This window comes from Mobula hypostoma, chromosome 20 (genome assembly GCF_963921235.1).
Source record: "Mobula hypostoma chromosome 20, sMobHyp1.1, whole genome shotgun sequence".
NCBI classification, from domain to species: Eukaryota; Metazoa; Chordata; class Chondrichthyes; order Myliobatiformes; family Myliobatidae; genus Mobula; species Mobula hypostoma.
In genome coordinates this window covers 47002248-47074336 of record NC_086116.1, presented here as the reverse complement: position 1 = coordinate 47074336, position 72089 = coordinate 47002248, and the positions used below count along the sequence as shown (strand labels likewise).

Here is a 72089-nt window from a genome sequence, read left to right as displayed (position 1 = left end):
AAATCTATAGCTCCCAGTGAATATACTCTGCGAGGCTCCTGCTTAATATCACTGAAGGACATTGATTTATTGCAACTTGAACAAAGTATTTCTCAGAGTTTCATAGAAAGACAGAGGTGCTTTTATATAATAAGTATAGATATGAAATGGCTTCCAAATAAAATAAAATCTCAACCATCTGTTTTTCAATAGAATAAATTTACAAATGCTTTTTGCTCCTTTCCTCAGACAGCTCTGACACTGGTGGCACTGCTGTGCTGTGATGTAAACTAGGCTCTTTTGTTGTCTTGACAGCAGGAAATTTCTGTGCAGTAGTCCAACTTGCAACATAATGAGCGTGCATCCCACTCCACAGGCAGACTCTGCCCGTTACTGAACCATCTCTACCTGGAATGAATTTGCTGTTACAATGTAAGAAGGGGAATGGTTAAGTGATGGACAACAAAGGTATTTTTCTTGAGGGAGCTCACATTAGGCAACTTGCACAGACCACAACATTCTTATAATGTAATTGGCTTATGAGGAACAGCAATATACCATGTACAACCCCAAGATCCATTTTGTTGCTGGCAATCGCAGTGAATGCAAAAAAAAACACATGACAGAATCAATGGAAGGCCACATCCAACAGCATGGACAGCAACCAGTATGTAAAAGTAAACAACAAACTGTGCAAATACAAAAAAAAGGGAAAAAAAAGAAAATAATAATAAATAAATAAACAATTACCATTGAGAGCTTAAGGTAAGGAGTCCTTGAAAGTGAGTCAAGTTCAGTGATGGGGCGAATGAAGTTATGTCCTCTGGTTCAAGAGCCTGATGATTGAAGGATAATGACAGTTCCTGAAACTTATGGTGTGGCTGCTGAGGTTCCTGTACCACTTTCCTGATGGCAGCAATGAGAAGAGAGCGTGGTCTGGTTGGTGGCAGTCCTTGTTGATGGATGCTGCTTTCCTGCACTAGTGCTCTGTGTAGATATGCTCACGGTGGGGTAATGATCTGAGCCATATCCAGTATTTTTGAAGGCTTTTCCATACAAGAGCGTTGGTGTTCCATACCAGGTTGTGATACAACTAGTCAATATACTCAAGTCTGAGGATTCAGTAAGATAGGAACATAGGTTCCAGGCTACACATGAGCTTAGAGCATATGGAGAAATCTAATGCTCATCAAGTAATTTGTGAGTATTATTGTGCACTACTGTCAAATAATTCTAAAGAGCTGCCTGTTGGTAAGTTTAATGACCCCTCACTGTCTGATTGTCAGTTGTGTCTCCACACAGTTAATTGAAAAAGAAATCCAAAAGGCTACAGAAATAGACCAAAATGAGAAGCTGCTGCAAATATTCAGCCGTTCTGGAAAATTCCATGGAGAGAGGGAAAAAATTCAAAGGAAGGAAGTCCTTGAAAAGTTAACCTCTTTCTCCATAACAATTGTCAGAATTTTTCCAGCACTTTGTGTTTCTGTTTTTACTTTGTTCCTGACCTAGTCACAGGCAATGAATCATCACTGGAGCAAAGTTAAACTCTATTATTTATCTCTGAAACAGAATGAATAGAAGGACAATTTTACCCATTATACTTGAATGAGAACGTGAGATAATTATTCGAAGAAATAAATCACCTAAAGTGAAACATATGGGACAAAGTATGATTCCGTTGACAGGATATTTAAAGGAATGCAGAATCAGAATCAAGTTTATTTCACTAACATGTCATGAAATTTGTTGTTTTATCGCAGCGGTATGTGCAAGACATAAAAATTACTATGAGTTACCAAAAAAAAGTGAAGTAGAAGAACAGTGAGGTAGCGTTCATGGACCATTTAGAAATCTGATGGTGGAGGGGAAGAAGTTGTTCCTGAAACATTGAGCGTGGGTCTTCAGGCTCCTGTGTCTCCTCCCCGATAGGATCAGGATATGTCCCGGTTAGTGAGATTTCTTAATGATGGGGGCTGGTTTGAGCCACCATATCTTGAAGATGTCCTTGATGGTGGAGAGGGTTGAACCCATGTTGGAACGGGCTTAGCCCCAGAGGTAAGCTCTATACATTACACCTCACTGCATTCTTTTGAGATCCAGTCTTGGTCCTCTGGCAACTACGCTCTATGAGATCAGATTTTATTGTTAACAAAGAGGTGAAAGTCACTCATTCGTGTGAGGATACATTCTGTTTAGTGAATGTTCCAAACTGCTTAAGGTGTTTAGTGGTCTGGATGCCATATTATACTGTACCTGGCCACCTTTAAGGGCACCCAGTTCATGCATGTTTTCTTTTATTGATTTATTCACAGGGTGTGGAGTTCATTGGTAACATTGGCATTTATTTTCTCCATTCCTGTTTGTTCTGTTAAAAGTGAACTAGTGAAGTGGGTCTGAACTCAGATAAACAGCACATTGAGGAAGGCAGGCTAATCTCCTCACCTGATGGATTTTTGAAACAAACCAGTAACTTTATTGTAACCAAACCCTGGCTGGATTTTTTTGTATTTATTTTCCCTCTGATTCTTTTGTTTTATTACTTGAATGTAATTCATCTGACTACCGACTATGGTGAGATTCAACCCTATGTCTCTGATCAATGGTCCAGATCTCAATGGCTATTAATCCAATAAGTTGACCATCAAGTCACATGTCAAGCCCTGACAAGCTAGCCTTTAGAACTCTGTTGGCCGAAATCTATTTCGGATCACATGTCTTATGTGCTGAATTGTTAAAAAATAGTTCTTGGTGATATCACTTCATTGTTAGATAAATGCTAAATTAGTTTTGTCTTAGTGACAGAAACTCCAAATGAATGGAAATGGAGTGTGGTTTCATGCCTTCCCATCAGAGCCTCACAATACGTATCTATGTAGCCATTGTGATAAAAGATTGGGGAATCTCGTAATGTGTTATTGGGAAACACAGTCGTTGCTTTCAAATTTAACATTTGAGTTATTGTTGAAGTTATATGTAATTAAATAGTGAGTGAATGTGGGGTTAAATAGTGTTTTGCTTTGTATCGCATTCAAGAGAGTGGTTTTAAGTATCTCAGAGATGGAAGGTAGTTTCATGTCAAATAACTAGCAACACTTAACAGAGCCAAGTCAGGGTGTAGAGTCAAAGTTCAAAGTACTTCATCCATCATGATAGGAGATGCACTTGCATCGGTTTTAAATACTAAAGGTTTTCGTTATCACTGGATAAATTACTTACGGTGATGTATTTGGAGAGGAGAAGAAGGTGGGCAGTTATGTGAGCAACTTCTCAGATTCCTAGGAATTTAGCTGTTTATACTTTGCTCTTCTCTGCTTTGTGTCTGTTTTCCACCACGCATTGCACATCTTGTTTCATGTAAATATTTCTCTTCTGGATAATGTCTGATTTCATTGTTTAAATGGTAAGGGAACCTGGAACATTTTATATTGGGTTTGATATCTAGTTACTGCAAGAATTAAGTTATAAAATGTATCTTTTAGGAGATCAACCCAACAGACACATGCTTCTGTTAGTGATGATCTTTTCTCAATGAGAAGTGGACAAATGCTTTGAAACTTGCTCATGACTTGATTTCTTTGGCATCATTTATTAAAATGAATGTCAGGAGTTCCATCAAATATTTAGTTAATAATCTCTGAGGAGTTAAAGACATACATGGAGACTACAAATTCCTGGGAACAAATTAACCCAGTTAAAATGACTTTACAAAGGCCTATATTTCATAATAATTCCATTAATTCTATTATTGGTTGTACATATTAAAAACACTATAGGGTAGATTTTCCAAGTTATACCCTGTATGAGTATGTATCAGATAATTACAAGCTACAGGCACAGGTTAACCCCAGTAATGAATGACATACTTGGATGAACAAAACTGATTTTGACTGATGTTCCTAAATTTGTTTTTGGATGTAAAGAACAAAAGGAAGAACAAGGACTAAGGAAAGAATATGCCTCATTAGGGACCAAAAGGTTATCTGCATGTGAAAATGGAACATACAGGTGTTGTTCTTACTGAATATTTTATGATTCTCTTTACTAAGTAAGGAGGCATTATGCCATGCTGTAGTTATGGCAGAAAGTGTGAAACGGTAGATAGGATAAAGATAGAGAAAAAAATTACAAGATTTAGCAAATTTGAAATGGAAAAATCATCTGGACCAAATTAAATAAATGTAGACTGTAGAGGCTCTACTGCAACTTTTTAATGCACCATGTCTACAGATTTACACCAGATGATTCAAGGATTGTTCATGTGTATTGTTGTTCAGAGAAAAAGGAGCAAACAAAATAACTAGAGTCCACTAGTGGGCAAATGATTGAAATCCATTCTACAGCACAGACTGAGCCTTCATTTAAAAAAGCACAGATTAGTCAGTGGAAGTTAACTTGGAACTAAACATTGGGATTATTATTAAGAGATTGGAGATGAAAGAAATAATTGTCTGTGTGGTGGACAGAGAGGGAACAGTGGGAGAGGGGGAAGCAATAGACATGCAGAGAACTTTACCGGCCCTCAAGTTATTCCGGAGACGTGTGAGTTAATGTATTTAGAGAGATGTGGCAAGGTGAAGCAATATAGAATAAACTGAACAGTTTCAGTGGATTGGTGGAACAGAGAGAATAGCTATCCACATATCCTAAATGAGCAGGTCAGTAAGATAGTTTAAAAGATATTCTTTTCTTGTACTAGCTGAGGCACAGAATGTAAGAGCTGCTAGGTTATGCTAGAACTGTAGAGGACATTAACTGGTACAGTTTGGGATTTGGTTACTATGCCCTGGGGAAAATGAGATGAACTGGATTTGGTAATGGGAGAAAGTTGGAGAATGGGCAAAGAAATGGCAGATGGAATATAGTGTTGGGAAGTGTATGGCCATGCAGTTTGGTAGAAGAAATGAAAGAGTTGACTGTTTTCTAAATAGAGATAAAATACAAAACAAAACTGAGGTGCAAAGTGACTTGGGAGGCCTTGTGGAGGATTCCCTAAAGGTTAATTTGCAGGTTGAGTCTGTGGTGAGGAAGGCAAATACAGTGTTAGCGTTCATTTCAGGAGGACTAGAATATAAAAGCAAGAATGTAATGTTGAATCTTTATAAAGCACTAGTGAGGCCTCACTTGGAATACTGTGAGCTCGTATGGATCTCTCAGAAAGGATGTGCTGAAACTAGAGAAGGTTCAAAGGAGATTCACAAAAATGATTCCAAGATTGAATGTCTTGTCATATGAAGAGCATTTGATGGCTCTGGATGGCACATTCAAAAGAATGAGGAGGAAATCTGATTGAAACCTGTCGGATGGTGAAAGGCCTTGATAGAATGAATGTGAAGAGGATGTTTCCTGTGGTGGGAGAGTCAACGATCATAGGGCACAGCCTCAGAATAGAGGGGCGTCCTTTTAGAATGGAGATGAGGATGAATTTCTTTAGCCAGAGAGTGGTGAATCTGTGGAATTCTTTGCCACAGGCAGCTGTGGAGGCCAAGTCTTTATGTATATTTGAGGCAGAGGTTGTTAGATTCTTGATTGGTTAGGGCATGAAGGGATATGGGGAGAAGATCATAGAAAACCTACAGCACAATACAGGCCCTTTTGCCCATAAAGCTGTGCCGAACATGTCCTTAGCTTAGAAATTACCTAGGATTACCCATAGCCCTCTATTTTTCTGAGCTCCATGTACCTGTCCAGGAATCTCTCAAACGACCCTATCGTATCTCCCTTCACCACCATCGCTGGCAGCCCAATCCACGCACTCACCACTCTCTATGTAAAATAATTTACCCCTGACACCTCCTCTGTACCTACTTCCAAACACCTTAAAACTGTGCCCTCTTGTGCTAGCCATTTCCGCCCTGGGAAAAAGCCTCTGACTATCCACACGATCAATGCCTCTCATCCTCAGTCACTCCAAGGAAATAAGGCCGAGTACACTCAATCAAGGCAGGAGACTGGGGCTGAGAGGAAAATTGGATCAGCCATGATGAAATGGCAGAGCAGATTAATGGGCCAAATGGCATAATTCTGCTCCTATATCTTATGGTCTTATGGTATAGAGGGGATTCACAAAGGTATTGCTATAAAGAAAAAAAATAGATACAAGGTCAGATATACTAGAGTTACTTTCCTGGGAATGGGTGATGTTGAGAGGAGATTTAGTTGAAGTGTATAATATTATCAGGCATTTTGATACAGTAAACAGGTCAGGCCATGTTCCCTTAGCCAAGGACCAAAAAACCAGGAAGCATTGATTTAAGTTAACTGGTAGAAAATTAGAAGGAAGGTGGTGTTTTCTTTGGGCCAAGGGGTGATAGAGACTTAAACTCACTAGTTGGAATGGTAATAGAGGTAAAAACCCTCATCACATTTTAAAAAAGTACTTGTATGTGTGCTTAAAGAGTAATGATTCCCAAGCACTGGCTGTGGACAAGGTCCTTGGAGCTCAGATTAAGCTGGGTAATCAGTACGAACAAGTGAACTGAAGTGAGCTATCCTGTTTTGATAACATTCTATAATTCTGTGATTGCGTGCCTTTTCTCGAACCTAGTTTTCCAATGCAACATTACTCTTGTGAATCAATCTAACTGCTGGTACAAATTTTCAGCCAAAACATGCCTCTCAGCATAATCAGTCATTTACTTCTCCTGATTTTAAGCTTTGCCTAAAAATTAACTGTGGATTTCCATTAAAACTCTTCTGTTGTTCTGTACTTGCATTTATTCTGAGGCCTCACTCTGGTACCAAGCTTCGAAAGCTGTTTTTACTCAAGTGAAACCTAATCACTGGGTCCTTCAAGAGCACTTTCATATAGATCTTTCCAGATCAGTGCACGGGGGCATAATGGACAAATGGGGTTAGAGATTTTTTAAACAAGCATTGATCCCAATGGGCTGAATAGTCTCCTTGGTATTATAAACTTACTATGATTTTCAGAAGGCTTATTATGCCTAGTTTAAATAATAAATACTCCTTTACAAATAATAGAATAAGAGAATAATCCATTTTTTTTCCAGAGTAATGGAATAAAGAAAAGCTGAAGTCATAATTTTTATGGAGCTGGATAGTAGAGCATCAGAGGGCCAGTGTTTCCATATTTGGAGTTTAAGTTGAATTTGTTCCCAGAATAGACAGGAATCACGTCCACTCAATTAAGCAAACAAGAATAAGGTACAGCTCTATAAGTATGTTAGTTCTAGCCTGTCACAGCCAGCTATTATGTTTTCCTTCTGAAATGTTTCTACTTTGAAAAACATAGATTTTAGATCCAACCCCTTCACTCTATGCCTGCCTCTTTACTCTTTCTGTAACTGTTCTCTTACTGTTAATACATTAAATACAACAAATCCTAAGAATTGTTGGTGCTCATGAAGAACTAAGGGAAAAGAGAGAATTGAATGATTTCTCTGACATATACGATATGATCATCAATATGTAAATGAAGTAGATGAGCATATGTCTTATTAGAGTAAAAATAGTTTTTTTTGTCCAGACTTATCATTCATCTAATTCATTTAGAAAGGATTAACAAAGCTGAATTTCTACTCTCTGGCAACACAAGAGATTAGAAATTAAACACACACACAGAGCGCCGGGGAGCTCGGGTACACTGGGAACGCTGGAGGAACTCAAGCTCACACCCAACTGCTGGAGGAATTTGGGCACACAGAATGTTGGAGGAACCTCTACGGAGGGATATGAAGATTCGATGTTTTAGGCAGAGAACAGTCATCAGGACTCCTGACCTCCTCCAGCATTCTGTATGTGTTTCTACTTTCTGGCACTGTGATCTGAGGCTGGTTAATCAGAAAACTTCTGCTTAGAGAAGCAAAGCAGATCCTTGGCCCCTTTGCTAGATTGCCTTCTAAAACCAGCAAACTGAATCTACATAAGATGATAAGACATAGATGCAGCATTTGGCTATTTGGACAATCGAGTCTGTTCTAACATTCCATCCTGGCTAATTTATTATCCCTCTTAATCCTGTTTTCCCTGTAACCTTTGCTGTCCTTACTAATCAAGAACTATCAACCTCTGCTTTAAATATATCCAAAGATTGCCTTCCACAGCCGTCAGTGGCAACGAATTCCACAGATTCACTAACCACTGGCTAAAGAAATTTCTCCACATCATATAGTGCCATTTCTTACACGCACTCAAAAACCTTTTCAACCACTCACTGACGTGAGTGCTCTTGTATGCATTTCAGGTAAAGTATAAGGAAGACATGCAGGGTAAGCTTTTCTACACAGGTAGTGGTGGGTGCAGAAATTGGCTGCCAGGGATGGTAGTGCAAAGGGATTTGATGCCTTTATATAGACACAGGAATATGCAGGGACTGGAGGGATATGGACCATGTGCAGGCAGAATAGATAGATAGATATACTTTATTGATCCCAAGGGAAATTGGGTTTCGTTACAGCCACACTAATCAAGAATAGAGCACAAATATAGCAATACAAAAACCACAAAGGATCAAACAACAAAATGCAAACTATGCCAGATGGAAAATAAGGCCAGGACCAGTCTATTGGCTCAGGGTGTCTGACCCTTCACGGGAGGAGCTGTAAGTTTGATGGCCACAGGCAGGAATGACCTCCCATGTCGCCCAGTGTTGTATCTCGGTGGAATATGGCTGAAGTTCAATATCTGGTCTACAAACACGTTCCTCCATTGTAATATGACCTGGATTGCAGCATCTGTTGTTAACCAGAACAGTAAACACCCAACTCCTTTACATATACTTTCCTTTGGTATGGTGTGCTGCACAGATGTGGTGGGCTAGAGGGCCTGTTCTTGATCTGTGCTGTTCTGTGTATTTAAGCCAATAATGTGTGGAACTAAGTGAGGCATGATTTCACTATATGAACCAGAGGGAGAAAAAAAAACAATTGTTTTGTTCAGCAATAGATGTAAAATGCTGGAAGAACTCAGTAAGTCAGGCAGTATCTGTGGAAGGGAAGTTTTAGGCTGCAAAGCTTCATCGGGACTCTGATGAAGGGTCTTGGTCTGATGCATAAACCGCTTATTCCCCTCCATAGAAGGTGCCTGACTTGGTGAGTTCTTCCAGCACTGTGTGGGTGTTGCCAAACCACAGGTAAGCGATTTTAGTTCTCCACACATTGCTGAAGTGCTTTGTTTTTTTCCCCAGCAGGAAAAAAGTGAAATAGTCTTACACTGGAAAATAATGGTGTATACTTTCACCTTCACTCATTGACATTACACCAGCTTTAAAGAGGGAGCCATAGAATAAATCTGATCAAACATTGAAATAATGATAGCTTTATGTTTTCAGAGCATTAATTTAGATTATCCAGAGATGAGCAATTGAAAGATTTAATGTATGGTAACACCTACCAGTACGCTTATGGACCTCTGATGTTCTGGGTCACAGATCAGAAGCCCACTACAACCAATAATAAAAAATAAATCATTAGTTGTCATCATATTATTGTGTTTGGGAGTTGACTGTGTTCATTTTGCTCGCTGCATTCTTTACATTGTCACAGTTGCAATTCATTTACTGTGTTTTAAAGCCATTTGACACACCTTGATTTAACACGTCTCCTCATTCACTTTGGGAGGCCACCCCAGGCTCTTTCTCACTCATGCATTATAAATATTACAATGCAAATTAGGGCCTTGACTTCACTGGTGGTTGGATGTAAACATATTATGCATGAATGCTGTCTGTCATACGTATATTCAAATGACATGGCACCTTTGAAACTGCACAGCTGAGTATAATATGGATGGAGGGACAATGGCTGTGTTAGAACCACCTGGTCCAAGGCTTAGGTGACGTGGTCGTCAGTGTTCTTTTGCAGAAACCTGCTGAGTTACAGCACACCAAACAATCAAATCTGATTGTTTCATTGTCCTTCATTGGGAAATATTCTTTGACACTATATTTACCATATTTAAATATTCAGCCATATTGAAGTTGGACCATTTTCAGAAAATGGACGTGAAGGAACTCTTATCTCCATTTGAGGTGCTGGATGCCTCCTATGTTTCCCTCGCCAGCACAGAATCTGTATGTTGGCCTCCTACCATTCCTGACACTTGGGCAATCATTTTACGTGTAACATGGCATTGACCAGTTTCTATTCCACTGACATTATGTTAGTGTTTAAAATATTCAAGTTATTCAAACTCAGCTTTTCAGATTCATTCTTAGAATAAGGTGTTAGAGATGAATCAATCAGCCTTCACAGAATAAGTTAACCTTTCTGCAAAGAGTATAGTAGTGAGGATTTCACTGCAAAAAGTGGAACAATTTTCATATATAACAAGCGTGCAGAAAATTTCTTTGCATAAGGAAATTTGATTATTCATATTTAACTTTTGTCCAGATGATATATTGAACTTTATCAGCAACATTAAATTTATCCACATAAAGAATTCTCCACTGTACACAGAGGGGCTTTTCAATCTTTGGAAAAATATGTTTGCTATCCTTCAGCAGTGGAAATTTTGTGTGAGTTTCTCTCATGCAATATGAAGACAGCGGTATATTTTCTGATCCACTGAATGCTGAACTGAAAACTGTGTCAAGGTTTATTGAGCTTGCATCAGTGATTGAGGTCTTTGTCATTAGTTTCAGTGAGATGGTGTTTATATAGGGAAAGCTTCCTGTCAGTTTTACAAGGTTGTGTGATAATGCAGGTCTCGGCCCCATCTTACAATGTATGCACCTGTCTATTCTTAATATTGAGAGAAACGAGAGTTTACACAGAGCTTTGCAGACCTAACATTCAGTGGGTCTACTTGTAGAAATCAGTGGAAGTGCTGAGATTGGAGTGCTGACCCACATCAAGCATATAGCTAAATGTTTGAAGTGGGAATATTTAAATCAAACTTGGTGTATTGAAGCACTACAAGGTCTAGCAGTTGGCCGTTATTTACTGTTGTCATGAGGAACCAGTGAGGAGGAATGCAAAAGATTACAAAGTTCCACTCTGATTTTACCAGGGGTATGGTAATTTTAGAAAACTTGTCACCCTTCCTGATATCAGAATCAGAATCAGGTTTATTATCACTGGTATGTGATGTGAAATTTGTCAGCTTAGCAGCAGCAGTTCAATGCAATACATAATCTAGCAGAGAGAGAGAAAAAAATAAATAAACAAGTAAATCAATTACATATATTGAATAGATCTTTTAAAAACGTGCACAAACAGAAATACTGTATATTTTAAAAGGTGAGGTAGTGTCCAAAGATTTAATGTCCATTTAGGATGGACAGAGAGGAAGAAGCTGTTCCTGAATCGCTGAGTGTGTGCCTTCAGGCTTCTGTACCTCCTACCTGATGGTAACAGTGAGAAAAGGGCATGCCCTGGGTGCTGGAGGTCCTTAATAATGGACGCTGTCTTTCTGAGACACCGCTCCCTAAAGATGTCCTGGGTACTTAGTAGGCTAGTACCCACAATGGAGCTGACTAGATCTACAACCTTCTGCAGCTTCTTTTGGTCCTGTGCAGTAGCCCCTCCATACCAGACAGTGATGCAGCCTGTCAGAATGCTCTCACAGTACAACTATAGAAGTTTTTGAGTGTATTTGTTGACATGCCAAATCTCTTCAAACTCCTAATAAAGTATAGTCGCTGTCTTACCTTCTTTATAACTGCATCGATATGTTGGGACCAGGTTAGGTCCTCTGAGATCTTGACAGCCAGGAACTTGAAACTGCTCACTCTCTCCACTTCTGATCCCTCTATGAGGATTGGTATGTGTTCCTTTGTCTTACCCTTCCTGAAGTCCACAATCAGCTCTTTCGTCTTACTGACATTGAGTGCCAGGTTGTTGCTGCGGTACCACTCCACTAGTTGGCATATCTCACTCCTGTACACCCTCTCATCACCACCTGAGATTCTACCAACAATGGTTGTATCATCAGCAAACTTATCGATGGCATTTGAGCTATGCCTAGCCACACAATCATGTGTATATAGAGAGTAGAGCAGTGGGCTAAGCACACACCCCTGAGGTGCACCAATGTTGATCGTCAGCGAGGAGGAGATGTTATCACCAATTCGCACAGATTCTGGTCTTCCGGTTAGGAAGTTGAGGATCCAATTGCAGAGGGAGTTACAGAGGCCCAGGTTCTGCAACTTTTCAATCAGGATTGTGGGAATGATGGTATTAAATGCTGAGCTATAGTCGATGAACAGCATCCTGACGTAGGTGTTTGTGTTGTCCAGGAGGTCTAAGGCCGTGTGGAGAGCCATTGAGATTGTGTCTGCCATTGACCTATTGTGGTGATACACAAATAGCAATGGATCCAGGTCCTTGCTGAGGCAGGAGTTCAGTCTAGTCGTGATCAACCTCTCAAAGCATTTCATCACTGTCTATGTGAGTGCTGCCAGCTGATAGTCATTAAGGCAGCCCACATTACTCTTAGCATTGTCGTAGCATTATCAACCTTAACCAGTGGCAAATGCATGAGATTCTGCAGATGTTGGTAATCTTGAACAACACATGTAAAATGCTGGAAAAATTCAGCAAGTCAGGCAGCATCTGCAGAAGGAAATAGTCGAGTTCTGGGATGCAAAGCTTCATCGGGACTCTGATGAAGGGTGTCAGCCTGGATCATCGACTGCTTATTCCCCTTCATAAATACTGCCTGACTTGCTGAGTTCCTCCAGCACTTTGTGTGTGCTTCCTAACCATTGGCAATTGGTTTCATTTCTCCACACATTGCTGAATTCTTTCTAAACCCACCAGAATGATTTGGCTTCTACCTTCCCTTAGATAGTTATACCAGCAGCAAAGGGAACAGTACTGCTGTCTCTTCTGACAATAACATTGGTTTGGTGTTGCAGAGAGTCAACAGGCAAACTTCTGGAACTTATTATTGCCAAGCTGAAGCCCGAGTTGAGTACGTTTGTAGTGTTCTAAATAAATAGCAGCTCACAAGGACATCACAATAGCTCCAATTGAGAAAGCACTTGCTATGCCTCAGGGACCATCTTCACAAAAATATACTTAGTATTTTAAGCGGCTGTCTCACTCTCTCTATAAAAAATCTTATATACTTGTTTATTTGTTTTCAGCCATTCCCCTTGAATTGTTCACTTATTTGCAACTGATACACTCCCACTCGCTCGCTCCGTTTGCAATTACAGTCTGATTTACCTCCTTTGCTTATTTTTCACCCTTCTCTATTCCTACTCAACCATTTCTTTATCCTCACTGGAACTCCGATCAAATGTCTGCATTCTAACCTGCTCTGATTTATCACCATCATTTATTTACCCCCATTCATGCAGTTTTTATGTTACTGTTGGAAATACTCAACTGTCCAGGCAGAATCTCTGAAAAGAAAAAAAATACAATAGTTACCATTTCAGGTCAGAGGCTCTTAATCAGTTCTGCTTTCAGCATTTTGTATTTTTATTGTAGACTGGCAAAAATTGCCATTTGATTGTTTGCACTTTAAACTGCTGGTTGCTCTGAGTCAAAGAATCATAGAAAAATACAGCAGAGAAACAGGCCGTTTGGTCCATGCTGAACTATTTCAACTTCCCGCTCCCAGCCACCTGCTCCAGGACCGCAGCCCTCTATACGGTGAGTGGTTTCAAATTCCTTGCTGTACACATCACCGAGGATCTCACCTGGACTCTACACACCGGCTGTTGGTGAAAAAGCCTCTTTCACCTCAGATGACTGAAGAAACATAGAAACATAAAAATCTACAGCTTATTACAGGCCCTTCAGCCCACAAAGTTGTGCCCACCATGTAACCTACTCTAGAAACTGCCTAGAATTCCCCGACCACATAGCTCTCTATTTTTTTTACGAAATCCGACGTGAGTTCCCAAATCGTCAGGACTTTCTACAGGAGCACCATCGAGAGCATCCTGACTGCCTGTGTCACCACCTGGTACAGGAACTGTACTAGCCTCAATTGCAGGGCACTGCAGAGAGTGGTGCGGACAGCCCAGCACATTTTTTGATGTGAACTTTCCTCCATTCAGGTCATTTACAGCGACAGGTGCGTAAAAAAGGCCCGAGGGATCATCAGGGACTCAAACCAGCCCAACCACAAACTGTTCCAGCTGCTTCCATCTGGCAGATGGTACCACAGCTTTAAGGCCAGGACCAACAGGCTACGGGACAGCTTCATTCACCAGGCCATCAGATTGATCAATACACATTGATCTGATTGCATATCTGACTGTACATGCATGTATATGAAACAATGATGCATACAATCTTAGTGTTTGGCCAATATCCTCCCACATTTCCCTTCCTTATTGCTTGTACATAGCGACAGAGACACACATAAAGATTTTTACTCCCTCATGTTGTAAGCTGGATGTAAGAAATAAAATTCTAATTCTAATTCCCTACCATCCATGTACTATCCAAACTTCTCTTAAAGGTTGAAATCAAGCTTACATGCACCACTTGTGCTGGCAGCTCGTTCCACATTCTCCCAGCGCTCTGAGTGAAGAAGTTTCCCCTTGTGTTCCCCTTAAACTTTTCACCTTTCATTTATCATCTTTCAACTGTCGTTTATCATTCCAGTAAGACTGAAGGATCTCATACTGAGAGGAAGTTTAGGCACTTCACTATTGTCAGCATAATTGGAGCAAGTTGCATGTGGAGAAAAGTTTCTAAGGCCAATAAAAATCCTGCCAGAAGGTCAGAGGAGGAATCTTCCACTGATGCTAGGAGGGCTGAAATAACTACAATAGAGTTCTACACCTATATTCAACAGTATAGCACAGTGCTTTGGAGGGATTCTGAGAAGATCTTCTGGGTGTCTTTCCCCATGTGCAGTGTGCCATGACTGATGCTCAGAATGAAATCCCAGCAAGTTCCCATTACCATCCCATTACAGAAACAGTTCCCTTCGGAATGCTTTTGTACTTCATCTGCAAAAGCTTTATTTAAATATGTAAATAAAGCTTGAATTCATTCAAATTGCTACAAATGCTATTTCTGCCTATTAGAATGGCTCAGAATGTGTCTTAACCTCCTTACACAAAGTGGATGTAAAGAAAAATGGAACCCAGTAAAGGGTTGAAGTAAAATTCTAGTCATTCAGGATCTTCATGACTTTGATGGTGCTGGACTAGTGGAATTTCAGGACTTGCTTATAAATCCTATTAGTGCAATAACACAGGGGTCCCCAACCTTTTTTGCACTGCAGACCGGTTTAATATTGACAATATTCTTGCAGACCGGCTGACCTGGCGTGGTGGGGGGGGGAGGCGGGGTAGGGTTGCCAATGGACAAAAGTAGCAGTCAAGTATGTCGTGTTTAACCTGCCAAGACTACAATGACCATCAAGCCTTGCACGGGCACCAGTGTGCATGCGTGACCTGCACATGTGTGTACCAGCTGATTTTTTTTCTCTGCAAATCGGTTTTGGCGATTCCATTCGGGGGGAGGGGTTAATCATGACCGGATTACAGGGGATAAGTGGCTAATATACTCAATTTCGTTCCTCAAATGATTTAACTAACGAATTTAATATTAAACACACAGCACATATTTCCTCGCATGAATATAGCGATAAGTCAATTATCAGGGGAGGACAGGGGAGCTTGAAGTAAGTGTTGAATGAACTTCCAGTAGAAGTGGTAGAGGCAGGTTTGATATTATCATTTAAAGAAAAATTGGATAGGTATATGGACAGGAAAGGAATGGAGTGTTATGGGCTGAGTGCAGGTCGGTGGGACTAGGTGAGAGTAGCGTTCGGCACGGACTAGAAGGGTAGAGATCGCATGTTTCCGTGCTGTAATTGTTATATGGCTATATAAGTAAGTCAATAGCATCATAGCATTTTAAGTAACGTTTGGATATTAAACACACAGCAGATATTTTTCCCATATGAACATATAAAATCATTGCAACACACCAATATCGCTGAATCAGTGGGAGCCCTGGGCTTGTTTTCCTGCAACAAGACGGTCCTATCGAGGGGTGATGGGAGACAGCGATACTCAAAGGGAGTTTCTTATGTCCAGTCTATTCTGCAATTTGGTTTTCGTTGCATTCATTGCAGAAAACTCCACTTTGCAGAAAAATGTTGGAAATGGAAGCAACGTTTTCAGTGCTTTCGTGGCTATCTCAGGATATTTAGCCCTGACTTTGATCCAGAATGCCAGCAGAGATGTTATATCAAACATACTTTTCAGCGCGCCGTCAGTTGCAAGCTCGAGGAGTTGATTTCCTTCCTGCGCTGACATGGATAACGCATGCATAATGACCTCGCGTGCGTTCAAGCTCAACAGTGGGTGTGACGACAGGGAATGAGGAAAAGTGCAACTGACTCCTATCGCCAAATCATATCGTTTCCTCGCGGCCCAGTAGCGTATGCTTTGCGGCCCGGTACCGGTCCACGGCCCGGTGGTTGGGGATCGCTGCAATAACACACTTCTCATTTAAAGTTTTTTAGATGTTACATGGTATTGTAATATACTTTGCAATGTGCAAGTGCATTTAACTGGATGGTAGGAATGGGACCCTGATGGGTTTAAAGGAAACATTATAAGGAGAATGGGAAAGACGACCCAGTGAGTCAGAGACCGAACCATTAGGATTTCTCAACAATGGAACAGCACATTGTCACAGTTTTACTGCAATTGCGTCTTTTTTCTCTGAAACTATGTTTTCTTTTATAATCCATTGGCTTGCTTGTATCAAGTTATTTGAAAACCCATAGGTGTCATTTAAATCAACAGGCCCACAGGATGGTGTCATCACAAAAGTAATCTACTTTGCTGTTGACTTAGAGTCATAGAAAGATACAGAACAAAAAAAAAAGGCCCTTCCGCTCATCTCGTGTGTGCCAAACCATTAATTTGCCTAGTTCTATTGATCTGCACCTGGTCCATGGCTCTTCATACCCCTCCCATCCAAATACCTATCCAAATTTCTCTTAAATGTTGAAATTGCCCCCACATCCACTACTTGCGTTGGCAACTCATATCACACTCTCACCACCCTCCGAGTGAAGATACCACCCCCCCCCATGTTCCCCTTATGCAGTTCATCTTTCATCCTTAATCTATAATCTCTAGTTTTAGTCTCACCCAACCTTAGTGGAAAAAGCCTGCTTGCATATACCCTATCTATACCCCTCATAATTTTGTATAACTCTAACAGGGGCATTCTCCATTGGCTGCCTATCCCCTTTCCCCTTCCTGATGATCACCCAGTTATCTGTGTCTTGCACCTTGGGTGTAACTACCTCCATGTATGTCCTATCTATCAACCCCTCAGTTTCCTGAATGATCCAGAGTTCATCTGTTTCCACTTCCAACTCCTTAACATGGTTTGTTGGAAGCTGCAGCTGGATGTACTTCTTGCAGGTGTAGTTGTCAGGGACATTGGAGGTCTCCCTACCTTCCCACAACCCACAAGTGAAGCATTCCACTATCCTGCTCAGCATCGCCACGGCTCTGAAATCTACAATAAGAAAGAAAGAAAGAATAAATAACAAAAACAAAAATCTACATGTGGCCTACGCCTCTCCTCACTGAAGCCTCGATGAGCCAAAGCCTCAACTCCCACTCTAACACTGGCCCCCTCTCACAATGGCCACTCCCACAATGGCTGCTACACTTAAACTTAACTTCTTTTTATTGGACCTTGCCAAGTGTCTAGTTATTTGCAATTCAATGTCTCCTCAGGAACTGTGCGTGCAAAATGTGTCGACTGTCCCGCTCGCTTCTTTTAAACTCTCTCTCTGTCAACGCAATCCAATGTCTCCTCAGGAAATGTGGTGCATGCGCTGACCACCACCCCCCCACCCTCCCACCCCCGCTCGCTTCTTTTAAACTCCCTCTATGCAATCCAATGTACCCTTGGGAATTGTAGTCCACAAAAACTTCCTTCCGCTCCACTCCTCTCACATTCACATTCTATCCTTGAAATTCACCAAGAGTTTGTACAGGAATCTCATTTGTTTCATTATAAATCACAGCAGAAAATACCAGGTATGGTAAAAAAGAACATGGAATGTTGGTCCCTTATGGTCATCGGGGTGCCTGAAGCCTTAGTTCCAGAGAAGATTGTAGCTCAAGAATGCTGTGTGCCTCAGTGGAATAACACCCACAGGCAATGAGTACCAGAGATAGCAGGCTAATGCAGGGTAAAGTTAGTTCTAGTTGGCAGTGGGCCTAAAGAACAGTCTGATACTGATGTTCAAGGGCAGTAGGCGAGCAGTCTGAGAAGTGTGCAGATTCAGTGTGGAGACCATTTCTGTTCCAGGTCAATACTGAGAGCAGAAAATTTAATCCAGCAAAAAAAAATCTCAGTAGTATTTCTAAATCTAAATCCCTGGTCTTGCATGTCAAACCCTATTTGTTACAAAAGACATGAATAACAAATCTTTTCATTCACTCACAATGCAAATACAGCTCTACTTTTTTTTTAACAGTTATACACAAGGGCCTCCTGAAAATACTGTATATCTGTCAGTTCATAGTATAAACTCATTATCATTCCCTTCAGGTCTAAGGGTGGAATCTATAAAATGATGAATGCCACCAGCAAAATAATTCATAGCAGGAAAATCAATGATTTGTTAAATCACTGCAGAGCGCTGCGGATAGTAAGCTTCAGATTTCCATAGAAATAACCCTGGAGTGGTTGCTTCAGTTTACATATTGACTCACAGAAAATCTGTCACAAAAAAAATTGCGTCTTCTTAAATTAAATCAAAATTGGCCAAAAGTAAACGGCAGTGAAAAGAATCTAACACTAAAAAAAAAATTCCTTTCCAAAATGGACATCGCTGAGATGTGCTCTATCTAGAGAAAGAATGCATCCAATCTGGATGATTGCAGGCAATGTAGTCTACGGTCAATCAGGAGTGGTGGAAGGTGCTGTCAACTACACTGTCCAAAGGCATCTACTCACCAATAACCTGCTCAGTAATCATCCATTTGGATTTCACCATAACTTTCTGCTCCAAACATCGGAACGGTGAGTTGCTGGTCTCCACTCTTGATGTAGCAGGAGAGTGACCTGTCCCTCAATGGAGAGAGAGAGAGAGCCTGTCTGAGATACCAAAGTGCTGGGTTGTGGGCTGTGGGTTTTGATGGGCTCTAGATAAAGGTCTCTTTGGGGGGTTTTTGATATTGCTTGCATGGTGGGGTTGGGGATAGGTGTTTCTACTGCTGTTTGTGCACGGAAGGGAAGATGGGGGGGCTTTGGGGTTCTGATGTTTTGATCATCCGTTCTTTGGGGTTTCTTGTTTCACGGATGTCTGTGAAGACTAAGAATTTCTGGTTGTATACTGTGTATATTCTCCTATATTAAATTTAACCATTTGAAATCACAAATCATGAACTCAAAAAGTGAAACGCATATGCATACTATTGACTGAATCTGGCATCAGGCAGTTTAAGTTCAGTCAAAGTCAGGGTAAAAAAAGAGAGAACTCCACAGTCTGTAGACTTACCAAGCTGAAGAGAAGACATTTCTCTCAGCCTCGTGATGCAGTTAATTGAGTTATTCAGGACATGTTCCAGTTCCATTCATTTTCAACTGCTTAATCCATTCAGTCAGGAAGATATTTATTCATTTAGAGGTGCAGCAAAGTAACAGCCCCTTCCAGCCAATGAGCTTGTGCAGCCCAATTACATCCATGTGACCAATCAGCCTACTAACCCATAGGCTTTTGTAACTTAGGAGGAAACCAGAGCACTTGGGAGGAATCCCACATGGTCACAGGGGAACGTACAAACTCCTTACAGGAATTGAACCCCTGTTGATGAGACTGTAAAGCATTTTGCTTACCGCTACACTATTGTGCTGCCCCAATGAATTGCTGATGTCTTATTCTGTTTCTTACTGAAAACCTGTTCTCATATAGAGCAAGAAATAGGCAATATTCAGGTATAGACTGATATACAGTATAGTAGGCAACATAGGCACCTTCTCCAAACCATCTCCTGCAGAAGAAATTTAACCACCTCTTGTTATTCGCTAACGTCATCAATGTTAAATCCTTGACTGGCCCTCATCATTTGCCATAAGTTTTGTTGGGTCAGCAATGACAGGGAGCAGTTCACATATTTATTCCCCATCCTTCTTACTAGATTAGATTATAAGAACACTCAGTTCTCTTTTATTGTCATTTAGAAATGCATACATGCATTAAGAAATGATACAATGTTTCTCCAGAGTGATGTCACAGAAAACAGGACAAACCAAAGACTAACACTGACAGAACCACATAATTACAACATATAGTTACAGCAGTGCAAAGCAATACCATAATTTGATGAAGAAAAAACCATGGGCACGGTAAATAAGGTCTCAAAAGTCCCCAAGTCGATCGACTCCCGAGTCCCCGATAGCAGGAGGCAAAAGGGAGAAACTCCCTGCCATAAACCTCCAGGCACTGTCAACTTGCCGATCCCTTGGAAGCAGCCGACCACAGCCGACACTGAGTCCATCCGTCCGAAAACTTCGAGCTTCGACCAGCTTCTCCGATACAGCCTCCCGAGCGCCTTCGACCTTGCCCCGGCCGCTAAAACATGCAAAGCTGAGGATTTTGGGGCCTTCTGCTCTGGAGATTCCGGTTACCACACAGTAGCAGCAGCAGTGAAGCGGGCATTTCAGAAGTTTTTCAGATGTTCCTCCGTACTCTCACATCCATCTCCATCAAATCAGAATTGTGCACGGTCCCCTACTTGACAGATAACAGACATCACCACCGAAGTGGCCGCATGCGCTGCTGTCTACCCACCTAAAGGTAAGGCGGTGCTATTTTACCCCTAGTTGCCTAAATAAATACAACTTCAGCAGCACACAGGAGATAGGATATCAGCTTGAAGCACATCAATCCACCACATTAAATTGCTGTAAGTGGCACTCTGTGGCTTTGGTGTGTACTTTTCACAATGAGTAGCACTGCAATGTAATGAGGTTTCTCCAGATGGGGACACAAAATCCTCAAGTTGCCTCACTGGGTGGCTAAAGATTAAATATTTGCAAAAAAGGAAGTTTACAGTAACTGTCAATCCCTTATTTCAAATAGGCATCAAACTGAATGTAGAAATTAGAAAACTAAAAGGGGAAATGGAGGCACATGAGAATAGATCTAAGCTAATGGGTAGTTTTCACAGCAGAGAAATTTGAGGGAGGCTGGTCATATTTAGATGGGGTGGTCTCCAATGATGGAAAGTTTAAGGAGCAGAATACACAGATATAAAGTTCTGCACACAAGATGCAAAGAGGATGTGAGAAAAAAATGTTTTAATTGATGATCGGAAATTCACTGCCGGCAAGGGCCAACTAGCACCTCCAGCAGGACTTGGAGAGGCATGAGAAAGAGAGAATAATTTGCATAATTGTGGAGTAAAAGCATGGGAATAGAACTGGCAGAACTGGACTACAAGGAGTTTCATAGACTTGATGGACCAAATGGATAAGTGTGCTGTAAGAATTCTCTGACTCTACGGGGAGCATAATGGGGAAATCAGGTGTGTTTAAAGCTTATAAAACACAAGGATAATTAAGGTGTCTGTCCTATCAGAGACTGAAAATAGAGTTTATGCAGGCAGAGTGCATGACTGACGTACTAAGTATGTACTTTGCATCTTTGCTAAAGAAGAGAACACTACCATCGTCACAACAAAGGAAAAGGTTGAGAAACAGTGAAGCATAAAAAAAGAGGAAATTCAAACTTTTTGAAGTCCCAGGATTTTCTAACTGAGAGAACAGCTTGGCTGGCAAGGAGGAATTGACAACAGAGTTGGACTCCAAAGACTACAGGCTTGCTCTGTTAACAGCAGTCACCAACTAATCCAGTTTAAAGTTGTTCACGGTCTCTACTTCCCTAAACTTAGATTGCACAGGATCTGTCTCGCCAATGTGTGATAGATGCCAAGGGATGGAAGCCACGTTGTCACACACCTTTTGGTTTTGCCCATTACTGACTGGATTTTGGTCCAAAATATTCGAATGGTACTCAAAGGCCGATAAAAGATCCTTCCCCTTGGAAGCTGGTCTCACCATCTTTGGCTGCTCGCAATCTACTATTTGTTTCCCTGCAGCTATACAACGGTCTCTGATGTCGGGGATGATTGTTGCCAAAAGTCTTATCTTGAGGGAATGGAAATCACTTTCTCCCCCTTCCTTTCGGAGATGGATGGCTGATATGATCTCAGTCATACAGATGGAGAAACTTAGGTTCTTGAGAACCAATTCAATTAAAAAAATTTTGGCTATCTAGGATCCATTTCTTGCCTACCTGGATGAGGCCGGGGGCGGATGAGCAATTTCACCCCAGCTGATTTCTCACGGCCCTTATTTGAGATTTAATGTTTGGTATTTTTGAGCACTTTGTACAATAGGCGTCCCTCTAATGTTATGTCCCTTTTTTTTTGCTTATTTCATTTTTATACATGTCTGAGCTGGTATGTTCTTGTTGCTTTCATTGTTTTTTCTTGAAAATTTTGAAAATAAAGTATTTTTTAAAAAAGGGATATATTTAAAATGGTGCAATTATGAAAGGGGGAAGTGTGAGTACAATGGAGAGAGACCTAGCTATCTGTCAAGATAGCTGTGCAAGTTGACAACATTATTAAAGAAAGCACGTGGTACCTGGGCTGTAGCATTGAATCATGTCACGAGTTTGGAGATATCAGCATTCTTTCCATTAAGACAGAGAACGTTAGATTTATGGAGAGATCTATTACAGACGTGGAAGATCATGAAAAGTATGATAGAGTAAATGTTTCTAGTGGCAGAATGAACAGAGATGAAAAGAAATATTATGGCAATTAGCAAAAGAATCAGAGTAAGATGAGAATATTTTACACAACCTTGACCTGAAACGCAGTCTGCAAAAAGTTGGGAGTAAATTAGGCAAAAAGTTTTGAAAAGTGAATGGATAAATACTTAAAATACTTAGAAGTATGCAGAGATATGGGTAATGGACAGAAGAGTTGATGAGAAATTTGGATAGCTTGTTTAAAAGTTCTAGCCCAGGCTTTCTATGACCCATCAGTTCATTAATGCAGCTAGTTTAGATTCTGATGGCTTGAACCTTGTATTTGGATAGCTGAATTACTTTGGTTTCAGCAATAGGTTGACTTTCAAAACTTTCAGTGCTTCTTTGTTCAAGATGCAGGTTAATATTAATCACAGATCCCTACAAGCTACATCAATGCAATAACATTAGTTTCTTTGCTGAGAAGTATGATTCAACAAAGAAATTGAGTAAAAAGGTATTTTTTCGTCCTGTCCTTCACTTGTATATTCACAGATATTGTACCTACAACAAATCCATTTTAAACTTAAGAGTTAATCTTAAATGCATTCATCTAGGAGAAACATTTGAAAAAGAGAAAGCAAGGCATATTTGAACATACAGGAAAAACATTCTACCGAGAATGCACAAGTTAATTCTGTTCTCTCTCTGGTTTTTGGTGTACTGAAATAGAATATATACTTATGCTATTTATGGAGGTTCGCGTTATGGGAACATCTATTCCACCGAGGTTTTACAACTATAAAAACTTACATATAATTGCTTAAATGTGCATTGGAATTTAAAAACTCCCTCCCATTGCCACCTTTAGCTGATTCTAACCATAGTTGTATCATCTTTTCTCCATTTTAACCCATGACTTGTGTATTACATGTAGAAAAACAAGACGCGTGGACACGGCAGCACTGGTCACTGTTAGAACATGGTTCTGAGGTAGGTGGGAACTTGGCAGTTGTTCTATAGGCAAGAGTAGAAACCATGGAAAATTTCCCTACATAAACCAAACGGTGTGATTGTATAGGATTCTGCCTCAAATAGCTGAACATGCAACTTATTTTGCACTAAAGATAGGCTGAAAATGGGATGAAATTTTGTGTGACTGTGTGTAATTTTTCTAAGGGTAACATTATAACTTTAACAGCTACCTTCGCTTTTCCAGTTGACCCTGGATATGTCAAATGGCATGCCCCCAGCTAGTGTAATAACACTGAAACCACCAAACTATGTGAGTAGAGCTCCAGCTCCAACCAAAATCACTTTCTCTGTTTTATTCATGCTTTACTTATGATAATGATCATAATATACACCATTTCATGTTCTACCTTCTCCCAGGGCTTTCTAGTGAGTGATTACTTTTTACTGCTGATGTATGTTGCACGTGGGTTTATATTCTCTTCTCATCAGTAGAATCATAGAGCATTACAGAAGAGAATCGGCCCTTCAGCCTGTCTAGTCTGTGCCAAACTATTAATCTGCCTCGTCCCATTGACAAGCAATGCCCCCTGTAACCCTCCCATCCATGTACCGACCTAAATTTCCCTTAACTGTTGAAAGCAAGCCCAAATCTACCACTTGCGCTGGCAGCTTGTTCTACTTTATCACCTCCCTCGGTGTGAAGAAACTCCTCCTCATGTTCCCCTTAAACATTTCACCTTTCACTCTTAACCCATGACCTTCAGTTCTAGTCTCCCCAACTTCAGTGGAAAAAACTGCTTGTATTTATCCTATCTATATATGTCATAATTTTATATTCTTCATTCTCCTAACCTCTTCAACCTTTTCCTACAACATAGGTCATCAAGTCCTAGTAACCTGAAAAAGGATCTAGTGCTTTCTTGGCGTATGTGACAAATAAACTCTTCTCAGGCTTCCGGCTGGGTACAGGTATTGATTATAACTGACATTTCAATGACCAACTCTGCCATCTGCATCAGGTATGATGCCAGGGCATGTCTAGTCTGGTGGTATTTATACCCCCATGGTCCCTCCTTCCTGATTGGTTATCAGGTTTCCACTCTCCCACCTTGTTTACAATCGAATTCCGGTTCTTAGAGTGAGACCTTCGTCTTTGTTAAAATTATTTTCCTCTAGTTTTATTTCAATGGCTTCCTTCACCAGAGGGTCCCAAAAGCCATTGGAGCAGCACAGGCAATCCTAGGGCCACTGCGAATGCAATGTTCTGCTACTGCCGATTTCGCCGAAGGACTCGCTCTAAGAACAGGAATCCAATGGTAAACGAGGTGGGAAAGCGGAAACCTGATTGGATGAGGACTAACCAATCAGGAGGGACGGACTACAGGGGTATAAATACCACCGGACTAGACATGCCCAGGTATCATCTCTGATGAAGCTGGCAGAGTTTGTCATCGAACCATCAGTTATAATTGATACTTGTATCTGGCTGGAAGCCCAAGAAGAGTTTATTCATCCCAGTAACACCCTTGATAATTTTCTTCGCACTTTTTCAATCTTATTGATTTCTGTAGGGAAATTACCAGAATTGCACACAATATCCAAATTAGTCCTCGCCAATATCTTGAATGTAGAACTCAACATAACACTCCAACTTGTGTACTCAATACTTTGATTTATGAGTTTATGGAGGCCAATGTGCCAGGTGGCCCTTTTACAACCCTATCTACTTGTGATGCCACTTTCAAGGAATTATGGATCTGTATTCCCAGATCCCCTTGTTCTACCACGCTCCTCAGTGCCCTACCGCTCCCCATGTAAGACCTACCCTGGTTGGTCCTCCCGAAGTGGAACACCTCACACTTGTCTGCGTGACCCTTTTCATCAGCTGACAGCATATTATCTCTCTTGCTCTCAAACAGATACATTTCTGTTCTGTATTACTTTTTCCTTTCTCATTTGTCTGGCCAGTCCTTGGATATAATTATTTCATGAATTTCAATTGCTTGTTTGCTTCTACGTTCGCTGGGTGCTGATCTTCCACCCTTAGAAAAGGAGTAATCATTTTCCATCACACTGTCAATCTGTTCTGTTGCCTGAGGGAGGTTTTCTCCGCTCGGTGTTTCAGAAATGTCTCCCGGGCTCTCTTGCAAGCAACATCAAGTATCTTTTTAAAAACTTGCTGCAACAAAGGATTAGGGGTGTGGTAACTACCCTTAACTTAAATATAGAATCACAGAACATGGAAAAGGCCCTTCAGCCCATCACATCCATGCCAACCAAATGCATATCAAAGCTAATCTCATTTGTTTTGTTTTGGCCCGCATCCCTTTAAACCTTTCCAATCTATTTACCAGGTCGCCTGGCATCTTGTTCCATATACGTTTCATTCTCTGCATGAAAAGATTGCCCCTCGGGTCCCTTTTAAATCTTTCCCCTCTTATCTTAAACATCTAGTTTTTGATTCCCATTCCTTGTGGAAATGACCTTATGCATTCACCTTTCTGCTATTTTCTTCATGGTTGTAATGGCATTCCTCAATATCGTTTCCTCTAATGAAAGAAGTCCTAGCCTGCCAGGCTCCAACTAGAGTTCAAGCCGTCAAGTCTTTACATTCTCGTAAATCTACCTTTCCCCTCTTTCCACCTCGATGAAATCTTTGTAATCAAAGGTGTACACAATACTCCAGAAACACAAGAAAGTCTGCAGATGTTTTAAATCCAAAGCAGCACACACAAAATGCTGGAGGACCTCAACGGGTCAGACAGCATCTATGGAGAAGAATGAACTTGCAACATTTCGGGCCAAGACCCTTCTTCAATACTTCAGATGTGGCCTCAGCAATATTTTGTACAAATTCAACTTAATCTGCAACTCTATATTCAGTGCCCTGATAATTAAAGGCCAGCATTCCACATGCCTTCTTTATCACCCTGTTTCCCTGTGACACCACTTCCAGGGAACTATGTGCTTGTACTCCTCATTGCCTCTGCTTTACAGATATAGCTTCCTTTGGTTTCATGTATATTTCCATTCAGAAAGGTGCAACTCCTTAGAAACTTGTCTATGTGAGTGATTACCAGCCCCAGTATCACCTACCTACCCCACCTCACCTGGCTCCACTGTATAGCACCACTCCTCACCTCTCTCTCTCTGGCTATCCATCCCTTAGGATGATGATGGTTCCTTTCAGTCAGTTAGTGGGGTTTAGAATACCCCACTCCTCAGAAAGGAACAGCGTGTGCATGAATGGCTTTAGGTGAGTAGGGGGTTGCACAGGTCCAGACCCACCCTCTCAACATCCCCTCCCAGATCCAGCGGCATGGTGGAGTCCAAGACGGCTGGGGGAAGTTCTGTTGCAGTGAATGGCCAGACCAAGCTTCGATGCAAGGGATGCCCTTTCCGCGCTTCACGGCACGTGTTTGCTAGATGGCCGTTGACCCTATGAGAGGGTTCGTCCGCCCTTTGACAGGTCTTGTTTTTCGTCCTGCCACCCTCCTCACCAGGCAAGTAACAAGAGCGTCTTGGACCTCCAGGTGGTCCAAAGCAGGGGTAATTGATAAGTTCGTGGCCTAAGGTAGAAGAAGATGAGTTATATAGCTCTCGTTACATGCACGTGCAGTTCAACTCTTTGAGTGAAAATGCAGAAAGTTTGAAGTTAATAACTCATCTCCTTCTACCTTAGGCCACAAACTTATCAATCACCCCTGCTGTGGACGACGTTCTGGAGGTCCAAGGTGCCGACTTCTACAAAGAAGGGATTCTTATGCTCCACGACTGCTGGACTAAATGTGTAAATGTAGGAAAAATAAATGAGCTAAGTTTTCTAAAATTGACTCCTTCTACTTTAGGCCATGAACTTATCAATCACCCCTCGTATCTCTGGAGGTTGCATTTAATGTTTATAACTATTTTGTATCCATTGTAGAGTGTAGCCAAAGGAAAGATAATATCTATCTGATCAATTTAAGGTTAATTTGCAGTCCTCCATGTAATCACAGAGTAGATCATCACAGAAGACAGAAGTTTAACTCATCAAATGTGAGCCATCCCTTTCAAAGGACAACTCAGTCAGTACAACTTCATTCTTTCAACGTTTCCTTGCATTTTTGTTCTTCTTCAAGAATGCAAACATTTCCTTTTGGAAAGCTCCCACTAAATCTACTTCCAACATTTTTTCAGACAGTGCACTGCAAATCTGAGCCATTTATTGGATCGAAATGTTCCTCCTCATATTACCTCTGGTTGTTCTGCAACCCATATTAAACCTCTGCATTTTGGTTATCAATCCCTCAGTCACTGAAACTGTTCTCTTCCTGTCATCCTCACTAACATCAAAGTAGAGGTAACTGTCATTTGCACAAAGTACGTGTATACACAAGTGCAATGCGAAATTCACTTGCAACTTCAACACAGACACAGAGTATCATATGAGAAGCATTCAAGAGGAAAATGTAGATTAAATACACACTTAGTGGCCACTTTACTAGATACCTCCTGTGCCTAATGAAGTGGCCGCTGAGGGTAGTTCATGGTCTGTTGCTGCTGTAGCCCATCCATATCAAGGTTCAACACATTGTGTGTTCAGAGATGTTCTTCTGCCCTTCACTGCAGAAATGCATGGTTATTTGAGTTACTGTTGCCTTCCTGGCAGCTTGAACCAGTCTGGCCATTCTCCCCTGACCTCGCTCGTTAACAAGGTGCTTTCCTCCACAGAACTGCTGCTCACTAGGTCTTTTTCGTTTTTCACTCTTTTGTCTGTAAACTCTAGGACTGTTGTGCATGAAAATCCCTGGAGATCAGCAGTTTCTGAGATATTGAAACCACCCCGTCCGGCACCAACAGTCAAAGTCATTTAGCTCAGATTTCTTCCCCATTCTGATGTTTGGTCTGAACACCAACTGAACCTCTTGACCATTTCTGCATGCTTTTATGCACCGAGTTGCTGCCACAAGATTGGCTAATTAGATATTTGTATTAACGAGCTGGTATACAGGTGTACGTAACAATGTGACACTGAGTTAAGTTATACACAATGTTTACAAAGTAGAACCAAAAAAAAACAAAGTATATTTTAGTGCAAAGTGGTCAGTCTAGATGAACATGTCAGCATAGATCCTACTCAGATCAGCTGGCAGAGGTATTTGCAAAGGTTTTTAACTTGTCCCTGCTTCAATCTGAACTTCCTATTAGGGCATAGTCTAGAGTTATGAAATGTACAAATATTAATTTCTACAGCAACCAGTTTTCAGATTTGAATGTGGATTGCAAATTGAATTAAAAATGCAGCTCAGAACAATGGCCTTCGTGGTTATTGCATCCGGTGCTCCCAGTGCGGCCTCCTCTACACTGGTGAAACCCGACGTAGATTGGGGGACTGCTTCATCGAGCACCTCCGCTCCGTCCGCAACAACAGACAGGATCTCCCAGTTGTAAACCACTTCAACTCTGCTTTACATTCCCATGCAGATATGTCCATACATGGTCTCCTCTACTGCCATGATGAGGCTAAACTCAGGTTGGAGGAGCAACACCTCATATACTGTCTGGGTAGTCTCCAGCCCCTTGGTATGAACACTGAATCCTCCAACTTCTGGTAATTCCCTCCCCCTCCCTTCCCCTATTCCAGTTTCACTTTGCCCCCTCCCCCAGCTGCCTACTACCTCCCTCATGGTTCCACCTCCTTCTACTACCCATTGTGTTTTCCCCTATTCCTTCTTCACCTTTCCTGCCTATCACCTCCCTGCTTCCCCTCCTCCACCCCTTTATCTTTCCTCTTACTGGTTTTTCACCTGGAACCTACCAGCCTATGACTAGTCACTAAACAGTGTGGCTACGAGAGATGGTCAGAGGCTGTCCATCCTGAAGCTCGATATCTTAGAACAACTGATACCTGGTGCCAGCATGTATATACTGTCTATAAAATGCCAGCTTTAGCACCAGCGCACGGGGTTGTTGTGCTGCTTGTATTTCCTGTGATGGTATCCATAATTCCCAGAAACAGAAAACAGAGAACAGTGGCAGAATTTATTTCCTGACTCAGCATCAGAGATTTCCTAAACTCTTTGTTTCTGTGCTCTAATCGTTATCATGACAAAATAATGAATAAGAACATGGCGATTTTTAGAATCAAACTAATCTCACCTTCAAGGTCCCTTTATTATTTCAGTTTAAGAGAACACCAATCAAATCCAAACTCACATTTGATACAAAACAAATCTGACGTGAAAATGAAATCCAGCAATGTTTGAAAACTCTTTTATTTTTGTTTCATAATGAAGTAGTGCCTGTTTTTACAGAACAATGGACGATTTCCTTTTTTCTTCACTCGTGTGTATATTGCTGAGTAATTGCAGAACTAAATTTTCTTGATCGTGTTTCTCATCATTTCCCTCCATCAAAGTCAAGTGGTGGGCACAGTGCCAATGGTTCACAGGGGACTCCAGTCAGAAGGAGTACAAGGGCTGAGGCTGAGAGCTTCCACCCAGCTCATGAAAGCATAGACTTTGGCAATAAAGGTAAAACTGAACATTATCGCCTTGACATGAACAAACCTGGTGCTGAATTATTGCATGGCCAACATATTGCAAATAACTTGAGCTCATCTTCCCCATCCGCTATGATAGTATTGGTAGAAGTTGCCACTCTTTTGTTTCTGTGAAGGTAAAGCCTTGTCTTCACACTGAAACTCCCACCATTGTGTTATGGGCATCAGAAACATGCTCAGAAGAAACTGGCAGCTCATCGATTACCCTGAATACTCATTCCCTCCTCAGTGGCTGCATCTTCAAAATGCACTCCATTTCTCATCCCGTCTGCTCTGATACCTTCCTAACCTGCAAATTCTACCATCAAGAAGGACAAGGGCACCTGGCATCTGAGAACACCACCACTTGCACATTCCTCTCCAGGTCATTGTTCCGACTTGACCGGTTGTTGAATGTAAATCCCAGGTTTCTTTCTCCAAGAAGACCTTCACTAAGAAGGTGGTCCAGCAGTACCTTCACCAAGAGGGACAACAGTTCAACAAGGCAGCTCTTCTGCCACCATCTTCTCAAGAGCAAATGCGGATGACAAAAAATGCTACGGATGATGCTGAAAAAGTAAAACCCCAAAGTTAGAATTCAGTTCAAATGGGATAAAAAAAGATTCAAGCTTATGAAGTGCCATTATTCCAGTGTGCTTGTTACATTAGTGCCATTCTACTGTGAATTTCATTTCTCTATTAATGTCTGATTAACACTGTATTGGCAGTGCCTCTCTGACCTGATGATTGTAAACTTTACTTAAAAGTTTTTCCACTATGCTGATAGAAACTTTATTTATCACTCTGTAATAAATTGTTAGAATATGCTGTTTGATAGCACCGATAGTTTTCATTGTGATTTAAAACAGCATCATATTCTTGTTCTGACACCTGAAAAATTATGCAAAAGACATATTTAAATATGAAAGTAAATTGTAAATTTGAAATAGTAGGTATTTGGCAGAGACACAGATGAAAATTTACGTACTTCTTTCAAAATACATTTTCAGTATCCATGCATTGCTTACACAGCCAGCATTTATAGTCCTTCCTTGGTTGCAAATCTCACTCCACTCTTTAAGAAGGGAGGGAAGCATCAGAAAGGAAATTATAGATCAATTAGCCTGGCCTCAGTGGTTGGGAAGATGTTGAAGTCAATTGTTAAAGATGAGGTTATGGAGTACTTGATGACTCAGGACAAGATAGGACAAAGTCAGCATGGTTTCCTTAAGAGCAAATGTTGCCTGACGAACCTGTTGTTATTCTTTGAGGAGATTACAAGTAGGATGGATAAAGAGAATGCAGTGGATGTTGTATATTTAGATTTTAAGAAGGCCAGTGATTTAGATGATGGAATAGATGGATTTGTTACCAAGTTTGCAGATGATACAAAGATTGTTGGAGGGGCTGGCGGTGTTGCGGAAACAGGTAGGCTGCAGAAGGACTTATACAGATTAGAAAAAAGGGCAAGGAACTGGCAAATGAAGTATAATGTTGGATAATGCATGGTCATGCACTTTGGTAATAGAAATAAATGTGCAGACTATTTTCTAAACGGGAGGGGGGATCCAAAAATCTGAGATGCAAAGGAACTTGGGAATCCTCGTGCTGAACACTCTAAAGGTTAACTGCAGGTTGAATTGGTGGTATTTCAAGAGGTCTCAATTACAAGAGCAGGGGTGTGATGCTGAAGTTTTATAAGGCACTGGTGAGGCCTCACCTTGAGTATTGTCAACAGTTTTGGACTCCCTATCGCAGAAAAGATGTAGAAGCATTGGAGAAAGTTCAGAGGAGGTTCACAAAGATGATTACAGGAATTAAAGGGTTATCGTATGAGGAACGTTGTATCATATGGGTACATACGGGTCTGTACTCACTGGAAATAAGAAGGATGAGAGGGGAACTCATTGAAACCTTTTGAATGTTGAAAGACCTAGACAGAGTAGATGTGGAAAGGATGTTTTCCATGGTGGGGAAGTCTAGGACAAGAGGGCACAGCCTCAGCACAGAGGGGTGTCTATTTAAAACGGAGATGTGGAGAAATTTCTTTAGCCAGAGTGTGGTGAATTTGTGGAATTTATTATCACAGGCAGCTGTGGAGGCCAGGTCATTGGGTGTATTTAAAGCAGAGATTGATAGGTTCTTGACTGGCCATGGCATCAAAGGTTATGGGGAGAAGGCTGGAAAATGGGGCTGAAAAAGGAAGGAAAAAGCTTAATTCTGCTCCTATGTCTTATGATCCTTAGGGTTTTCTTGTGAAGATGATGATGAGCCATCTTCTTGAATAGCTGCAGTCCTTCTGGTGAAAGAGTGCTCAGGCAGAGAGCTCCAACATTTAGACTCTTGGCTGCAGCGTTTACAACTGAGAAGTTTGCTAGCTCATTTTCGATAGCGTTTAAGGACAACCACAAGGGAGTGAGTCTAAAATCATTGGCCTAAGTATTGTTAGAAATCATTTTGATAAAGTTAAGATAATCTTCTAAAATGGGATGTGAGGTACTTTCCCTGTTTTTGCTAGATAGTCCATAGAGATGCCCTATATTCAGGCTGTAGCATACGTCACCTTACTGTGGAATAATGTAACTTAATGGTTCACATTTGGTCTATTTGTTACTTATGCTTTCACAGGATGGTGCAATCACTGGCAATGCTGGTTTTTACTGTCCTTCCCTAATGACGCCTTAAATGATAACGGTGTCTGGAGATAAGGACAATGGATTTGTTTCTCTGAGGGGCACTGGTGAATCAGATCTAGTAGTTTCATGATCAGTTTTTTAGATAAGCTTTTGTTTATTATAAGTTTAAAGCTTATGTTTAATTTTGCAGCTACATTGATGGGATTTGTTCTCATATCTCCAGTTAATGGTGCAAAACTCAGTCTTATCAGTCCAGAAAATTAAACTGAGTCTATCTTTTGAACAGTTTTATATAAGCATATGGAACTTAGAGGTGGAGAGGCAGGCCGCGCTGAGGAAGCCAGAAGGCTGCAGAAGGACTTAGACAGATTAGAAGAATGGGTAAAGAAATGGTAGATGGAATACAGTGTCAGGAAGTGTATGGTCATGCACTTTTGTAGAAGAAACAAAAGCATAGACTATCTTCCAAATGGTGAAAAAAATCAAAAAGCTGAGGTGCAAACGGGCTTGGGAGTCTTTGATTCTCTAAAGGTTAATTTGCAGGTTGAGTTAGTAGTAAGAAAAGCAAATGCAATGTTAGCATTAATTTCAAGAGGACGAGAATATAAAAGCAAGGATGTAATATTGAGGCTGTATAAGACATTGGGGTGGCCTCATTTGAGTATTATGAGCAGATTTGGACCCTTTATCTAAGAAAGGATGAGCTGACATTAGAGAAAGTTCAAAGGAGGTTTATGAATCTGATTGCAGGATTGAAAGGCATATCATCTGAGGAGCATTTGATGGCTCTGGACCTGTACTCACTGGAATTCAGAAGAATGAGGGGGCAATCTCATTGAAGCCTCTTGAATGTTGAAAGGCCTCGACAGAGTGGATGCGGAGAGAATGTTTCTTATGGTGGGGGAGTCTAGGACCAGGAAGCACAGCCTCAGAATAGAGGGACGTCCATTTAGAATGGAGATGAGGAGGAATTTCTTTACTCAGAGAGTGGTGAATCTATGGAATTCATTGCCACAGATAGCTGTGAAGGCCAAGTCATTGGGTATATTTAAAACAGAGGTTAAAAGGTTCTTGATTAGTTAGGGTTTGAAAGGTTATGGGGAGAAGGCAGGAGATTGAGGCCAAGAGGGAGATGGATCAAACATGATGAAATGACGAGGAGACTCAATAGGCCAAATGGCCTAATTCTGCTCCTGTATCTTATGGTCCTATGGTCTTAAGAAATAGGAGCTGGTCTGGGCCAGCCCTTTGGGTCTACTCTGCCATTTATTAGTATCTTGGCCAGTCTCTGGCTTCAACACAATTTTCCTGCTTGGTTGCTTTAATATCACGAAATTTTTAATTGAACGCAATGACTGTCTCCATGGCCCTCCATAAAGATTTACACCGACTATGTGAGGAAATCTCTCACCCAGCCCATATTCTGAGACTTTTCCCCCTGGTTCTGGACTCCCCAGTCAGGAGTGTGGATGCATCCGGTCTGCCTAGTCCAGGGGTTCCCAATCTTTTTTTTATGCCATGCTACCCTTATCATAAACTGAGGGGTCAGTGGACCCCAGGCTGGAAACCCCTGGTGTCCTTTCATAATTTGTAGGTTTCAATGAGACCACCTCTCATTCTTCAAAACTCCAGGGAATTCAGGTCTGGTCTGCTCAACCTCTACTGAATCGGCAAGCCTCTCAGCTCAGTAAAACTTCCTCAGACTTCCTTTACGGCAGCTGTATTTTTCATAGGCACACTTTCACAGAAACACTATATAATTGTAATAAGGAGAACAGGAAAGAAGAAAATATTTAAAAGGTAGTCTGATTCAACTTAGATCGCTAAAGATCTCTTAGTTAGAGATAAGTCAGTAACCGACCTACAAATGCAACACATGACACTGAACCTGCAGATAAGATCTATGACTGGATTGCATTTCAAATGGTTCAAATGGTTCCATTTATTATCAGAGAAGGTATGCAGTATACAAACTGAAACTTTTACTCCTTCCAGAAATCCACAAAAACAGAAGAACCCCAAAAGGATGAATAGGGGGAAAATGTTAGGGCCCCAAAGCCTCTTCTCCCCTTCACCCCGCACAAGCAACAGCAAAGCGTCAACCTGCCCCCCCATTCACTTCGGTAGAAAACGTCAGAGCCCACCCACCCACTAAGCAACAGCAAAGTCCCCAAAAAGAGACCATGATCTGCTGTCAGCAAAAACTATTGTTTACCCAACAGTTTGACATGCTACAGGCTCTCTCTTTCACTACCAAGGGACAGAGAGATGTCATCTATTTCACAGCGAAGGGGGAGACCAGCAGTCCTCACTGTTATGATATTATAGACTGCTGCATCGCCTATTTTATGCTGAGATGCTCCGACTCGAGAATCAGCAGCAAACTCTCCCCACCATTGAGAGAAGGAGAGAGAGGGGAATCGCTCAACTACAGAGACCTCCGTCCACAAATCTCCGCCGTGAAATCCTGATGTCCCTTCTCCCGCGACGTCTGGAATCAGACGTCCACAGGGCTGTGCGAGGCTGCACCCTGGCGTCTTCTGGGCCTGGAGAATGTCGGAAAACAGCCAGTCAGTCAGTAAGCGCCAAGAGTGGGAGCTCATCGCTGTGAAAAACCACAGTTTGAATGGAATTGCAGATCAGGGATCTGGATAGAAACCCAGCCACCTTATAAATGGAAATAGAGACATTAAAGAGAGGAATTTAAACTGCTTCTGCAGATGAGCTTGAAAAGGCAGCCATTTGGCAACATCTTAGCTTTTGTTTTCCAACAAAGAAAGTGTTATGTTATTGTATATGGAAGGATTGCAATTATACAGTGTGATACTCTATTTTTGGCAGCAGTTCTCACTCTCAAGTCTTTTTGAAAGCATACTGTATTTATAATATGCCACACTGCTTCTGTGGCGCTGTGCTACTAGGGACTTCCCCATCTCTAAATCTGCAGGATATTTGTAGTCTGCCATTTGCAACCACAGAACTTGATAAATGAAGTAGCTTTGTTCGACAGTTGAGATTTTCCAGTGAAGGTCTGCACTGTAAAGCTTAACTTTAATGTGAAAAATAGTTTAAAGGTTTTATGTTCTCCAAATTGCCTTGAATATCAGCAAGAAAACTAGGAACTGTTTCATCAGTTTTACTGCAGTCAGAACATTTAGTGTCTCATAGTTCTGTGGGCGTGTAGAGTGCTGCAGAATTTGCCGGAAGCTAGAGAATCTCTCTGCATCACGTGGTTAGTGCCACAACATGTCACAGCAGCAACTTCTTTCATAAGTTCATACAATGTTTCCAAATATGAGAAAGAAGCACAGGACTGAAATTCAAGTCTCTGTTTACCATTGTTACCTACTGTACCCAGAGTCTTAAATCAACCATGCTCCATACTTCATTTTTAATAGAACTGTTAAGATATTTCTATATGTTGAAAATTCATTATTTTATTTTCAATGAGCTCTATACTGTTGTGTGTTTAATATTTCAGTAATATTTGAGTAATATCTTAAATATATTATTTGATTAAACATTCTTTGTTGGTTACTCAATTCATTACAGGTTATATGAAAAAGTACGTAAATGGCATACGTTATTATGCCACCATGTCTTCTAAAGTAAAAACAAAGTAGACATGCATCTCTTGGCTCCTGTATTTTTTCTTATGATTAGTTTTTAGAGTTAGCAAACAACAGTGGCGATGAGTAAGTTTTAAATGTACCTGAGACAACTGACTACTGTTCAAGTGTAGCACATTTTTTTGTAGTAAGGCGAGAAAGACATTCGAGGTTTTAAAAAAAAAGCTCAGCACGAGCTTCATTGCAAGGAGACAGAGATGGTTAAGTTAAAACAAAGGCAGAAAATGGACGAAATTCATGGGTTCAACAGTGACTTCATGAACCCATGAAAAAAAAGCAGAAATGGCTGGCTACATCAGATACATAGATACGTTTGATTCCACAAAAAAACTGGTGTTGTATACTGAATGAAGTGAGCAGTATTTTGAAGCAAATGAAATAGCCTATGAAAACCGAGTACAAGGTTACTGAATGTAATAGGTGAAGAGCATACAGTTTGCTTAAAAGTTTAACTGCTCCAACCAAACCAGCCAAAATGAGCTTTGCTGATATTATAATAGTATGTAGGAACATTTAGAATCAAAACCATTGTTGATTGAAAGATGCTTTAAATTTCATAAGCAGAATCAAACGAAAGGGGAGTCCATTTCAGCTTATGTGGCTGATTTGAAGAAATTGTATGAGCATTATCACTTCAGTGATGGGTTTAATGATGCACTGAGAGATTGATTAGCTTGTAGAATCTTACAAGCAAGCATTCAGAAATGGCTCTTAGCTGAAGTACAACTCACATTTAAAAGAGAAGTTGAAATCCCTATATCAGTGGAAACAGCAGACAACGATGCAATTGAGTTGTAGTCAGGAATGAAAATGAACATGACCAGAATTTCAATGCGTAAGCAGACCAGCCTGGTTAAACAAACTGTGTTACCATTATGGCATGGGCTCACATACACCAAACAAATGCAGGTTTAAAGGAGAAATTTGCAGAAAATACAACAAATTAGGATACATACAAGGGACATGTTGGACAGACAAAAATAAATGGACTGCACAGGGAAGAGACCAACTGTGCAGGGTTGAGTGTCCAGCTAGGAACTTGGCCTCGTAAAACAGACAAATGCTAAAGAAACAGCAAGGTTGCCTCCCGATGTGCATGATGGAATGGGGAGGAACAGGGAAGAGGAAATGATTAAAAAAAAGTCAGGTTGCAGTTCCCAAAAGAGCACTAATTTGCTTGCTGTTGATGAAAAATTTGATGAGTGTGACATAAAATTGGGTGTCCTTGAGATTTACAAAGAGAAAACTAACAAGAGACAAGCAATCTGGCTTGCACCTGAAGTGAACAGCAAATTAAATAAATTGGGATTGGACACTGGCTCAGCTGTTTCAGTCATTCCACAAAATCGGTTTTACAGTATTTCAAAGTTACTGAACTGAAGCCTGCAGATATCCAACTAAGAACTTATACTGGAGAAAAGATAACTCCTATGGGAATGACATTCGTAATAGTGGAATACAACCAACAAGCCACATTATCTTGTATGTGGTAAAAACAGGAGAGTCAACATTGTGCAGTTGTTTTTGGCTCATTGGAGATCTATCCATGTCTCCTGCAATAGAGGCAACTGAAAGCAAATTGGGAAAGGTACTGGATGATGCCACAGCAGTGTTCAAGGATGGCATTAGAAAGCTGAAACATGTCAAAAGTAAAATAGTGTTAAATGAAAACAGCACACCCAAGTATTACACAGCCTGTTTGGTTCCTTATAGGCATCTGTCATAAAGTATCCAGTGAGCTAGATTGCATGGAGACTGAAGGACTTCTTTCCAAGGTTGAGTGTAGCCCATGGGCAATGCCAGTGATCCCAGTGGTCAAGAAGAATGGTTCTGTCAAGATGCGTGATGATTTTAAGGTCACCATCATTACAGTACTGAAAGTAGGTCAATACCCTCGGCCCAGGATAGAGGATATCTTTGCAAACTTTTCTGGAGGAATATGCTTCAGCAAAGTGGACAGCTGAGGCCTAACTACAGATGGAAATGGAAGAAGAGTCCAAACTGTTCTCAGGAAGGGCTTTATCGCAATAACAGGCTTACTTCTGGAGTGGTATCTGGACCTGCACTCTGGCAGAAGGCTATGGACCAGGTACTGCAAGGCTGCCCAGGCACTCAGTGTTACCTGGATGACATCATTGTTACCGGTGAGGATGACAAGGATCATCTCCAAAGTCTCAAGACAGTGCCAAAAAGATTAGAAGATTATGGAAGGAGTGGTGATTCTCCAAGACCAAAGGACATGTCACAGTTGTGGTCCTTTTTAGGATCTGTCAATCACTATAACAGATTCCTGACAAACCTGGCTACTGCGTTCCACGCCTTGAACTCATTACTCCAGAGCGGGAAAAAAATGGCAATGGACAAAGCAGTGTGAGCTGGCTTTCCAAAAAACAAAGAAAGTGGTGAAGTCAGACACTGTACTCAGACTGTGAAGCTTGCCTGTGACACCTCGCCTTATGGGATAGGTGATCTCAGGTCACGTGTTATGAGTGATGGAAGTGAACACCCGTAGCCTTTGCATCACATTCCCTTACCACTGCAGAGAAAAGTTACGCCCAGGTGGACAGTGAGGCCTTGAGTCTGGTTTGGGGTGTAAAACATTTTAACCAGTACACATGTAGGAGAGAGATCACCCTCATTACTGACCCTCCTCCACCACTGGTGTCCATTTTCAACCCACAGAAGTGTATTCCACTAACAGCAGTGACACAAGTGCAAAGATGGGCTCTGTTTCTTGGAGGACACAATTACAAGATTGAATTCAAGAGGACGACTAGTCAAGGAAATGCTGATGGATTGTCTTGTTTCCCCGTGGAAAAGGAAATACCTGAAAAATTTACAGAAGAGGACATTCCTGTTGACATATTCTCCCTAATGCAAGTTGAAAGTCTTCCTATTATGGCAGCGATGATCCGAAGGGAAACTAGAAAATACCCCATGCATTCTCAGGTCTACATGGCCACGCAAAATGGCTGGAATGTGCAGCAGAAATCCCAGCTCCCCCATTTTTACCAGTGCTGGGATGAACTTGCCCTTGACGGAGGTTGCCTTATGTGGGGATTGAGAGTTGTTGTGCCATCCACGCTGAGAGCTAAGGTGTTGGAGGAGCTACAGGTGAGTCATCTAGGCGTGGTAAAAATGAAAGTACTAACTCTAAGCTTTGTCTGGTGGCCTAGGATAGATCAGTAGATTGGGCAGCTCGCCAAGTACGGTTCGGGATGCCAACACGTCTAGAAGAAAGGTGCCCAGAGCTGTCAGGACCACTTTCTGCAGTCCCTGAGTCAACTCCTACAACACCATGGAAGAATCCCCAGAACGCGAGACTGTTTCACAGCCACAAGTCCCATAAGAGTAAGAAATCCTCTTTAGTGATTGAATTTTTAGGCCTGACTGGGACAATTTAACATTGAGTTTACTATTTACTATTTAACATCAACTTGGATTTTATAGCTCAGGAGGGAGGAGTGTAGTGCATTCAATATTTCAGTGATATTTGAGTAATATTGCATATATATTGTTTAATTAAGTGTTCTTTGTTTACATAATGCATTATGGGTTATTTTAAGAAGTACATGAATGGTGTAAATCATTATGCTATCACATCATAAGTGTGCGCCTCACTAAAGTAAAGAAATGAAGCAGACACACATCCTTTGGCTCCTGTGTTTCTTAAATTCATTTTCAGAGTTACAAAACATAACAGATACCACAAACTTTATGTCTAGCAGACAGAGCAGAAGCAATCAGATTTGGACTCACTCAGATCATTTTTAGATTATGAGAACACCCAGTCTTCTTTTATTGTCATTTAGAAACGCATACGTGCATTAAGAAATGATGCAATGTTTCTCCGGAGTGATATCACAGAAAACAGGACAGACCAAAGAGTAACACTGACAGAACCACATAATTATAACATATAGTTACAGCAGTGTAAAGCAATACCATAATTTGATAAAGAACACGCCATGGGCACAGTAAAAAAAGGTCTCAAAGTCCTGAGTCGATCGACTCCCGAGTCCCTGATAGCAGGCGGCAAAAGGGAGAAACTCCCTGCCATAAACCTGCAGGCACCGTCAACTTGCCGATACCTTGGAAGCAGCCGACCCCAGCTGACCCTGAGTCCATCCGTCCGAAAACTCCAAGCTTCCGAACAGCCTCTCCGATAAAACCTCCCGATCGCCATCCTCTGCCGAGCGCCTTCGACCTCTCCCTGGCCGCTGAAACACACAAAGCCGAGGATCTCGGGGCCTTCTGCTCCGGACACCACACAGTAGGAGCGGCATTTCGGAAGTTTTCCAGATGTTCCGCTGTGCTCTCACATCTGTCTCCATCAAATCAGGATTGTGCACGGTCCCCTACTTGACAGATAACAGACATCACCACCGAAGTGGCCGCGCCACCATCTTCTCCCCCATCCCGGGAGGATCAGATATTGATTAAAAGTTCAGATCAGACTCCGTGAAATATCTCTGATCCTCCTACAAGCACCAATTGTATTGCTTTTTTTGTGTCCTTGGCATTGGTAGCAAGGACATGTATTGCCCATCCTTATATGCCCTGGAGAAGTGCTAGTGTGTCACCACTTTGAACGACCAAACTCTTCTCGAGCAGCACAGTAGCTTAGAAGTTAATGCTTAGAAGTTACCGCTGCTGCCCGTAAGGATTTGTACGTTTTCCCCGTGACCATGTGGTTTAACTCTAGGTTCTCCAGTTTCCTCCCACATTCCAAAGATGTACAGGTTAGTAAGTTGTGGGCATGTTTTGTTGCCGTCAGAAAAATGGCGGCACTTGCAGGCTGCCCTCAGCACATCCTTGGACTGAGTTGGTCGTGGCGCAAACAATGAATTTCGATGTACATGTGACGAGTGAAGCTGATCCCCCTGGTCAACGTGTCCCCACACACCTGGTGTCCTTGTCCCTCTTGCTAGTAGAGGTAGCTCCTTTGGGAGGTTTGTCAGCGCAGCCTGAATGAGTGACAGCAGTGCTTTGTGAAAATGGTACACACTGTCAGAGGTGCAGGGGATGAATATTTATGGTGGTTGACGAACAGCTATTAAAGTGCACTGCATAGTCCTTGTCCTAGTGACCCTCTTGAGAGTTATCAGCACTGCACTCATTCATACAGAGGAGGATTCCATGAGGCTTGTACATGTTGTTGGGTGGTAGGAGGTGTTACCTCATAAAAGGCAACCAGCCTTTAACTTACTCTTGCAGAAATAGTTTTGACATGGATGATCTTTTTGCGTTTATGGTCAATGGTGACCACAAGAATATTGATGTGAAGAGAGTTAGTAATGTTAATGTCATTGAATATCAACTTTTGCAGTTAGCCACTTTCCATAGAATATGCCCATTACCTGGAACATTTTAGTGTGAATATTACCTGTAAGTTATCATATTATGCCTGAATGTTATTTAGATCTTGCTACACAAAGGCAATGGGCTGCTTCATTTGCTGTGGAGTCGTGATTGGAGTTAAACATTGTGCAGTCATCATGAACATCTCCACTTCTAACCTCATAATGGGAGGAAGGTCGTTGAAACAGCAACTAAAGATGTTGAGACATAGGACACTGCCTTAAGGCACAGGATACTGGAGATCCTACATTGACGTCCCGTTTTGACCTCCAACAGCCACAGCCATTCTTGTGCAATTTATGACTCCGGTAACTGAATGTTTTCCCCTGCTTGGTGCCCTTGGACTTTGTAGTTGGGCTAACTAGTTGCCACACCTGATCAAGTGTTTCCTTAGTATCGAAGGCAGCCACTGCCTGCTCACTTCCGGAATCCAGCTCTGTGGTCCCTCCGTGGATAAAGGCTGGGCTGAGGGCAGGTCCCAAGTGGTCCGAGCATAATCTAGACTAAGCACCAGCGAGAAGGATATTAGTGGGTTATAGCTTATGTCACTTTACTGATGATGGAGAATAGATTAGCTTTGTTGTTAGCCAGCTAGGTTGGATGTGTCTAGCCAACTGTGAAGATGGAGCTAAGCATTTCTGATTCTGATACTGGGTGTTGAAGTCTCAGCTCCAGTTTCAGATCTCATCCATACTCTCAAATTACTACTGTAGCATTACTCTTAAAGAGCAACTATTCAAGTTTTCTAAAAATTCATTTAGGTGTTTGCTTCACTGACATTGATCCCAAAGTATTTACTTGGTCATTTTAGAGTTAACCACATTCTGGAGTAAAGTGTAGGCCAGACCAGTTATGAATGGCCAGTTTCCTTCCCTGAAGGACATTAGTGAACCATATGGGTATTTAATAACAACCAGATGGGGTTTTGTATCGTCACTATTATTAGTGTTTCCTTCTTGAGACTAGGTTATTCCCTGAATTTAAATTTCACAGCTGTAGGGGAGGGGATTTGAAGTCAGGCTGTGGATTGTTAGTCAAGGCCTCTGGAACATTAGTTTAGTAGCATAACTGCTGCACCCAACTATACCTTATTTACTTGGGAGTGGGTCACAGAACCTACCTTTCTGCAAGTGAAATGAGCCTTAAAGTACAACTACGTTCCAGAAACCTCAGGCACGGACAGAAGATTCTCTCCTGAATCAGGCAAATAAAAGAACACTGAACTGATAAAACAAATGTGATCTCATCCGAAAGAAAACTAAAGTTGTTGAAGACCAAGTATTAGTAACATTTTGGCATACGTATATTGCTTACAGTTTCCCAACCATTCATTTTATTGGTGGTAGAATTGTGATTAATTCAGACAGAAAGTTGCAATTTGCACTGCTGTGTCTTGAAACCAACTCCCCTGCCCCATCCCCGGCGGCTATTGGACTCAAAAAGATCACCCCCACTGAGTTACTGCACGAAGAAATCTCCAAATTTCAGCTAAATATTTTCCTCAAAGCATGTCTATATATACTATGTATTGGATCATTGCTTTTATTGTTTTTGCTTTCCTTACAGATAGAACTAGTTATGGCAAATTCACAAAAAAATTATTATGAAATCATCAGCTTTTATGGGTAGCAATACATATATAGGCATCTGTTAGTCTCATGAGACCATGGATTTGCGCCTTGGAAGGTTTCCAGGGTGCAGGCCTAGGCAAGGTTGTATGGAAGACCAGCAGTTGCCCATGCTGTAAGTCTCCCCTCTCCATGCCACCGATGTTGTCCAAGGGAAGGGCATTAGGACCCATACAGCTTGGCATCGGTGTTGTCGCAGAGCAATGTGTGGTTAAGTGCCTTGCTCAAGGACACACACGCTACCTCAGCCAAGGCTCGAACTATTGACCAAATTACTAGACGAACGCCTTAACCACTTGGCCACGCGCCAACACTAGCAATACATAGCTGACTAGATTGCAGCTTCCCATGACTAGAGAGGTTGGGAAAGGACTATGTTCCCTTTCTAACCAAGGTTCAATGCTATGGCAAATCTAGAACTGATGGTCTATGACAAATCTTAAGGATGAAGCTTCTAAACTTAAAACAAAATTACTTTGTTAAACCTGCCTATGTTTATATACAAGTTGATTGTGCTCCTTTTCTTCCAGATTGTTATTTTATTGACCAGATAAGGGCTTGCCAAATTTTTTTTTAACTGTTTGATAAACATGTGAGGTCTTTGGTGCTTTACCCAAGTGTACCTAGTTTAGTTTAGATGAACCGATATCCATGAAAGAACGTTATTTCTTTTTGAATTGTTAAACACCAACACCTTGTACAGTGTTATCGAAATGTCACCCCTCTTCTTCTCTTAAATCACTGGGCATAGTAGTGGATTAAAGGTCACTTACACATAAAACTAGAATAGTCTTTACATAAACATAAGCCATTCACATGTGACTTTTAAAGGATGCATTAAATTAGTAAAGAAAGCATTAAATGGGCTATTGTTCTCTTCTTCAATGCTGTTGATGGTTATTTACCACTTCAGACTTAAACACTGAGGTGCAGTCCCCTGCTTAGTGGACACACTCAAGATATAATCCACCAATCAGAAAACTACAAATTACTTTCTTGTTTATCCTTAACTTCTGCTTTATCCGCAGTCTAGTCTTTCATTTAACAAGAGCTGGATCTCTCCAACTTTGTCTCATGCGTTATTTTTCTTTCCCATGAAGTTTGATTGAATATCCCTTTAGAGTCAGTGGGGCAAATACGTTTAGGGTCTATGTAAAGTTTCCAGAAAATCTGTTATCTGAGTGCCCGACTCTATATTTCAACCCAAGTTTCATTTGTTTCCAATTTCCTGATTTTATTGTGGACATCCAACCTACGGTTGGCAAAATCTGCACTTGAATCTGTAAATAATTATATGAATAGCTGACTCAACAAAATTGAAGGCCTTTTGGCACAGCACTGTTCCTGTTGAGATTAGCACTAATTTGTCCCAGTTTGCAACAGCAGATGAAAATTGGCCCCAAAGGCATAAACTGATGCACAATTTAATAGCCTACCATGTATGATCCCTAAGTATTGCTTCTGTTAATCTCATTTAAATCAAGCATCAGTTCTGTGGAGTACAGAAGTTTTGAAAATTGTCAAGCTGTTGTTTGTGGTTCTAGAGCAGGGTATTTAACTGCTAAATCAACTCTCTTTTCAAGGCTACCACTTAAAAATGAGCATATTGATCTAAATTCTTTCCAAATGCCTCTAGTTAATTGGAGGGCACCTGACACTGCTTGTTTGCTTTAGACTTCATGTCAAAGATTAGTTTTATTCTGCATTTTAGATGTGCAGTTGGCACATCTAAAGGGCTTTACTCTTTGGGGAGAAGGAGGATGAGAGGAGACATGATAGAGGTGTACAAGATAATAAGAGGAATAGATAGAGTGGATAGCCGGCGCTTCTTCCCCAGGGCACCACTGCTTAATACAAGATGACATGGCTTGAAAGTAAGGAGTGGGAAGTTCAAGGGGGATATTAGAGGAAGGTTTTTTACTCAGAGAGTGGTTGGTGCGTGGAATGCACTGCCTGAGTCAGTGGTGGAGGCAGATACACTAGTGAAGTTTAAGAGACTACTAGACAGGTATATGGAGGAATTTAAGGTGGGGGCTTATATGGGAGGCAGGGTTTGAGGGTCGGCACAACATGGTGGGCCGAAGGGCCTGTACTGTGCTGTACTATTCTATGTTCTATGTTCAATCTGTGTGAAACTTGGAGTGTGACAGGTAGGAGTTTAGGAAAATAGTATTTTACCCAGTTCATCAAAGGTTAAAAAAAATGAAGCCGCGGTGTAGCAAACACAAGGAACTGAAATTCCATTGATTTCCAGTTGAAGCTTACTGGTCAATAAATAATAATACTGGGGGCAGTTAAAGCCTCAAAAATGGACATGTGTATAATTTCATTTCTGCTGCAGGTTAAACTAAAAGAAATAAATTTTAGATATCACAAGCAACAATAAAAGGCTTTGAAAGTCACAAAAGAATTGCAGACATTGGAAGTGCAAAATAAAACAGGATCTGGGATGCTGGGATTAAACAGCATCTGTGGAAAGGCCAGTGCAGTTAACACTGGAGATGAAGGGTCTTTACCATTCTGCTAGAAAAGGCCTTACTTAAATGTGGGTTCAAAATCAATGGGAGGTTTCTTCCTAACCTGAAATGTAAACCTCTCTGATCTGCACCACTCCTGACCCTCTCTCCACACTAGAACACATCTCTGAACCATAATCTCAACTCCTGCTCTTCATGACTGCAGGGTCACTAATCTGATTTTAACTCATCCCCCTCCCTGTCCCTGTGATGTTTCCAGCTCCTGGGATAGCCTGTAAACCAGCATGAATCCCATCTAAACAACAGGAATTCTGCAGATGCTGGAAATTCAAGCAACACACATCAAAGTTGCTGGTTAACGCAGGAAGCCACGCAGCATCTCTAGGAAGAGGCCAGGCAGCATCTCCAGGAAGACCCTCCTGACGAAGGGTCTCGGCCTGAAACGTCGACTGTACCTCTTCCTAGAGATGCTGCCTGGCCTGCTGCGTTCACCAGCAACTTGGATGAATCCCATCTAATTTATTTGCAATCAAACCCATTTTGATCAATGTATCTAACAGTCATGGTGGTACAAGTGAAAATTTTATTTGACCTTTCTCCTGCATTGCTGGAAGCTTGTCTTATTGAGCAATCTCTACGGCCAACAGGTCCAAAACCTGATTTCAGAAACACCTTTGGACACCACGATTCAGACACGGGCTGGTTTCTGCTTCAGCCAAATACCAGAATACACAACCTTCTAAGCCTATACATTGACCTGTTTAGGTGTGGCTTCAATGCTACTCGAAACAACAAGCAATCCGCAGGGGTACTCAGTTAGTCAAAGAGCATCTGTAGGAGGAAAGGAAATGTTGACATTTGAGGTTAAAACCTTCCACTGCTCCAGATTCCAGCCTCTGCAGACTTCTCTATCTTCATGTGGCTTCAATATAATTGTTTGAAGTCAGTCTTTTGGTTCAGTGAACTATGTTTGGAATAGGCAAAAACAAATGTAATTTGTATAATTAATATACTATATTCTTTGAGGGTGTTTTTATTCCAATTATAACATATTGACAAAAGGCGAAAAGGTTTTGTCAAACAGAACGTTATTGAATATGCATTTACAAAATTCACCATGATTTACTTTGCCTTTATCTTCATTTAGTAAGCCTTCATTTGCTTGGGAGCCCAGCTGTGTTGATTTGTCATGGCAGGAGTGTACCGCGATTCTACTCATTGATGTGATTTACATTTTAGCATTTGTATATTTAGGAAACAGCCTCATGTTGGTTTATGTATGCACTTTTGTTGACTTTCCAATCATTTGTGCCTGACCTTCAGAGGGGAGGTGTAATTTTCAGCTTGGCATTTAAATCACCATCTAAGTGAAATGGAAGGTGGGAAACTGTCCTGGCTTCAGAATTGGGTCTTAACCATTCATGTCCATTTCCCTTCACAGTTTCTGCTGGCTCACAGAGTTCCTCTAGCAATTTGTTTTTTGCCTCAGAACTATATCTCCTGCATTATACCCAAAGGATGGTTTCACACTGCTCAACTTCATCCTCTGAGGCAGCATCAACATGGAGACCTGAGAAGATGTTGGAAAGCAGATACATGAAAACAGCAACAAAAAGAGGTGTCTGTGGAGGGGAGCTAGATCACAGCCTCAGACTTAGTAAACTTAGCCACTTTTCTGCTATTCCCTGAATGTTCATGTGCCTGTCTAAAATCTTCTTAAGTGACATCTGCTTCTACCATTACACACAGTAGCCTGTTCTAGGCACTCACACACTTTGTGTAAAAAACTTGCCTCACGCATCTCCTTCAAACATTCCTTCCCTCACCATAAATGTGTCCCCACTAGCATTTACCCTGGGAGAAAAGATTCTGTCTACCCTAGAGTGGGAAGCATTAGATTGATCTTGGAGTGGGTTAAAAGGTTGGCACAATATTGTGGGCTGCGCTGTACTGTCCTATGTTCTATATTTCTCTTAAGAGAGTCACAGTTACTCCCGCCATTTACCCGCGCTTCATTGAATTTCTTCACTTTGACATTCAGAGCACTGGGCAGAGATCATGTCGAGTCAACACAGCCCTGAGGCTTTCGCGATGCTTTGTTTTAATTAAACAGTCGCATGCTCTCTTTGTCAAGCACCTGGATCACTAAGGCATACTTTAACAGGATGCACCACAAAGCCTCACCCAGGGTTGGTACACTTGACGGCATAACCAAGTTCTCAGACAGCTGGCATCAATCTTGGAACAGAGGTGAATCATCACAAATGCTCTCCCACAAAATCGGCCACATCACATGATTTGTACCAGCAGGCCGACCTCCAGAGCACCATATAACATCAAAGGATGTAAGCATTCTGCAGGTTGCTCGGGATTGGAAAATGGACGTGGACTTGGAAGAAAAGCTTGTGTTTCCCCCAGACATTGTGGCTACAACACTCCGGCCAGACATGGTCCTGTGGTCCACAACAGCCAAGCTGGCATATGTTGTGGAATTGACAGTACCATGGGAAGATGGTGTCGAAGAAGCTTATGAGAGGAAAAAGACCAAGTACTCTGAACTGGCAACTGAAGCTGCCCAGAATGGCTGGAAGACCAAGATTTTCCCTGTAGGAGTGGGATGCAGGGGATTCGTTGCTACATCTACGACCAGTCTATTGAAGAAGATGGGGGTGAGGGGTCACTCCCTCCAAAAAGCAATCAAGTCCTTGTCAAACACAGCAGAAGAAAGCAGTAATTGGATTTGGATTAAAAGGAAAGACAACAACTGGGCTGCAAGATGAAGACAGGAGGGTATGGAACTGAGGGGGTATATCTGGGACACCAGGTAGCACCATTGAGCCCTCTGGAGACGTGGTGGGCTTATTAACGAAACGTCAAAGAAGGAGGATGCCCACCTGATGACCCCAATGACGTACCTACCCTCCCTCCTTGTCACCACTCCAAACCCACTGCCAACATCGAGAGTGCCAATTTACCATAGGGATTGAAACATCAAGTCCTAGTAGCTCTACTAGTTTACCTATATCCTGCTGGACATTTTCATTCAAATTACTTATATACATTACAAACAACAAAGGTCCCAGCAATAATCCCTGCACAGCATTAGTCGTGGACCTCTATTCAGAAGAACACTTTCAACACGACCTGTCTTCTACAGCAAGCCAATTCTGAATCCAAACTATCAATTCACTGCGGATCCCACACATCTTAATTATTGAAGACAGACTTAGATAGATAGATAGATAGAACCTCTTGTGTACTTCCCTCCACAAATGACGCCTGATCTGCTGACTTCCTCCATCGATACTTTATAAGCAAGGGCCTGAAAGTTTACCCAGGTCGGAAGAAGGCTCTCAGTCCGAAATGTCGACTGTTTGTTCATTTCCATGGAAGCTGCCTGACCTGCTGAGTTCCTCTGGCAATTTGTGTGCTTTGCTTTGGATTTCCAGAATCTGCAGACTTTCTTGTGTTTAAGATTACATGGGTATATTTATTTATTTATTGAGATACAACACAGAATAGGTCCTTCCAACCCTTCATGTCATGCGCTCAGCCATCCCCTGATTCAATACCAGCCTAATCACAGCACCACTTACAATGACCAATTAGCCTACCACCCGGTATGTCTTTGGACTGTGGGAGGAAACCGGAGCACCCGGAGGAAACCCACGCAATCAAGGGGAGAGTGTACAACCTCCTTAGAGGCAGTGGCTGGAATTGAACCCGTGTCGCCTGTACTGTAAAGCATTGTGCTAACCACTACTCTACTGTGTCACCCTCATTGGGGGTAGATGAGGATGTGGAGCCGAGATGGTGTTCAGAGGAACCATGACCAGATTAAACGGCTGAGCAGGTTTAAAGGAGTGATTAACTTCTGCTCATAATTTGCATTTGGGGATGTGCTCACCCATTTTGTAAAAGTTAATTTGTGGATTTGCTAGGGGTAATCTAAATCTTTGCAACTCAGGTGCTAATGTAAACACAAAATAATCTGCAGATGCTGGGGTCAAAGCAACACTCACAACACGCTGGAGGAACGCAGCAGGTCGGGCAGCATCCGTGGAAAAGATCGGTCGACGTTTCGGGCCGGAACCCTTCGTCAGGACTGTAGAGGGAAGGGGCAGAGGCCCTATAAAGAAGGTGGGGGGAGGGTGGGAAGGAGAAGGCTGGTAGGTTCCAGGTGAAAAGCCAGTAAGGGGAAAGATAAAGGGGTGGGGGAGGGGAGGCAGGGAGGTGATAGGCAGGAAAGGTGAATAGGGGAAAACACAATGGGTAGTAGAAGGAGGCGGAACCATGAGGGAGGTGATAGGCAGCTGGGGAAGGGGGCAGAGTGACATAGAGATAGGGGAAAGGAGGGGGAGGGAATTACCGTAAGTTGGAGAATTCTATGGTCATACCAAGGGGCTGGAGACTACCTAGACGGTATATGAGGTGATGCTCATCCAGCCTGAATTTAGCCTCATCAGGACAGTAGAGGAGGCCATGTATGGACATATCTGAATGGGAGTGGGAAGCAGAGTTGAAGTGGGTGGCCACTGGGAGATCCTGTCTATTGTGGTGGACGGAGCGGAGGTGCTTGACAAAGCGGTCCCCCAATCTGCGTCGGGTTTCACCGATGTAGAGGAGGCCGCACTGGGAGCACCGGATGCAATAGATGACCCCAACAGACTCACAAGTGAAGTGTTGCCTCACCTGGAAGGACTGTTTGGGGCCCTGACTGGTGGCAAGAGAGGAGGTATAGGGACAGGTGTAGCACTTGCGCTTACAGGGGTAAGTGCCAGGTAGGAGATCCATGGGGAGGGACGTGTGGACCAGAGAGTCGCAGAAGGACCGATCCCTGTGGAAAGCAGAAAGGGGTGGAGAGGGAAAGATGTGCTTAGTGGTGGGGTCCTGTTGAAGGTGGCGGAAGTTGCGGAGGATAATGTGCTGGATCCGGAGGCTGGTGGGGTGGTAGGTGAGGACAAGGGGAACTTTGTCCCTGTTGTGCTGGTGGGCAGGTGTTAATGTGTTGAAGAACCAGTGTCACTTCCATCATATTGCCTAGCTGTATCCATTCTGCCAAAGTACTGAAGGTGAAAATTCACCTCACTTTAAAAATACATTGTTAACAAGGGTCAAATCCAGCACAGAGACAGATATGTAAATCTTCCAAGCATCATTGGATACACCTGGAGCCAAGTCCCTCTCTGCTTAGTATAAAATTGGCCCAAAGGCAATTAACAATTCGTATCACGTTTCGGCACGGATGTTTGCAAACACAGTCCTCAAGGGCAAGACATTTGTTCATTTGCAATTCCTCTGAAGTGACAAATTGCTGGCTAAGATCACAAGGGTTAATATAAGCACTGCTGTCAAAGATCCCATGGGAATCTTGTCTTGATGCATTGTCTCCCCATGGCCTTGGAGCAGATTACATAACCTGTTTGTCACACGTTCCACTGCATAAAGCAAAGGAGCAAGACAGCAGAAATATATAGTAGGACAGCAAAATTCCACTGTCATGAAATATTGTCACAATTGTTCGACTTGACTTGCAAAAAAAATTCTAATCAGAGCGAACTGATCTCCCCGAAAAAGAATGAGATAGGTGGTAGGTAGGCAACACCTGTGCTGAGAGAAATACAATTTACATTTCAGACTGATGACCTTACAAGATTTTCTGTAGCACTGGTGATGGCATAACTAAAATACATTACACCCTCTCTCCATAATTCAAAGGTTCATTTATTATCAAAGTATGTGTGCAGTATACAACTCTGAGATTTGTCTTCTCCAGGTAGCAACAAAACAATGAAAAACCATGGAAGTCAATTCAGAGATAAACAACAAACCCACCCCCACCCTGCACAAAGAAAGAATGGCAACATGATCATCAACCCCAAAACACCCCTCCTCCCACACGAAATACAACAGGAACATTGGCCCTTAAACCCCCCTCCCCACACACACACACAAAATCTAACAAAAATGCAACAAGAACATATTAGTCCATTGTGTCCTGGAGTTCATTATTAAGAATGAGGTTTTGGGACACTTGGAAGCACATGATAAAGTAGGCTGAAACCAGCATGAATTCCTTAAGGGGTGATCTTGCCTGACAAATCCTTTGGAATTCTTTAAGGAAGTAACAAGCAGGATGGACAAAAGAAATTTAGTGACTGTTGCTTACTTGGATTTGCAGGCCTTTGACAACGTGCCACTCATGAGACTTTTAAACAAGGTAGGAGCTCAAGAACTTACAGAAAAGTTACCAGCATAAGTTGTGATTGGCTGTCTGGTAGAAAGTAAAGAGTTGCTAATAAAGGGGGCCTTTACTGGTTGCCTGCCAGTGATTAATGGAGTTCTGCATGGATCAGTGTTGGATTCACTGCTTTTTACATCTTTTGTAAATGATCTGGATGACCTGGATTTGATGACTTTGTAATGCACACAGAATGCTGGAGGAATGCAACGGGCCTGCTGAAGGGTCTCGGCCCAAAATGTCGACTGTTCTCTTTTCCCTAGATGCTGCCTGGCCTGCTGAGTTCCTCTAGCATTTTGTGTGTGCTGCTTGGATTTCCAGCATCTGCAGATTTTCTCTTGTTTGTGATTTGTGGAAGAGACAATGATTGGTGGTGGGGCAGGCAATGATAAGGAAGTAGGGAGTTTGTAGAAGGACTTGGAGGGTTTGGAAGAATAGGAAAGAAAGTGGCAGATTGAACACGGTGTTGGAATTGAAATCAGGCTCCAGCCTCCAGTCTCTAGATATTCACAGAAATAATTGAATTTTGCCCTGGATTCAAAAGCCCTCATTCTTATACCAGGCACCAATGTGGGCATGCTGATTCTTTTGGAGTAGTCAAACTCTCAAACAGTCTGAATAAAGACCAAGAGGTAATTTGTTGTACATTGGGAGCAATTCCCAGAGCCCCTTCTCCAACTTCTATAGAGTACATGGATAGACGTATAGTTTCAGGAAGCTGTGAAATGGGTTTGTTTGAGGTTGAGAAAGAGCCAATACCGAAAACTGAAAACCACGCAGTTCAAAAAAGCATTGTCTTTGGTTACTATTATAATAAAGCCAGAAAGAAATAAGCATGTATTACATTTTTGATCAGTATAATATCATGGGATTGTAAAAAATTAAGCACAAAACGTACTTCTTTTTAGAGTGGGTTTAAGTGTTGGCAGAACATCGTGGGCTGAAGGGCCTGTACTGTGCTGTAACGTTCTATGTTCTATGTTCTAAATTTCATCTGAATGGACCAATAGATCCATCTTAATAATACACTTCATTTCACGTCACACAGCTTTTTAGATTTGAACTGTTCTGTTGCTAAGTATTGTGGGTAGCAGTTTTAGTCCATCAGGCCAAGAGAATAGATTTGTCACTTTGTAGGTGTACAGTAAAATGTCTAGTCTGATCTGTTAGCTGTATCAATGTGCAGAAATAAATTTGAATTTTTAATCTAAAGCTAGCAATTTATTCATTATTTCTCCCAATAATTTACATAGATTTGATTTAGCAATTAACCATTTCCAAGTACTTCTCAGCCCTGATGATCTGTGAGATTGCTTGTCACTAACAACTGGTTAAGACTGGGTGCTGGAGACACTCGCCTATTCTTTCCATTGCAGCTGATACGTGCAACATTTTTCTGCTTTGTTTCAAACTTCCAGAGACTTCACCTTTTGGTGTTTCTTTCTCCCCAAGCTAAGTGTTGCCAGCTCTGATTGGATGAATGCAGAGGACTCTCCAGCATGATCAAAGGACCAGTGTGATCAAACAGCTTGTTTCCCATCTGAATTATGTTTAGAATTAATAAATGAAGGTCTTCAATGGAGAAGAATGCTCACAATATCCTTTTTTACAGCAGCTACTGGGAGAACTCCTGGAGAAACTCAGAAAAATCATGTAGCTCTGACACTTTCTCAACCAGAAGGCTGTTACATGTCCATTATTTTCTGGCTTAAATAATACAATGCAAGTAATATAGTTATGAATAGTTATGATTAATAATTAATAACAGAAATTATTGATACGTATACTCGGAAGTGAATGCCGGACCATTTCCCCAGCAATGGAAAAGAGACTAGAAGCAGCTGAATTATGGTTCTACAGGAGAATGTTAAAAATATCATGGACCACACACACATCAAATGAAAAAGTTCTCAGAAGAGCCCAAGCAGTTTGGTCACTCATACCAACAATAAGAGAAAGACAACTCAGATTCCTAGGACACATCATGCGGAAAGATGAACTAGAAAAACTCATACTCTCTGGAAAGATTGAGGGGAGCAAACCTAGAGGAAGACCTTGATTTATGTACATTAAAAGCATAGCCAGGTGGCTACACATCAAGGAAATGGAAGTCATCCAAAAAAACGAAGGATAGACCTATATGGAAAACCATGGTCACCAAAGTCCAAATTGGATATGGTACCTAGACAAACAGACATACTCGTCAGATGGAGAAACTGAGTACTGTAATCTGATCAATATTGTTGGCCTGACTTTCTCTGCCTGGAGTCATCAATTAGTCCTTCTCATGTCTGTACTTACCAGCTCAAGGTGGAGGAAGCCAATCTCACTGGTATGCTCCGCTGCTCTGAAGGCAAGTTGGGAGAGAGAACTTGGTGTCAAAAATACCCTGTCAGTCCCTGAAGCAAAACATTAGCCATGCTCTTTATAATCGGTGTATCAGGCTCAAAGGTTGGATGGCCAATTTCTTTTGTCAATAACCCTTCCGCCACTGGCTTTGCTGGCTGTAAAAGCTGTCAATGATTTTTAATGTGGCTAACATTTACAGATACTTAAAAGTTGTAAAAAATTAAGTAAAATTCATTTTAAATCATGAAGTTAACTAATATATCAAACAGCACATAAATTAAGAAACATTAAATTAATGCAAAATAAATTACTTCTGCTGGGGCTTTGGAAATGCTAGTGAAAGAAATGGAGTATCAGATCCTTTGGCAAGAGGCAATGGGCAGTGTGATAGTGGGACACTTAGCAAGCCCAGTCTCCACGCAGCGTGAACTGACAAGTTCAGGTGCCTTGATCAGGCGAGGATTTGAATAGTCTTGCAAGGAAATCCCAGCCTTTGAAGTGGATAAATGCAAACCATTCCCCTTCAGAACTGGCTCTATAGCCAACGAGATCCAACCTGATGTTCAGATCTATCCCCTTTCATCTTTCTCTTGTGTTGAATGGGACTGGAATATAGGTTCCATGAGAAATTTGTCATTTTGCTACTGACTGAGCTGGAATCAATTATTTTGGCTGCAGGCAGAAATGAAGTTATTTTCCCTTATACTGCTAGCAAACGATCCATGAAAACCCTCCTGTCAAAATAAAAGGTGGGGCGATGTTGAATCTGTGCAGACTATTTGTTAGAGTTGAATTATAATATTGTACAATGTTCTACATTGGTGGGCAGGTGGCCAAGTGGTTAAGGCTTTGGACTAGCGACCTGACGGTTGTGAGTTCAAACCCCAGCCAAAGCAATGTATTGTGTCCTCGAGCAAGGCACTTAATCACACATTGCTGTGCGACGACACTGGTGCAAGCTGTATGGGTCCTAATGCCCTTCCCTTGGACAACATTGGTGTCGTGGAGAGGGGAGACTTGCAGCATGGGCAACTGCTGGTCTTCCATACAACCTTGCCCAGGCCTGTGCCCTGGAGAGTGAGTCTCGCAAGACTAACAGATGCCCCTACAATGTTCTAGGACTAATATATCAGGAAGAAATAAAATATATACCATAACTCAGTAAAAGCATACCAAGACTATGGAATTGTATTGAGGTAGGAAGGTCAAATATTTGGAGATCTTTACCATCACAACGGAAGAGAGAGAATGAAAGCAAAATCTTATTAGTGGCAGGTTCTTCTGAGAATAAACAATGATTATCATGACCAATGGATGGATCAGTAATAAAGGTTTTAAACTCAAAAGTATCATTAGCAGAAAGAAGAGGCAAGTTCAAATAATTTTTCACAGAGACTATTTTTAAAGTTGGGACAATGTTTCACTACTGATGGCAATTGAAGAATACAGATACAATTTGAAGTAGGTTTGGATAAAGACTGTAGCAGTCTGTGGGGATAATGGATTATGGATTGGAATTTCTGTGGCAGTTACAGAGCCACCAGTGATCCAGGCATTTCAGGTCTAAGTTTGATCCACTGGAAAGGAGGCTGACCAATAATATTTTTACATGGAAAGAAATGATCTTCACTATTTCATGTCTATGATCACAATCCCAATATTTACCATAGCAGTTAAATTCATTTTGCAGCTATAAAACTCAAAGTACTCATAAAATGACTGTGTCCACGGCATTAAAAAGGTTGGGAATCTCTGAATTACAGTGATGCCTTATAAATGGAAAGGCTTTTAAAATCGTGTAACTAATTTTCTAATGGAACAAGCAGTTCCATGGTTGTAAAACCTTTTGGTGTGTGTCAGTGTGTGATACAATTTGCATAAACACATCATTGCATCTCAAAAACTGCATTACATTGTTCTTTCATACAGTTAAGGAGACAGAAAGAAAGCATATTTGTTTTGTCTTTTATTATAATCCTCCACGAGAAGGCAAGCTTTTAACTTCTGTAGGGGTGAAAAACTAGGCCAGCTGACTTGTGTACAGAATTGCTGACTTACTCTGCATTAATGAATTAACTAAAGGACTAAGACTGCAGCCAATTTAAAAGTATTTCTTTTAACTCTTGTGCTCTGCTAAAGAGGCCTCTTAAAAAATCCTAGTAGTAAACTTTTGTTATTCAAAATGGGTTTATTCAATAAGGATTTAAAGGAAAATAATGAAATAATTTATTAGGAGACTACATTTGCCACTAACTGGTTAATAAATATTTAATGTTAATCTTATGGTCAAAGTAACTTGTTGATTATGTATTAGTTGATGTCTATAGTGGTTTCAATTGTGGAAATTTGTGCCTCAGTACTCTGTTTCTAGTCTCAGCCATACCATTTAATGGAAACAAAGTTCATTCTCACAAGGCTTGAAAACCAGAAAGAGGATAAATATTTATCCCAGTTATGGCAAAAAGATGTGAGCCAGGTGCCTGTTTACTATGTTACCAGTGGAGCCCAAAAAAAAAGGCTTCAAAAGGAACAATTCTATTCTGATAGAAACAGAAAATATTGGAAACACTTAACAGTACAGGTAGCACCTATGGAAACTTTAACTCAATTTCTCTTTCCTCAGACTTGCTGAGTGTTTCCAATATTTGCTGCTTTTTTAAAATTTCCAGTATCTGTAGTTTTTTTTTCTATTCTATATCAGTAGTTTTTTTTTGCTCTTCATCCAATCAGAGATACTGTGAATACAAGAGGGAAGCTCTTTTGATAGAGTTGTCATGAAAATGGTGGAATGGGGATTATCATGACTACAGGTTTTTGATGTGTTTACCAAAGTACACTGTATCAAGAGTAAAAGAATATTCAAAATACTAACAGCATAACCTGGACAGGAAAAGTCTTCTAATCAGCTACCTATTCATATGCAGAGTGAGGTCACGGGTCAGCAATAATGTGATTAAAGGCAGCAAAGCTCAGGAGGTTGAATATTTAACACTTGGTGCTACGACTCATTTCCTTCTGATGCCCAGCTGGTCAAAGCTGCATTACCTGTCCTTTGTTGAAGAGTTCTTCCAAGTGAACACCTTTGACCACATCTCTGTCAGGCAGAGGTCAGTGCAGAATGTACTGTAGACACTATGGGACAGGAACTCTGGATCCTGCGGGCTTGTTCCCTGAGCCAATAGTCCCAAGCATCTGGCAGAATGTCTCATTGTCAGATCTGACCAACAAGCACCAAGAGCTCGCTTGGCTGGTGGTGAGAGGGTCAGATCTTTCCTCGACAGACTACATATCACCCCCAAAGAACTCTATCCTTGGATAGATGTGGTGTGGAAGAAAAGGCCACCCACCTCTTTGCAGACTGTGGATCCAGTAGGAGGATATAGTGACAGCGAGTCATGTGAGAGACCCATTCTGACATGTCTATCCACGGCCTCCTCTACTGTCAAGATGAAGCCACACTCAGGTTGGAGGAACAACACCTTATATTCCGTCTGGGTAGCCTCCAACCTGATGGCATGAACGCTGACTTCTCTAACTTCCGCTAATACCCAACCTCCCCCTCGTATCCCATCCGTTATTTATTTTTATACACACATTCTTTCTCTCACTCTCCTTTTTCTCCCTCCGTCCCTCTGACTATACCCCTTGCTCATCCTATGGGTTCCCCCCCCCCTTGTCTTTCTCCCTGGACCTCCTGCCCCATGACCCTCTCATATCCCCTTTGCCAATCACCTGTCCAGCTCTTGGCTCCACCCCTCCCCCTCCTGTCTTCTCCTATCATTTTGGATCTCCCCCTCCCCCTCCCACTTTCAAATCTCTTACTAACTCTTCCTTCAGTTAGTCCTGACGAAGGGTCTCGGCCTGAAACGTCGACTGTACCTCTTCCTAGAGATACTGCCTGGCCTGCTGCGTTCACCAGCAACTTTGATGTGTGTTGCTTGAATTTCCAGCATCTGCAGAATTCCTGTTGTTTGGTGGTATGTTTGTGCTTTTTTCACTTTGAAGTTTATACTACCAAATGTACCAACCACAAATGTTCGAGATTCAACATTCAAGATTGTTTAATGTCATTTAATGTCCAAATGTGTGACGAAGTTCATTTTGATAAGTCAGATTTGAAGACAGATATAGTATTAATGGTAAGACTCTTGGCAGTGTGGAGGATCAGTGAGATCTTGGAGTCTGTGTCTATGGGACACTCAAAGCTGCTGCGCCCATTGACAGTGTTGTTAAAAAGGTGTATGGTATGATGGCATGGGACTGAGTTCAAGAGCCGGGAGGTAATGTTACAGCTATATAAGATCTTAGTTAGACCCCACTTGGAGTACTGTATTCAGATCTGGTCACCTCGCTACATGAAGGATGTGGATACTATAGAAAGAGTGCAGAGGAGATTTACAAGGATGTTGCCTGGATTGGTTAGCAAGCCTTATGAGAACAGGTTGAGTGAACTCGGCCTTTTCTCCTTGGAGCAACGGAGGATGAGAGGTGACCTGATACAGGTGTATCTGATGATGAGGGGCATTGATCGTGTGGATAGCTAGAGGCTTTTTCCCAGGGCTGAAATTGCTAACGTGAGGGGGCATAGCTTTAAGGTGCTTGGAGGTAGAGACAAGGCAGATGTCAGAAGCAAGTTTTTCGCACAGAGAGTGGTGGGTGCGTGGAATACACTGCCACTGTCAGTGGTAGAGGTGGATACAATATAGTCAATCAAGAGCCTCTTAGCTAGATACATGGAGCTTAGAAAAATAGAAGGATATGCGGAAAGGAAATTCCAGGCAGTTTCTAGAGTAGGTTACATGGTTGGCACAACATTGTGGGCCGAAGGGCCTGTAATGTGCTGTAGATTTCTATGTTTTAAAAGTGTAAAGACAAACAACCGTTTAGTTCAGTTACAAATTACGTATTTAAATAAAATACAGAACAAATTATAAAACTATTGATACTATGACAGTACTATAAAACTGCCTACACTTATTAGTTCTTAATAGTTATCAACAGAGGAATTCATACAGTGTACACTCCTGAGTTGTTCCGATTGACTGTAAATGAACAACTATTCAGGCCATGTTCTCTCTCACTGCAAATATTCTTTGGTTGTAGGTCAATGATCAAGTCGTGAAAGGAGCGATGAATGAGACTGGTTGGTAAAAGCTTTATTTAAGAGGGAAAAGGAAGAGCTGAAGTATGAGTAAGTGTGTGAAATTAAAGCAAAAGAAAACAGGGGACGAAAGTCTCTGAATTGGGGGAATATGAGCTACAGGATGTGGAAGATTTTTCCGAAATCCATCAATTCAGTAATGAGTCTGAAAGGCTGGACAAATATGTTTGTAAAATATGGTGCCATTCCCTGAGCTTATATTGGACAATATTAGACATAGTCGTCCAAACAATCTGAATGGGTGTAGATTGGAGAATCAAAGTGATAGACAAAATGAGAGTTAGGGCTATGCTACACACACAAAATGCTGGTGAACGCAGCAGGCCAGGCAGCATCTATAGGAAGAGGTGCAGTCGACGTTTCGGCCCAAGACCTTGTGGGTTCCACCAGCATTTTGTGTGTGTTGCTTGAATTTCCATCATCTGCAGATTTTCTCATGTTTGCGTTAGGGTTATGCTAATGGTTTAATCCCTGCACTTCCATCTTCCCTTTGTTTTCTCCTCCCATCTCTACTTTCCCTAGCCTCTCATCTTTTCTGCATATTCAAACTTGCTCTACCTCTAACTTTTCATAGTTCCCATGAGAGGCCTATTACTGAATCAAAAAACAATCTTCCTTTGTAGATGTAGCACTTAGTCTGAAATAAATGACTTTAAATACTTACTTCAGGTTATGATATGTTAATGTTTCGGCACCTTTCAATGTGTTGAAGCTGAAAGGAGAGAAAAAACAAATGTCAAGGAGGCACATTTTTATACCAGGTAGTGGTAAAAATAGTTTATTTATTCAAATAATGCTTGACTTACGCCTTAGACTCATGGTCTCTGCGGGTTTGAATCTCATCATCACTCCTGTTAAAATGTGCACAGCAGAGTTCTGAAGCATCTGGTATTGAGATTGTAGTGTTCTTGATACTAATGAAGATCATGCATATAGCTCTGGACTTCAGTTTTCAACCTGGTAAATAATAACCAATTTAAGTCAAAGTCAAATTTATTGTCATAAGTACTGTACATGCATGCACAATGAGAAACCTAATTACAACAGCATTAGAGACACAACATTCACAAGAGAAACTTATAAATTATGTACAATTATAAAGGGAAGATCACAATTAGAGCAAACAAGAAAAAGCCCATTCTAGTGCCAAGTGGCCAAAGTTACCATGGTGTTGCTATACCATAGTGATAACAGTTGTGTGGGTTTATTCACAAACCAAATCGTTGAAGGGAAGTAGCTGTTCCTGAATGGGAAGGTGTGAGATTTCCGTCTTCTGTACCTCCTGCCCTTTGGTAGCTACAAGAAGATGAGATGGCTTGGGTGGTGGGCATCTTTGATGATAGATGTTGCCTTCTTAAGGCAGTGCCTCCTGCAGATGTTACCGATGATGGGGAGGGGCATGCCTGTGATTATTAGGATAGAGTCCACTGCTCCGTACGGCTTTCTATACCCAGCACATTTGAATAGCGGTACCAGACCATGATGCAAGCAATCAGGACATTTCCAACAGTAGATCTGTAGATGTTTGTTAGAGTGTTCAGTGACAAGCTGCACATCCTTAACATTCTAGGAAAGTAAAGATTCTGGTGCACCTTATGATTGCATCTCTGTGCTAGGTGCAGTTCGGGTCATTAAATACGTCAACACCCAGAGATTTAAAAAGCTGCCAACTCTCTCCACTGCTGGTCATCAATATAAGCAGGTGCCTCCTCACCCTCCTGTCCCTTACTGAAGCCAACAATCAGTGGTTTTACTGACATTGTGCAAGAGGTTGTTATTGTGGCGCTATTCAACCAGGCATCCTATTTTGCGTTGACTCATTTCACCTGTGATTGGTACAACAACAGTGGTGCCATTGGTGAGTTTGGTACATGGCATTGGAAATGTGTTTAGCTGCACTGTCATGTGTGTGTAAGGAGTAGGGCAGGGGGCTAAGCACACAGCCTTGAGCTGCATCTGTGTTAAAGGTCACAGATATTCATGAGGAGATGTTGCTACCCCCCAAATGAGGAAAGGATCCAGTTGCAGAGGGAGGTACAGAGGACCAGGTCCTGAAGTTTCATCAAGAGTTCGGAAGGGATGATTTTATTGGACACTAAGCTGCAGTTGATGATTGCCTGATGTATGCATTCCTGTTTTCCAGATTGTTTAGAGCAGCGTGAAGAGCCCGAGAAATCATATCTGTTGTTGATGCATTGTGGTAAATTGAAGAAGATCTAGGTAATGTCTGACATAAGAGCTGATTCATGGTAAAAAATTTCATTTTGAAGTGGGTGGGAACCTCAGACTGCAGAAGGAGGAGAAGTTAAATATGTACATAAATTTCCCAGCCAGTTGGTCCACACACATCTTTAGTAACGGCCAGGTATGTCACCTGGACCAGACAATCAGCCTCTTTGAAAGATGCCCAGATGTTGGTCTCAGAAACGGAGAATACCATAAAGACCATGAGACAGAGGAGTTGAGTTCAACCATTTGGCCCATCAATTCTGCTCCACCATTCCAGCACCACTGATTTATTATCTCTGTCAACCACATTCTCCTGCCTTCTCTATGTAACCTTTGACACCCTGCCTAAACCAATAAACTAATAACTAAACTAAGCTAACAACTAATGACCTCCGCTTTAAATATACCCAATGACTTGGCCTCCACAGCTGCCGGTGCAAATGAATTCCACAGTTTTCGCTAACCCTCTGGCTAAAGAAATTCCTCCTCATCTCTGTTCTATATGGATGTCTCTCAATTCTGAAACCATGCCCTCTGGTCCTAGATTCCCCCACTATAGGAAACAGCCTCTCCTCATCCACTCTATCTAGACCTTTCAATATTTGATAGGTTTCAATGAGCTCCTCCCTCATTCTTCTAAGCTCCAGCGAGTATAGACCCAGATTCATCATACATTACCCCTTTCATTCCTGAAATAATTCTTGTGAACCTCTTCTGGATCCTCTCAAATGCCAGCACATCCTTTCCTATGTAAGCGGCCCAGAACTGCTCACAATACTTCGTGCGGTCTTACCTCATTCCATATACTGCGTGCAATCAAATATAACACCTTTGGTCGTGTATTCATCACACATTTTACCTAAAGCCTCACCAATACACCCTTGCTTTTGTATTCTAACATTGTATTTGCCTTCCTTTCTACACACTCAACCTGCACGTTAACCTTCAGGGGATTCTACGTGTGGACTTCCAAGTCCCTTTGCACCTTGGATTATTGAAATTTCTCCCAGTTTAGAGAATAGTCTACACTTTTATTTCTTCTACCAAAGTGTATGACAATGCACTTCTCTACACTATATTCCATCTGGTACTTCTTTGTCCATTCTCCCAATCTGTCTAAGTCCTTCTGCAGATGATCTGCTTCCTTAACACTACCTGCCCCTCCACCTATCATCCATTTTTAAAAGTTTCCCAATCCTCTAACTTTCCACTAATTTTTTCTATATGTTTTTATGCTGTCTTTGACTTCCCTTTCCAGCTAAGGATGCGTCATCCTCGTTTTAGAATACTTCGTCTATCTACCTTGAGCCTTCCAAATTGCTCTCAGAAACTCCTCTGTTGCCTCTGTACTTCCCTTTATTCCACCGTAATACTGATACATCTCTTTAGCTTCTCCCTCTCAAACTGTAGGGTGAATTCTATCGTATTATGATCACTGCTTCCCAAGGTTTCCTTGACGTTAAACTCCCTAATGAAACAACACCCAGTCCAGAATTGCTTTTTCCCTAGTGGGCTCAACCACAAGCTGCTCTAAAACGCCATCTCAACAAGTTCTACAAATTCTCTCTCTTGGTATCCAGCACCAAACTGATTTTCTCAATCTACCTGCATATTGAAATCCCCCATGACTATTGTAACATTTATATCTCCCATTGTAATTTGTATTCCACATCCTGGCTACTGTTTAGAGGCCTGTATATAACTTCCATCAGGGTCTTTTTACCCTTGCAGTTTCTTAACTCTACCCATAAGGATTATATATCTCCCAATCCTATGTTACCTCTTTCTAAGGATTTGATATCATTTTTTACCACAGAGCCAACCCACCCCCTCTACCTACCTGTCTGTCCTTTCGATTCAATGTGTATTCTTGGATGTTAAGCTCCCAACTATGATCTTCTTTCAGCCATGACTCATGATGCTCACGTCATACCTGCCAATCTCTAAATGCACTACAAGATCATCTACCTTATTCCATATACAGTGTGCATTCAAATATAACACCTTCATTCATGTATTCATCTCTCTTTTTAATTTTATCCCCATGTCACACTTCAGCTCATCTACTGCCTGCAATTTTACCCTATCATCTGCCTGTCCTTCATAGTGTCACTACACACTGCATTGACTCGAATACCAATTAGCTTATGCTCAGTCCTCTCACTCTGGTTCCCATCCCCTCGCCAAATTAGTTTAAGCCCTCCCCAACAGCTCCAGCAAATCTGGCTGCAAAGATATTTCCCACCTCACATATTCAGGTGTAACCCATCCACTTTGTACGGGTCATACCTTCCCCAGAAGAGATCCCAATGATCCAGAAATCTGAAACCCTGCCCCTCTGCACCAATTCCTCAGCCACACTTTCATCTGCCAATCATTCTGTTCTTACCCTTATTGGGTAAGGGTCATCCAGGAATGTGTGGGCTCATGTGGGTGTGTCACATTTCTCCTTTTCAAAGTGTGCACAGAAGGCATTCAACTAATTCAGGAGATAGTCTGTCCTTCAATGTATATGTCACCATATATGTTATTACCCTGAGAGTGACTTTCTTGCAGTCATTCACAGTAAGACAAAAAATGAAATCGGATTAATGAAAAGACTGATAATCAACCAATTTGCAAAAAGAAGACAAATTACACAAATCTTAAAAAGTAAGTAAATAATACTGAAAACATGAATTGCAGAGTCCTTGGAAGTGAGTTCCTAGATTGTGGAGTGGGTTCACAGTTTGCCACTTACGCTATCTTATCTCACCTTGTGCAAACCTGTCAGGTGTCCATCAGTAATCCCAGTTTAGTTCAGAATTGCCCTTTTGCAGCAGTCATGTCTGGACTTCTTATATGACTCCAGGTCACCAGGAAATTCAATGGCGCAATCTGAAAGCTATGTAAAGTGTCACCAGGAAACTCAATGAACATATCAATAGTTCATGCAAAGTCAGAATCTACAGTATGCTCTATAAGAATGGAATTCTGATGCCTAAATCCTAAGGTTTGTATATTGTCTCTTCTTCTTGTGCTTGATGTTCAATTGTTCCATTGTCAGAGATGCGCAAGTCCATCCGTAAGCACTCTGATCTAAACCAGCAGCCATCAGCCTGAGAATCTATGGCTAGTACTTGAGTATATGCAAGACTTCATTTCATATTTTTAGAATGTTCCCATAATTAAGAACCATTACGTATATAATTATTCCCCTTGAGATCTGCAATGGTTTTCTATTTTTGGAATGTATCTACTCTGGCTACAATGGTCCAATGATGTTTTTCTGTCCATAAACTTCAAAGTGAGTTCATACAATTTCACTGTAAAATGATAAATAATAATCAAGCTTTCAATTTTATTAAAAATGATCTAATCAAATTTAATCTCCTGGCACAATGATCTGACTGCAATGTATTGTCGTCAAACCGCAGCTTCATATGTCAGTCTCAAACAATTCTTGCTTTCTTTGCAGATCAAGTAATTTTACTGGGGAAAGCAACTTTGTAAGTGGAGCAGTGAACTTGGCATTTTCACTAGGTTCAGGTTTCAACAATCAGCTGTTCTGTTAAGTCAGTCGAGAGTTTTGGAAACTCAGAAGAACTTGCCAGAAATGTCATTTTATTGATGCATTTATGCTTTTCATATTAAGTACTGCAGGTTGGCAGTAGCTCCACGATTTCTGTCTGGACAATGTGACAGTAATGATTGATTTAATCTTTCTACATATTTGTCATTTGGTCGGAAAGCAAGTTTGCTGTGGTGAAATATCACAGTAGAGGGAAGAATATGTTCTATCTGAATGTCCAAGAGAAATCAGCCATGACACAGCTGGTTGCAAAGTTGGAAAAATTATTTGGAAAGCTGTATTCCACTGAGTAATCTTTCATTATGAATCAATTGCCTCATTAACTTGATTGGCATTTTTTTCTGTTCAAATTGCTCGTGAAACCTATTTAAACTAGATTAGATCACAGCAGTGAACATTTATGCGGGGAATCATACCCATTGGGAGATTGGAGTGGACACGACTGCCTATTTAAATAAGCTCTCCTGACACTTTTCCAGCGTCAGTTACACAGTTAACAACGGTGCCTCTTGCCCAATGTCAATTTTCACCTTATCACTGTAAGAAAGAGTTTTAAAACGCCAATGATCCTGAAGCATATCTCACTATGTTATCTCCTTTATGTCTATTTAAAGAGTCATTCTGCTGATACTGGGGGACTTGACCAAGTGGTTTCAGAATTGACTGCAGACTACTGAAACACATTCCACTGTCCAGAGGCTAACACTGCTAACAGCAGTAATGTTATAGGTATTTTCAGAATCAGAATCAGATTTAATATCACTGGCATTTGCTGTGAAATTTGTGAATATACACATACCATATACATGTATATACATACACCCTGAAGTCCCCAACTTGTCACTCAGGGCAGGCTGGGGACTTCAGGGTAGGAGGCAAACTACGGCTTCCCCGCCCCTGAGCTCCTCCACTGAGTTTTCAGAGACTCTGCGTCAGACCTGAACCTGTCTCTGATGAACCATTTCATTACATGCTCAGCTTTTCTAAGACCATCAGCACAGTGATACATAGGAGCACCTTCAGCCCTGATCTGATACCTGGACTGCATTCTCCATGGCCAAAACCACGTTGTCTCGAAACCTCCTCACCACCAGATCCTTGCATGTGGCTACACCAGCTTCTTCCGCAGGATTCTTGAAGCTTCTGCAGAAAATCTCTTCCCTTTCTCACGTTCATTGCTTACTGCTTCATCAGGTATTCACACAGAGATGAGTTAATCTCATTTTAATCCAGGTGGCATCTCTGCTGTGGGAACTGCCAGCATAGCTTTTTAGCAAGACACGAAGAACATTCATTGAACCTTAGGGCACCCACCTGAATGTTTTCATCATCTGAAATGATTTCCATTCTGTCAGTGTTCAGGTGGTTGTGGATGGTGAATGCCTTCATCTTCAGGGAGAACAAACTGCCCAGCTTTATTTGACACATGTACTGTATATCGAAATGCATCATTTTGCATCAACAACCAACACAAGTTGAGGATTATGCTCAAGGCAGCCCATAAGTGAGGCTACACTTCCAGTGCCAACATAGAATACCCACTACTCTCCAACCCTAAGTGTACATCTTTGGAGCACCCGGAACCCACACAATAATGGGGTGACTGCACAAATTCTTTACTGACAGTGGCTGGAATCAAATCCCAGCTGATGATTGCAATTGTAAAGCAATTGTACTAACTGCTAGAGTTCCATGCTGCTCGTGTAATCATTGTGTGCAAAATAAAACTAAATTTCCTTTATAACTCCTTCCTTTCACATTAAACATGTCACTCCTTGTTTCTGATACCTCAACCATGAGAAAAAGATTTTATCTACCCCACGTCTGCCTTTTATTATGGTGTATACCATTATTGTCAGAGGCTGGAGGTAGCAATCAAGGTCACCCTCTATCTTGATAACAATTCACATTCCATGACCCCTGCTGAGAACGCTCTGCAGTGAGAGAGACACACGGTGGCAAACCCAGCTGGTCTCCTGAAAATAAAGTTCCAGTGCCTGCACCAGTATGGGGGAGCCTGGTTGTATACACCCAACTTCTGTGGTGACTTCACTGTAACGTGCTCCATATACCATGTTCGACTGATCTGAGGCTGGCGCAAGAGGAAGAGAAGCTGAGAACCAGCTCATTTTTATGTTAAAGAACAAAGGTAACAACAGGACAACTTGTTGCCCTCACAGTATTTCTTTTGAGTTACATGTAGTTTTCAGATACCTGGATCTTCCCACCAACACACCCAAAATAAATCCTGTTGTATTCATGTCATGGGATGTTGACTGCATTCATGCATGTGCAGACATTCAGTCAAATGCCTGTTTCCTGGTCTGCCTGGTCTGCATTTTACTGTTCCAAGCTGCATTTTAAATTTAATCTACAACCTATATTCGGATCTGAACAACAGGAATTCTGCAGATGCTGGAAATTCAAGCAACACACATAAAAGTTGCTGGTGAACACAGCAGGCCAAGCAGCATCTCTAGGAAGAGGCGCAGTCGACGTTTCAGGCCGAGACCCTTCGTCAGGACTAACTGAAGGATTCCTTACTCACTCTTCCTTCAGTTAATCCTGACGAAGGGTCTCGGCCTGAAACGTCGACTGCACCTCTTCCTAGAGATGCTGCCTGGCCTGCTGCGTTCACCAGCAACTTTTATGTGTGTTATTCAGATCTGAAGATTATTTGTTGAAGTCAATGTTCGCTGTATGTCCTAGCCCCAAAACGTGTCGTAACAATACCTGATCATGTCCCAGTGGAATACTGTCAGCCTCCTCCCCTGGACAGTGTAGGAGGATGGCACTGACTAGAGGGACATTTAGGGTCTCTCTGATAGATGATTTTTTCATTCTTACGGAGACTGCTATCTCCTTGACCACTGTGTAGACAAATTTATCCACTCAATACTACAATCCAATTTACCAATTGTCAGAAGTCTCTGTGCCAAACAACTTTGTGTACAATCTAGACTCACCCTTGTCAATCACAGTGAGTGAGCAGATATTCATTTCTAATTCTGAAAGTTAATAAATATTTCAAATCCCCCTCCCCACCTCTATAATGTCCCGAAACTTTGTACAGACTCTGTACCTCTCCAGCTCAGGCCTCCTTTGCAACAGCAACACTCAAAACGTGCTGGAGGAACTCAGCAGGTCGGGCAGCATCCGTGGAAACGTTGAGTCGACTTTTCCACGGATGCTGCCCAACCTGCTGAGTTCCTCCAGCGTGTTGTGAGTGTTGCTTTGACCCCAGCATCTGCAGAGTATTTTGTGTTTACGACCTCCTTTGTAAGATGTATACCTCAGGCTCATAGTCCATGTGGTTTATATCACAAGCTCCGTCTTTTACAATAAACTCCATGCACACACACACGCCAGTAACCAAGTACTGAGATTATATGGTAAAATTTTAATTTTATTGTTTTCATGTACTTTATTAACTGTATATTAAAATTAATTCTTAATCTTGTCATATTTCCTTTGGCCTTGCTTAGTTTCAATTTTGCCCTTTATTTCTTTATTCACCCATGGTGTGTCATTGCTCTGGCTTTCTATGTAGTTTTACTTTTCCCACATTCTATTGTTCACTGTTTAACTGTCCACTGGTCAGTTTCTTTGTCAGCAGATGGTTTCAGATTACTTGCCTTTATTTCATTCTCAGTCTCTTAAAATTAGCATACTTCTAACTGATCACATTCTTTTAATTTTTTTCTCTCTCAAACATATTCTGGAATCTTTAATGTTGTGATCATCAGTTCTCCTATGTTTATCTTCTTCTTTTCCAACCCATTTTACACTGCCAAATCTTTTGATTTTCCCTCAGCCTGGGATATCTTACAGACTGGGTTAAAAAAAGCATTTCTGCACACATGGCAAAACTTTATTCCCTGTCTCATCTTGTTGGTTTATTTTGGCAAAGTTTTTCTTTATTATTCATTATATTTTGCCATTTGGAGTCATCAGAAGATGACTGCTTAGAGTAGACTGAAGTTTTCAAGCTTCATAATTTTTATTTGTTAGATCAGGAAACATAGGAACAGAATGAAGTTACTCAACCCATTGAAGCTGCTCGATTTTTCCTCTCAAACCCATTCTCCTGCTTCTCTCCCTAATCTTTACTAATCAAAAACCTATCAGTCTCCACTTTAAATATACCCAATGACCTGCCCTTCACAGTGTCTGTGGCAATCAATTCCTCAGATTCACCACCCTCTGGTTAAGTAAATACCTTCTAATCTCTGTTCTAAAGGAATCTCTATTCCAAAGCTGTGCACTCTGTTCCTACACTCTCCCACCATTGGAAACATCCTCTCCACATCCACTCTATCTAGGCCTTGCAATAAGTTCAAAGTTCAAAGTAAATTTATTATCAAAGTATATATATGTCACCGTGTACAATCATGGGATACATTGTCTTGAGGACATCTATAGTATAATAACCATAATAGACTCAACAAAAGACTTTGTGACACAAACACGAGGAAATCTGCAGATGCTGGTCAATTTGGACATTCAACCAGTGTGCAAAAGACAACAAGCTGTGCAAATACAAAAAGAAAGAAATAACAAAAATAAGCAAATAAGCAATAAATATGAGAACATGAGATGAAGAGCCCTTGAAAGTGAATTCATGGGTTGTGGAATGGTTCAGTGATGGGGCAAGTGAAGTTATCCCCTCTGGTTCAAAAGCCTGATGACTGAGGGGTAATAACTGTCCCTGGACCTGGTGGTGTGAGCTCTGAGGCTCCTGTACCTTCTTCCTGATGGCATTAGCGAGAAGATTGAAATCACAGGATTGTCGGGGGCTGTGGGAGTTTGTGATAGCTTGTCCATGTTTTTCTGGTCAAAGCAAGCATAGATGACATTGAGGTCACCTAGAAGCGAGGGCCTTCTGTCACCTATTTCACTTGATTTATCTTTATAAGAGGTGATAGTATTTAAGCCCTACAACAACTGTTGAGCATCCTTCACTGATTCAAATTTAGTCTGGAATTGCCAAATTTTGCCTGTGAGATAGCTTTCTGGATATCAGACCTGGACCTTGTCTCCAGACTTGAATGTCTTTGATCCCACCCTCAGCAGATTGTGGACCTCATGGTTCATCCAGGGCTTCTGAATGGGGAAGACGTGGAATGATTTTGGGGGGATAGACTCATCCCTCTTCGTCCCTCTTCCCTCCGGGAGAAGGCTCAGGAGCTTGATGACTCGTACGGCCAGATTTGGGAACAGCTACTTTCCAACTGTGATAAGACTGCTGAACAGATCCTGACCCGGATCTGGGCTATACCTTCCAAATATCCGGACCTGCCTCTCAGTTTTTTTGCACTATCTTACTTACCATTTTTCTATTTTCTATTTATGATTTATAATTTAAATTTTTAATATTTACTAAGTTTTACTATTTTTAATATTTGTAATCCAGGGAGTGGGAAGCGCAGAATCAAATATTGCTGTGATGATTGTAAGTTCTAGTACCAATTGTTTGGCGACAATAAAGTATAAAGTATAAAGTAAAGTATAAAGTCTACAACTGTTTTAATAAAATCCGTGACAATCATGTTGTATTCATGCAGATCCTCAGATGAGTCCTTGAACACGGCCCAGTCCACTGATTCAAAACAATCCCGCAGCCACCCCTCTGCCTCCTGTGACCACCCTTTGTTGTCCTAAACTCTGGAGCGTTGTCCTTTAGCCTGTATGCAAGTCAGAGAAGGACAGCCAAGTGATCCGATTTAATGTTGTGAGACTCTCCTCCACAAAATAAACAGAGAAAAACAATGTCATTGAACCATGGTGAGTTCGTGGAAAGCCTGAGTGAAAGGTTATCCAAAGAGTATCTCGGGTGTCACATGTTGCTGCTGCAGAGGTTCATGGGATTCCAACAATCTGGAGCACAGAGCTGTGCAGTGCCTGGTACGCCAGGGGCTGCCACCAATGATCTAAACGCCTCTGTGAAGTGTATCCTGTGCCTTTGTATGGATACTTCTGCAAACTTGTTCGCCTTGTCGCTCTGTGAAACCTAAGTCAACTGTGTCATATCTACTTTGATATCAGGATTGGAATATTTGTTTTAAATAGTTCTTAACCATGAAATTACCTCAGCTAAACAATTAAAATTTATCCATTGATGTTTAAAGAACATCATTCATGCAGAATATTTAATTTCATTCTCTAATGAGCACATTTACATACATGGAATACATCACTTTTACATACATTTTACAAAGAAACATTCATCATTTCTGTAAACTGACGGACCTAAATCTTCATTGGCGAAATTTTCTGAGATTCTTCCTGATTAAAGAAACTACAATTGAAATGAAAATGTTTACAAATTTTCTGTTTTGTAATAATAGAAAAGATAAGTTGATGACCTGATAAAGTTGTACAAATCAGGACAAGGATGGAATAGACCATATGTAGGCTTGGATGGGATTAAATGCAAGAGGTTTAACATAGAAAACAGAAGAAACATTTGACATAAAGTTATGAAATTGTGGATGATCTGTGAGAGTTATTGACTGAGTCCAACGTGGATAAATAAGTGAAGAAAAGAGGTGAAACAGAAGAGCTATGAAGAATTAGAACCAATGCCTACAAGGAGATACGTATCAACAGCGAGTGGGAATAAAAGGATCCTTTTCTGGTTGTCTGCCAGTGAC

General features: G+C 41.4%; 1 long non-coding RNA gene across 1 annotated transcript; it reads left to right on the top strand.

Moving 5' to 3' along the window:
- Positions 1 to 45161: 45161 nt before the first annotated feature.
- LOC134359208 (uncharacterized) lies at positions 45162 to 71723 on the top strand. The gene is made up of 3 exons (XR_010021066.1): positions 45162 to 45282; positions 61780 to 61856; positions 71001 to 71723. It is a non-coding gene; the product is annotated as an uncharacterized LOC134359208 (long non-coding RNA).
- The last annotated feature ends 366 nt before the right edge of the window (positions 71724 to 72089 follow it).